We start from the raw sequence: 72,089 nt of genomic DNA on the forward strand, positions 1-72,089 counted from the left end.
ATGCTCCCTGATGCGCTGCCTTCTGCGCTCCCTTCTGCACCTCCTTCCTCGTCTTCCTCGTCGTCTTGTGCAGGGGCGCCCTGTAAACAAGGGACAACATATATCAATGTATGAAAAATCAAATCTTTACTTAAAATTTTGGCATTATTTAATTACTTTCAAATACCTGGGGGCATGTCCAGTCGCTCGGGTATACTGCTCCTCAGTAATCAACCCGTCATCATAGAAGTGCCTCCATGTATCTCCTCTGCGATGGTGGCGGTGGTAGGCTGTCTCCACTGGAGTAGGGTATCTGCCCACGATCTCAAGCTGCATGACCGCGATACACTTTGTGGAAGGATTAGTACAAAGAAACAACCAACCTCCTAATAAACTACATAAGCAATATAATTTGAGATTGATACTTACAAATTGGGCCTCCCATGATTCAACACCCCCTGCTCCAAAATGCACGCTCCCATACTCCTCCATCTGGATCCTCCGTGCCTCCACGTGCTGCAGACTGGGCTCCTCCCTCGCTGACTTCATTGCCTTCTTCCACTCACGCTTCTGAGCGGTGTGGGGCGGGCCCCTTGGAGGTTGACCTGCCTCAAGTCTGGCAAGCTCCGCTAGTGCCTGCCTCTTAAGGGAAGATCTTTTATTGCTAAGTATCGTAACAATCTTTGACTTCCCCCATTTATCTGTGAACTGGCGATTGGGGGGGTTAGGATACCTAGAGCGAACAATAGCGAGGGTCTCATCAGCCAACCTCTTTGGGTGGTCTTTATAGTGGATAAAGCAATCTTTGTAATTGTTAGCAATTACAGAGCGCATGAAGGCCATTATATCCTTCCCCCACGCATCCATCAAGATGCCTCCTGTCTAGGTGATGTCATAATAAATCGTACCATCACCCAGAGGCACGTCTAAATCATCGGAATCATCATCCTCCTCACCGCCACATGGCCCAAAGCACTGTGCCATGCATCCGCCACCGCTCTCCCTGCTACTACGCCTACCACCCTGTCGTGTCGAGCTCGTACGCTGGCCACTCGTAGCTGGGGACTGCGCAGGACTACGCTGACCACTCGTAGCTGGAGAACCGAGTCTCGACGACTGGGGAGTACATCGACAGCTCGCTGAGGCAGAAGGACCTCCTGAAGGCATGGGGGAAGGGGCATAAGACAGGATGGCAGAAGGGACATAAGACGGCATGGGGGAAGGGGCATAAGACGGTACGGGGGAAGGGGCATAAGACGGGACATAAGACGGCTGTGCGGACTCCGCTGGGTGATCTCAGGCGGTGTGGGGTGGCTCGGAGTCTGTACTGCCGACTCCTGGGGAGTGTTAAGGGTACCCGTCATATACCCGTATAACTCCGCAGGACTAGGAGGGTGCCCTAAAATATTATATAAATCCTTCCATATCGATTCACGCGGATCAGGTGAGCTAGAAGCACTTCCTCCCCACATGTTAAACTGGAAAAAAATAAACAAATCTATTACTTTGGGAGCTGAGAAGAAAGGGGGAAAAAAAAAAAGAGGCTCTATCAGAGCACGTCTATAGACCCGTCTAATCTTCGCGTCTATAAACGCGTCTAACAGAGCGTTTAACAGTTCAAGTAAAAGCGCGTCTATCACCGCGTTTAACAGACCATCAAAACAGCCGTCTAACAATGCGTTAAAAAGCGTGTTTAACAGCCCGTCCAAACATCCGTCTAACAGCGTGTCTAAAAGCGCGTCTAACAATTTGTTTAAACTTCCATTTAACAGATCGTCTGTTTGAGCGTCTATATCCACGTCTGTGCATGTCTGTAGCAAGCCAGACGTGCAAATAGACGTGCCTGTAGATGCGCATTTAGACGCGCCCTTAGACGCCTGTATACATGCGCTCCGACAGTCGAGAATACTCAAAAGTGGGAAAGGACGTTTCGCCTGACAAAAGAACGTGTCGCTCATACCTAGATGCTGCGTTTCGTGGATGCGAAAAAGTACAAAACTGGAAAGAGCAAGCAAGAACAACTTCAAAAGGACTTACTTGGAAAAAGGTATGGAAGGATCTTTCTTTTCCAAACTTGTTTCTTCTCCTTGTTCGTACTCCTCCTCTTCTTTAGGCTTGGAAGCAAGCTGTGTAGGTACGGTCCCTTTGTCTTGAGTGAAAGCTTGGAACTGTGTGTGTATGGGAGGCTCTCTCTTAAGCTTCGAATCTATAGAACTGCTAATAAAGAAGGAAGAAAGCCGCTCGCGAAGTTTAAGTAGTTAAAAGAAAAGCAAAGCGAGCGGCGTGTCAAAAAGCAGGTTTAAAAGTCGCGGGTATAGTCGCATCTGAATACACAGAAAAAGCGCGTCTAATGTCGCGTCTATTAGCGCATCTACAGGCATGTTTAAATACACAGAGTAGATGGGCATTTAGACGCGCAAGTAGACGCGACATTAAACGCGATGATAAACAGGCATTTAGATGTGACGTAGAGTTTTTAAGTTAAGCATTTGAAGAACAACAAATTTGGTGGGTTGTTTGTTTGTAGGATGTCTCTATCTTCAACAAGCAGCTCCAATGAGGATGAATCCCTCCATATCCACCATCGTGAAATGTGGTTGGAGCAAAAAATCAAATGTTTGTGTGATCGATGTCGAGGAAACATGTATCGTGCACGCAGGATTACGCTCAATCATATCTCAAAGTATGGAGAATGGGATGTGACCATAAACAGGGTAAGTATTTGTAAGTTAAGGTTGATTGAGATACCTATGGGTGTTCATATGTTTGAGTTATAATGATCCCGTTTTAATTTGATACAGGATGCAGTGCCACACCCGCACATGTTACCCTATGCCCATCGTGAGGAGGCGAAGCGTCGGCGATATGAGGTGGGATCTTCAGGAGGGACCGTTACGGATGCATGGAGTGATGGTGATAGTAGCCCTCCACCATTACCCCATGAAGCCGTGGAGGAGGAGGTGTTTGATGATATGGTGCGGGATTTATTGATATGGTGTTTGTTTATATGTCTATTGTTTCAGGTCTCACTACATCGGGTTACCATGCATGTCCTGTTTGTGGTCCTTCGCTAGTTGCCTCACGGGTAGACGCATTGAATAAGGTCATCTATGAGAATCACCATCGATTTCTCCCACCTGATCATCCTAGATATGTTGCCCCTTGGAATGAAGTCCTCCCACAATCACTCACCGCGGGAGATTGGATGAGAATTTGGGATGGATCCACGACTCCTCCACCACTTGGCATGAGCCGGTAAGGATTTGTAACTATTGGCTGGAAGTAAAGATTGGCTATATTGGTTGAAAGTGAAGATTGCACGCTAACACTTTATTTTGTTTAGATACTCCATCTTTCATCGTTTACCATATTGGTCCCACCTCAAGATCAATCACCTGCTCGATCCCATGCATATCTTCAAGAATGTGGCATCTACCATTTGGGAGCATTTGAATGGGACACGAGATTCGGCAGGCATAAGGGAGGATCTACGTACCACAGGGAGGATGCGTGAAGCTTGGCCTCAAGAGAGACCAAATGGGCGTGTTTTTTGCCTCGTGCACCGTGGATGTTATCAAAGCTAGAGATGGCGACGGTGAAGCGTGCTATTACTACAATTCGTACTCCCACTGGATGCATGAGGTGTTTGAAGGGAGCCTTTACAAAGAGCAAGAAAAGAGATGTAGAGCAATTATATGGCTTGAAATATCATGATTGGCACAAGATGCTCCAAGTAAGTATTTTATATGCATAATATCTTTTTCCTTTCAAATTTGTGAATGAATAGCTATAAGCAACTAATCAACCACCTCCTCGCGGGTTCAGTTCATACTACCTACTAGCATTTCACGTAGTGCATCCAAGGACGTGAAAGATTGTATTTACAAGATGGGCGAGCTTGTGAGGTATGTGAGCTCAAAGGAAATAGATCCCACCACGCTTGAGAATGCTCGAGTTATGTCAGTGGAGGCGGTTTGTTTAGTAGAGGAGACATTTCCACGTTCTATTCTCACAAGCCAACTACATCTCATAGTGCATTTGGTGGATGAGATTGCTATATGCGGTACTATACATGCACGATGGTTGTTCTTCCTTGAGCGCTTCATGAAGACCTTGAAGGGCTTCGTGAGACAAAATGCAAGACCCGAAGGTAGCATGGCCGAGGGTTGGTTGGTACAAGAGTCACTTGTATATATTTCTGAGTTTCTTGTTGATGTGGATAGCTCTCTCCCACGACTATGGAGAGATGATGAAGACCTAAGGATGACCTCTATTGTGCCTCAAGGAAGAGGACGCAACAAAGTAATAGACATGGAGTTGCATAATAGTATCAACCTCTTTTGCGTGCTTAATATTGATGTGATGAAAAGATGGGTGACAAGATACGAGGATGCAAAGGCAAGAAGACAAGAAGAAAGGGCCCTCTTTCATACACACCACGGATCTCGTGTGCCATACCCTCAGTGTCTAAGAGCACTTCCAAAGGATATTCATGTGGATTGGCTACTTGATGAAATGGAGAAAGTAGAGAAAGACGAGGGGATGCATATCACAATGGAAGAATGGGAGTATGCTAGGGGATGCATGAGCAAGGTCGGTATATAGAATGTTATGCATAAGTTAGGAGGTTTTTATAATTTAGATTGCTTATTTAATTGATTTTTTCTTGGTGTAGTGCACTATGTTCAATGCTATATGGTGTGAGGGCAAGCATTTTTGAACACAACAGATTGATGATAAGAGAAACACAAAAGATTGCGGCATCATTGCTAGCTTTGAGGGAGCCAATGGAGTCATGGATGATTATTGTGGCATAATCCAAGATATCATTATGCTTGACTTTCGATGCTTCTTTGTGTATGTTTTGGATGTAAAGTGGTTTAAGGACGTGGTGGAAAGAGGCCCTAATGCAACAATCAAACGCCATGCAAGTGGCTTTGTAACTATTGGCTCCACAAAGTTTTGGCAAAGTAGGAAGGACACACTAGTACTACCGCAACAATGTGAACAGAATACTCGCTTTTAAATATTTGATGCAAGAAAAGTAACATGATTGTATTTGTGTTTGAATTAGGTTGTCTATCAACCAATGGTGGATAATAATAGGTGGTGGCATGTCATACCTATTATGCCACGTTCCAAAGTGATGTATAGTACATTTACTAATATGGAGCGTATGGAGGATGATCATGCCCATGGACATGATGATGACCGTGATACAAGAGAGGAGGATGATCATGAGATAGGAGATATAGATATTGAGGCCGGCATTACCCGTGAGGACGAGCCTACCATTGGAGATCTTGATTTCGATGAGCACATGAGTGGCACAAGTAGTAGTGGGTTGAATGTATTTGTAGATCTAAACACTTGTTTGGATTTTGAAGTAGATAGTTTGGCAAAGGTTGATCTCATTGAGGATGAGATTGAACCGTAGCCCCACAATTGATATTGGCAAAACTATTCTACATATCGTCTCATTCTCCTCATTTCCCTTAATTCTTGTATATGTGGGCTTGCAAAAACTTATGTGCTTTGGTAATCATGGGCAGTGTTTGGAAAGCAATGATGTACACCAAAATCTCACTTTCTGTATTCTCTGGAGCGCGTCTAACCCCGCGTCTAAATGTGCGTCTGAGTCTCAGTGTAAACGCGCAAATAAACGCGCAAATACACGCGCAAATACACGCGCTAATAGACGGGATGTTAGACGGGCCCGTATTTTCTCAGGTCTAATGCGCAAATAAACGTGGTTATTGACGCGCAAATAGACGAGCATTTAGCCGCGCTAATAGACACGCCCGTAATTTCTCTACTAGAGCAACGCCTATAGACGCGCCCGCTATTTTGCGCGTCTACCAAGTGCGTCTATAGTTGCTTTGTGTTGTTGTGTTTTCATGCTTGAATAGCTTGAGTTCTGAGTTCTTCACCAAGTAGAACTGACTGAATTTCTTCTAGTGTCAGAATTTTCCATTGGATGGCAATACTCTGGACTAGATTCTTGTATCCCTCTGCTAGTCCATTCAAAATGACTTGAACCATTTCTATGGGGTTCATAGTCTCTCCTACTGCTGCAAGTTGATTATTGTAGTCTTTTATGCGGAGTACATAAGCATGACCTGTTTCGCTACAGTTGCAAAAACTCTGGTTGATTTGGCTTCTCAAGGTGACAATCTTGGATGTGTTCTTGGACTCGTAGAGAGCTGCAAACATATCCCATGCTTCTTTTGATGTCTTGACTGTGGTGAGCTGTCCTAGCATGACATCTTGCACATTCTACTTAATCAGATGATAGGCATACTTTTCTTTCTTATCCCATTATTCTACTTGAGCTCGGGCAATCGCAGGATCTGCTACTGGTGCAAAAACTATTTGTGTAGATGTAGATCCCATTGTAGATCCCGTTGCTGGTGCTATGACAACAAATGTAGTAGAGCTACTTGTGGCTGGATCAGCCAATGGTCTAGGTGTAGACCCATCAACATACTCCCATTTGTCCTGAAGTACAAGAATGGTTTCCATTCAGTCTTTCCATGTACCGTAAGTGGAGTTGTCTAACTTAGCAAATGCCTCTAGATTGAGGTTGTTGGTCGTAGACATAGTGCATGAAATGTACTCATAAGTGTCATAAAAATCTCTGTATGAATCAACTGCAAATACACTGACTGTGGCAAGTGAAATATCTGAACCGTCGGTGAAGATAGAGTTGCAATATATAAAATCTGATCTATATTACAAGGCTTGTGGCAATGATGCCAGGAATAGCCAAGAGGCTTTACAAGGCTGAAATGATGTGCACAATGCCATGAGATAGCCGAACAGGCTTTACAATGGTGGCATGTGTGTGTGAAATCAAGTGTTATCTGCCCACTGAAACAATCTGCAAAGCCTCTGTACTCTCTAAAGTCTACTCACTGAACTGATGAACGTAAAGTTTCAGGTAATGTAATGATGTGAAATCGTATATAAGCATATGGACTCACTCTGAGTAGGTACTAATCGGGAATTTCAAGCATGGCTTATATTGGCAACTTGGGGAAATTCAAAGTGTCCCCTCTATGGAAATCTAGTCTACTCTGATCTAGATCTATACCAACCATTGATCGATGAAAGAACATCAAATAATTCCTTTTCTTTTGTTCTTTTTAAGTGCTAGGTCAGATGTGTCGATGTAGAGGCAAATGTGCATGAAGTTGTTTTGTTGGCGAGGCTTAAATGTGAGTGTAACTTGCACTGAAATGTGCACATAATGTGACGAGCACATAGAGCACGAAAAAACGAGCGACTTTCCCTTTTGGAGCGCCCTCAAATTCTTCCTAGATCAAGAGATATGACTTGATCTAGGTGGAGGGGCAAAAGGAGTGCAAATGGTGCTCAATGATGATGTGCCACTGTGGGTCACATGCAATGATGATGTGGCACTATGCCTAGCAAGAGGTGTGGCAGTGGAGCCATGTGCTGAGGTGGCAAGAGTGGTCAGATGCAGTGACTGTGGAGCACTGTGTTTGCTTACAGAGGTCAGTGCTGACAGGACAGTAGAGGTGGCACTGTTGAGGTGGCATAGATGATGATGTCAGTTGATGATGTGGCAATGCTGACATGGTAGTGATGATGTGGCACTGAGGATGTGGCAGATGATGTGGTAGATGATGTGGCCTATTGATGTGGTAGTAATGACATGGTAGATGTGTCATTGATGACATGGCAGTGATGACATGGCACAGGTGATATGATAGATGACATGGCTATGCTGATGTGGCTATGGTGATGTTGCAGATGAGCTGGTAGGGTGATGTGGCAGGTGACATGTCCCTACTAACATGGCTTGCTGACGTGATTACAATGATGTGGCAGTGTGGTTAGTATGTTCCATGTGGCTTGAGCTGGCATTGCCACATGTCAATAGGAGAGACATCTTATCTACCATGTGATAGATAAGGTGATGTGGCACACAGGCCATGTGTCACCTTGTGGTGTGATGATCGAAATCTAATAAGATTCAGTAATAATCGTCGCTATATAGCGACGATGTAAACGTTGCTATATAGCGACACTGTTAATCGTCGCTATATAGCGACATTGGTAAACGTCGCTATATAGCGACGATTAACAAAAGTAAAAAAAAAGGGTTAGTCGGTCTAAACAGGGCTTCCTTTTGGCCCTGTTTAGCCCCACTAATCCTTTTTTTTTTTGTAATTACAAAATAAACTTTTTTATAACAAAATTTCCCTTGCTTGCAGGGTGACACAAAATTGTTCTTGTGAAATGATGAGTAACAAATGCATATACATGTCGGACATATACAACAGTGTTTGTAACAAAATTACCCTGTCGAAAGGGCGATACAAAATTGCTCAAACGAGCGGATATACAAAAATGCTACTACCACTACTCATCCGAATCCGAATCATCTTCGTCTTGTTGGCCTGTTCCTTGGTCCTCGACACCTGCGTCTTCTCCCTCATCCTCGCCACCTGCGTCCGATCCTTGGCCCTGTTGATCGCTCGCCTCCAATGATGGGACGCTTGAGCTTTGACCCTAAGAGTGAACCATATAGATCAAAAATTAGATTGGAACTTAAATTAAAAAGTTAGATTACAAGTAGGAGTAGACTTATACCGTGCGAGCAGCCACCTCAACCCAATCGACTGTCGCTCCCATTGCCTCTTGCTCAATGAACCACGACTTTGATCCTATCCGAAATGCGTGCCGTGTCTCTGCATCCGTAGGAAGACGATCCATCGCAGCTTGTTGTGGATCCAATTTACGAGAGTTGAAGTTAGCTAAAGTGCATGTAATATGTAAGTAAAACAAATAGAAAAATACATTCAATGGGAAGAAGTAGACTTACCACAGTTGCCTCGAATGCATACCGTCCGCCTGCACCAAAGTGCGAAGTACCTACGACGTCCAACCATCTCTTCGCAACCCTCCTCTGACCCTCGAACATTTCACGAGGGTCCCTATGTTGCTTCTTGAATTACTTCCAATCAGCTTTGTCTGCCCAGCTGGGTTTAGCCAACCCCTTTGTAATGGAAGTACGCAAGGTTAATCTACAATGCTTTAGGAAAAAACCCATGTGCTCGAGCATATAATTGTCATTAAACTCCACATTTGGCAGATTAGGGTATCTTTGTTTTAACTCATCGATCACCGCCTGCTTCTTTTGGGCATCTTGATACCGCCAATCGGTATTTATGCCGCTCTTGAAGTGATGACTCATCAACCTCCTCATGGCGGCCATCACTGCTTTGCCCTTTTTATCTTCTATTATCTCTCCGATAGATGTGATTTGATAGGAGAGATCCCCTGATGAGTAAGGGGGACTGACGGTAGCAGAGTCTGAAGGAGTGGAAGCTGCGCAACCGCTTCCGGTGCGAGGAGTAGCAATGGGAGTAGGAGAGGGAAAGGGACCTAACTGATACTGTGTCTCCGGACCAAGTGGAGACCTAAAGGAGTGTGAGTGTGTTGACTCGTCTACATCTCCCGAGTCAGCACAACATGAGCCGCCCGTCCTACTCTTCCTTCCCTTGCAGGAGGCATGCGCACGTGATGATCCCGCGGTCGAACGGGTGCGAGGGGATGGCTGGGCAGTACATCCACTCGTCGATGTAGGGGAAGGAATTTCGGAGGTCCTCTGAGAGAGCAGAGAGAAGAATCTTGCTGCCTCCTCATCGCTCATCTGTGCTACAAACTCGTCGGGACTCCCGAGAAAGCCATGCGCAGCTAGCAAAGGAGTTCCCTGAGGGGTAGTCGCAGTGCTACATGGAAGAGGGGTCAGACCAGGGGTAGTCGTAGTGCTAGGTTCGAGAGGAGTCGGACCAGGGGTAGTCCTCGGGGTAGTCGCCTGAGAGGAATCAAAGTCCTCTGGAGCATATAGATCGTGAGCTCTCCTCCTGCGAGGCTGTCCGTACTCGTCGGATGAGCGACGTGATCCCATGTCTAACATAGACACAAACACGAAAACAAAAAACAAAAAAACAAACATAAGCATTCTCATAGGCATAGGCATAGGCAAGAAGAAAGAAGAGGGAAAGGAAAGAGGGAAAGAAGATGAAAAGGAAAAAAAAGAATGAGAATGAGGAAATAGAGAATGAGAGAAGGGGGAATGAGAGAAGGGGAAAGAGATGAGGGAAAATAGAGAAGGAGAGAAGGGGGAAATGAGAGAAGGTGGAAATAGAGTGGGAAATAGAGAATGAGCTTATGCTTCTCTCATTCTCTATTTCCGCATAAGCTCACGCATAAGCATGAGCTTATGCGGAAACTTAACCATAAGCTCATGCTCATGCATGAGCATAAGCATGAGCTTATGCTTATGCTTATGCTTAAGCATAGGCATCGGAAATAGAGAAGGAGCTTATGCGAAAATAGAGAATGAGTTTCCGCATAAGCTTCTCTCATTCTCTATTTTCGCATAAGCTCATGCATAAGCATGAGCTTATGCGGAAACTTGAGCATAAGCTCATGCTCATGCGGAAAAAGAGAAGGAGCTCATGCGGAAAAAGAGAAGGAGCTTATGCGGAAATAGAGAATGAGTTTCCGCATAAGCTTCTCTCATTCTCTATTTCCGATAAGCATGAGCTTATCGGAAATAGAGAATGAGAGAAGCTTATGCGGAAACTCATTCTCTATTTCCGCATAAGCTCCTTCTCTTTTTCCGCATGAGCTCCTTCTCTTCTTATGCGGAAACTTAAGCATAAGCTCATGCAGAAAAAGAGAAGGAGCTTATGCGGAAATAGAGAATGAGTTTCCGCATAATCTTCTCTCATTCTCTATGCGGAAACTTAAACTCATAGATTATGCAGAAACTTAAGCATAAGCTCATAAGGAAAAAAATAAGGAGCTTATGCGGAAAAAGAGAAGGATCTTATGCGGAAATAGAGAATGAGCTTACGCGGGCATTCTCTATTTCCGCATAAGCTCACACATAAGCATAGGTTATGCGGAAACTTAAGCATAAGCTCATGCTCATGCATCAGCATAAGCATAAGCATGAGCTCATGCTTATGCTTAAGCATAAGCATAAGCATGAGCTCATGCTTATGCTCATGCGGAAAAAGAGAAGGAGCTTATGCGGAAAAAGAGAAGGAGCTTATGCGGAAAGAGAGAATGAGAGAAGCATAAGCTTCTCTCATTCTCTATTTCCACATAAGCTCATGCATAAGCATAAGCTTATGCAGAAATTTAAGCATAAGCTCATGCTCATGCATGAGCATAAGCATGAGCTTATGCTTATGCTTATGCTTAATCATAAGCATAAGCTTATGCTCATGCGGAAGAAGAGAAGGAGCTTATGCGGAAATAGAGAATGAGAGAAGCATAAGCTTCTCTCATTCTCTATTTCCGCATAAGCTCATGCATAAGAGCAACGCTTATGCAGAAACTTAAGCATAAGCTCATGCTCATGCATGAGCTTATGCTCATGCTTATGCTCATGCAGAAAAAAAGAAGGAGCTTATGCGGAAATTTAAGCATAAGCTCATGCTCATGCATGAGCATAAGCATGAGCTTATGCTCATGCTTATGCTAGCATAAGCATAAGCTCATGCTTATGCTCATGCAGAAAAAGAGAAGGAGCTTATGCATAAGCTCATGCTCATGCATGAGCATAAGCATGAGCTTATGCGAATGAGAGAAGGGGGAAATAGAGAAGGGGGAATGAGAGAAGCATAAGCATAAGAGAATAAGAGGGAAAGGAAATAGAGAATAAGAGGGAAAGGAAAGAGAGAAGGGAAAAGAGATGAGGGGGAAAGAGAGAATAAGAGAAGAGGGAAAAAAGAGAAGGGGGAAAAAGGAGAATAAGAGAAGGGGGAAGAAGGAAAGAGTGAGAGGGGAAGAGAGGGTTCCTACGCCCATCACTGCAGCTAGCACTTAAGGTGCTAGCTACAGGCCAATGCAAATAACAAAAATAATAAATGGAAAAAAGAGGAAGCACTTACCTGAAAAAGTATGTCCCGCTCGGTGTAGTGGACTGGCCCTACAAAAGAGAGAAAACAACCCATTTTTTCAAATAAGATGTTAGTGAAAGGAGGAGATTACAAAAGCAACTTCTTGAAGGGAGGAGATTAAGGAGACAAGGAGAAAGAGAAGGAAGAGAAATACAGAAAAAAGAGGTGAGTTTTCTTTCTTTCTTGAAATCTCGTTTTTTGTTTCAATCCTTGCAAAACAAGCATGAAAACTAGTTTACAGGTTTAGCAATACAAGAAGAAACACTCACAAAACTAAAGCTAACAAATAAACAACCTACATTGTTGAAACAAACTCACCTCTTGAAGAACTTTCTTTCAAGAAACCAAAGAGGGGAAAGGATAGAGAGGGAGTACAAGAGGTAGGAGAAGGGTGAGGAGTGGAAAATAGAGTCGGAGGTTGCTTGGAATAGATGGGAGGTCATCGAAAATAGGTGGGAGGAGATTTTGGGTTGCTTACTTGAGAGATTAGGAAATGGATTGATCAAAACACCGCGCGTTTCATCGTTTCGGGTTTTAACCCATAGCATCGCTATATAGCGACGCTTATTCGTCGCTATATAGCGACGTTTAATAGAGCGTCGCTATATAGCGATGCTTACTATCACTTTTTTTATATGGCCTCAAGAGAAGCTCAAACATGCTATTTTATAATTGTCAATATCTCCTCTTCATGCTCATGTTGTGATTTTATAAGTGTAGATGGAAGGGACGAGTGGAAGCTCATCCGATGATGCGCCAATGCCCGGGAGCACGAAGTGGCTTATGGAGAGGTTATACTGTCATTGCACTCATTGCAAGCGAGAAGTACGACATCAACATCGTATTATCATGCGCCACTTGCGGATGTATGGGGAGGAGCCAGAACTTGTACCCCCCATTGGTGTTGCACATGTTGGTGTTCCACATGTTTATGAAGGTCATGCTCGATACCTTCCGCTCGACGATCTCGCACGTGGAGGACAGCTTGATCCACCACCATCATATTTGAAGGCAAGTGATTGGATTCAAGCTTGGAGGGCGAATGGAGAGGAACCTCCTCCTAGTATGAAGAGGCTATCGATCTTTCACGAGCTTCCTTATTGGGGTCAGTTACAAATCAATCATCTCTTGGATCCCATGCATATCTTCAAGAATGTGGGGGCTACCATTTGGGTACATGCGTTGCTTGAAAGGAGCATTTTCAAAGGACAATAAGCTTAGTGGCCTCAAGTCCCATGATTGGCATAAGGTCTTACAGGTATTCTAAGTAGAATTAATGTACCGACAATAGTGATGCGTTAGCGTAATTATTATTATGTTATATTGTTGACATGACTTCATTGTTGCTTTGATAGTTCATCCTTCCAATTACAATAAAAGGGTGCTTACAAGAAGATGTTAGAAATGCTATATTCAAGATCTGTGGTATTGTGAGGTATGCTTACTATCAAATCGCATTATGTATTTTCTTAATGGACATGTGAAATAGGTGGATATCTCAAATATCTTACATATGCATGGACATGTGAAATAGGTGGATATCTCAAAAAGAGATCTCTATATCGAGCATCGAGAAGGCTAGGGTGGAATCCATTGAAGCCGTATGCTTACTTGAGAAGCACTTTCCCTCAAGCATTATGACAACTCAAGTCCACTTGCTTGTGCACATAGTTGATGAGGTGGCTATAGCAGGTACCGTTCATAATCGATGGATGTTTTTTCTCGAGCAGTTTATGAAAACTTTAAAGGGGTTTGTAAGACAAAGAGCAAGACCAGAAGCAAGCATGGTAGAGGGATGGCTTGTGCAAGAGTCATTAGTATATATCACAGAGTTTCTTGCATCCACGGATCCTGATATGCCGCAAGCTTGGCACAACAAGGATGATGATCGCATCATTGGCGAGGTCCCCCAAGGAAAAGGGATTGAAAGAAAGATGAGCGAAGAGCAAATGGAGAAATTCAATAAGTTTTGTATCCTCAATAGCCCTGAGATGCAGAAGTGGATTGAGAGATATGAAGTGGCCAAAGCAGAAAGAATAAATGCAAGGACGAGATTCAGAGTAATGTACAGGTGATCACAACCATATCCACGAGATCTGGCCCTTCTCGCTACTCACATGTCACTTGATTAGCTACAACTAGCTCTACGTAAAGCCGAACGTGATGGAGAGACAATAAACGAGTGCGAGCGGGAGTTATCATCTGGATGTATGGTGCATGTAAGTTTCTTATCTCTTGACGTAATTAAGTAATTATTTGTGGCAATATATGCTATAAAATAGGTGCATCTTCATTGTTTTAATGATGCTCTTTTACAGTTGAAAAAGTACAGTGCATTATGGTCATATGGACGACATTTTCGCGTGGAACGCATCGATTCAAAGAGAGTCACGTATGATTGGGGAGTCATGGCTAACTTCACACAAGATAGCCGAGCAAGTGCTTCGGATACCAATCTTCTCTCCTCACAGTTGGATTATTATGGAACCATATGCGACATCTATGAAATTGATTTCAGACGATTTACTATTTTCATTCTTGATGTAAAATGGTTTAGAACTACTTACAACGGTCCCCATGCGACAGTGAGAAAAGATAGTAGCAGTCTCTTTACAATAGACTCCACCAAACATTGGACCGATGAAAGTGATACTTTTGTTCTTCCCGAGCACTGTGAGCAGGTGCATACTAATGATTTAATTAGTCGAAGCTTTCATTTTTAAAGTCCATTGATATATATATAATTGACGACATTTGGAACCCATCTTCAATATAGGTGATTTTTCATCCGGATCGTTTTGATCCAAGATGGTAGTATGTGATCCAAGTTGCACCACGAAGTAAGCAAATTTTTGAAGATCGAGATGTGGATATGGAGATGCCACTACCAATGCTAGATCCAATTGATGAATCTAGCGAAGAAGATGTAGATCACCATATGAGGCAAGAGGAAGATGCGCATAATGACATCGCACGGGAGGAGGATGGAGATCACGATATTGATGAAGAAGACAACAATCATCAAGATTAATCACCACACTTAAGCTTTATTGAAGAAGATGATCAAATACTTTTAGGTGAACGTACGATGCTAGAGTACGATGATGATATGATGATGATATAGGAGATCAACTCGGTATAGAGTTGGAGATAGACTTGCTTGGCGCCTTAGACTTGGCTCAAGATGAAACAGTTGATGTAAATGCTCTTATTTGATTTTTCTCATCTCAAACTTGGACATGAATATATGAGCTTCAAAGGCTTAATGTACATGCTCTCATTTTTTAATTCTCTATGAGCTCAAACATGTATGAAAATTTAAAAAAATTTATCATTGGAAAAAATTAACTTTTAAGGCCTTAAAAAAAAAAAAAAACTCTCTGTAAAAACGTCGCTATAATATTTTGTCTCAGTGTTGCTATATAGCGACTTGTAAAAGTCGTTATATAGCGACTTTTAGCAAAAGTCGCTATATAGCGACGATTTACGAAACCCGCTTGTCATACCGACGATTAACGCTAAGCGGGCGCTAAACGTCGGTACGTAAACGTCGCAATAGGATCCGTGTGTAGTAGTGGAGAGGCGGGGGGAGTGGCGAGAGGCGAGGGGAGGGGCAGGGGGAGGAGGTGAGAGGGGGGGAGGGACAGGGGGAGGCGAGAGGTGGGGGGAGGAGGCGTGGGGCGGGGGGAGGATGAGAGGGGCGAGGAGGAGAGGGGAGGGGAGGTGAGAGGGGCGGGGAGGAGAGGGGAGGGGCAGGGAGGGGAGACGGGAGGGGAGGGGAGAGGCGAGGAGGCGGGTGGAGAGGGGAGGGGCAGGCAGATGGGAGAGGAGGGGAGGGGAGGGCGGGGGAATTAACCTCCCAACCTATTGCGCACGCAACAAGTTGGGGGGTTAATCCCCTCCTCTCCTTAAGTGGGGGTCCTTTAGGGCTTTAAAAAACTAAAAAAATAAATTTGAATAATTTAATTTTAAAAAAATATTAAATAAATAAAATTAAAAAAATTAAATTAAATTTCAAATATATAAATAAATAATTAAAATAAAATAAAATAATTAAAAAAATAAATTAATGAATTAGTAAATTTAATTTAATTTAATTTAAAAATTACAATTAATTAAATAAATAAAATTTAAAATTTTTTAAATTTTTATAAAAAAAATAAATTAAAATTTAAATATATAGATATATAAATAAATAAATATAAATAAGTAAAATAAAAATGAACTTAAATTAAATTAAATTCTTTTATCTATGTTTATAAAATATTTTGAATTAAATTATTTATGTAAAAAAATATTATATTAAAAAATAGTATCTAGAAATGTAAAAATATATTTAAACTTTTAAAATCTTAATTAATTTTTAATATTTAAATATTTAATTAGCAATTTTTTTAATATTTTGAGTTTGAAAATCATTGTTATTCTCATTTTTTATTTTTGATTGCTTTGTAGAAAACTATGGCTTCGAGTTTTGGTTCCAAGGTACCTTTCAAATATCTTGAACATGCTTGGTCTTTTATGGAGCACGAATCAAAGTATTTTTTAGTGATCACTACCGAGAATGTGTCAAGCATGACATATTCTCCAGAGGCAGTAAGAAATGGTAGCATGGTCTCAACCATCAACATTAAAGAAAATAATTTGATAGAAGTTGTGTGCAAAGGGAAGAATGACGATGTGGTCTACAAGTTACGAGTTACGCACAAGCACTCCTTGAAGCCCTTACCAGATTCAATTGAGGGATCCCAAGAATTACTTAGTACCTTGGAAGCATTGAAGAAAATGTGGAATGCATTTCCAAGTGGTGGTGTTGTACCTTCAGCAGCAGTAAGTATGCCATCTATAACATGTAACCCTCAAGTTGTACCACCAATATTTGTGGCGATAACTACGGTATCTCCGGCAAGAGTAACTACAATATCTCCAGTTGTAACTACAGTATCTCCAACTGTACCTACACCATTGACTGTTGTAACTACAGGAACAAGGATCGTTCAAGTGCAGATCGTTCAACTGCAAGTTATTTAAAACCAGGCGAAAAATTAGATAGTGATGATCAGGAGGATCCGCAAGAAGAAGATACAAGTCTCGCAAACTTTTCTATAAGTGTGGCAGACTTACATCCTCTAGAGGATGAGGGGTACATTTGGAGTTTACATGGCCACAATGCTTATTGATCGAGCTTCGTTGTTCACAAATCAAAGAAAGCTAGATAAGACATTTGCACACAAATTGTATGAAGATACAAGGAAAACAAGAACTCCAGTTGCCACTAATATCACTCTTCGTCCTATGGCGTTTAAGAGACTTCAAGAAGATGATCCTACATTGCCTGATGTCACATTTCAAAAGCGGTGGACTTTCTTGATGCTTTTGAGAACTTTAGAAGGAGTGACTTTGTTCGTGGAGAGTCTTTGTACCAAAGCCGATATGGGACTGACATCGAGAAGAGATACATGTTGGCAAAGAATAGATTCTTGGAAAGATGTAGGTGTGAGCCCATTGATGGGAAACACTTTTGTGAAGCTTACAGGATCGCCGTTGATGAGGGAAGAAAAGGAAACTTGCCACAGATTGAGTGGATGGAAAAGTTTCAACGGGTCATTTGTCATGTATGCATATTTAACGATGACTCGAAGTACATTCTAGAATCAGAAAGGCTGAATTCTGCTCCATTTAGGTTGAAAAAAAGCTCTTCTCTTTCTGAGATCCTGATAAAGGCAAGGGAGTTATGGGTGGGTTGTGGAAAGCCACAAACAGTGAAGGGCAGGAGACCTACATCTGAGTACTTGGCAAAGAGGACTCGGTTCTATAGATGCTTGAAAGGTGTTGTAAGCAATACACGCAAGGCATACCAAGTAATAAGGTTGAGGCAAAGGATCTGAACACCGCCGTTGCAAGATATAGGGATTTTACTTGCATTGTCTTCCGCGAGGACTCAGTGTTTCAGAGCATGGTGGATGTTTGCCAAGCATCTCAAATAGGAAAGATATCTTTTGAGGTACCAGAGCACACTGCAACTCAGAGGAAAGAAATAATGAAACGATGTCTATTGTTTGGTGGAGAGCATTAAGGTTTGTTCCAGATGCAATAATGAAGAAGTATGCAAGAAGATCCTAAGCGGTGACTGCTTCTTTGGAAAGAAGAGCAAGCATAGCATCTTGGATGAAGTGGTCACCCAAATGATTCAAAATGAGGCTGCTCTCTTGCTCGGGGGGGTCACTATGTATAAACCCTCTATATCACGTGCGTTCAAGGCCTATATTTAAAATCCCTTATCTATAAATTTTTTCATTAATAAAATATACCCCTTTCCTATACAAATCTGTAAATTTTTTCTAAAACTAATTTAAATAGTCCCTTATGTATATTTATTTCTGTAAATTTTAGGAATAAAAAATATCCTTCTGTTGAACTCACGTGATAGGGTTACATATGATGAGTGACCCCCCCGAGCTCTCTTGGCACTATTGTTTTTATTGAAATATGATGATGAGCTAGCTCGCAAGTCAATTAATGTAAATAAGAAGAAAGCACTTAGCCTAGGTCAACTCCTTGATAAGACATGGGCTAGAAAGTGGTTGGCTTCAATGGATGCAGATGCCATACCAACAAAGGATCTAAGAGCTAAAATGCCAAAGATTGTTGAGACATAATATATATGGACATCAAAAAAAAGGCCTTGCAGTCCACTGCCCAAGGTAGAGCAATTGGTGGTTTAGATGATGGTTCTCCATTCAGCTTCTCCTATGATATCTTGCTATCAGAGAATGATACAAATTTTGCACACATCAATGGCATTGATACAGAGCATTTCATAACAATGAGCGGTGATGCTTGGGAGAAGCCATGTGTATTTTTCATAGATGAATTGCAAGACCTTACAGTGTCACGGATAGTTAAACTTGTGCGATTTATCATAGAAGGTCCTATGGCAGATAAGAAAAGATCAACGTTGCTCCTCTTTATGACAGAATCACAAAGGGATGCCTTGTATGCGAGTTTGACATCTGCATTTGGGTATTTACTTTCAAAAGTATACCATGGTATAGTCCTACACAATCATATGACTATCTTGGAAGGCATTGCCATTTAAGTCTTGCAGCCTTTCTTGATGTGCTTCTTATCCAGGGGTGGTGGCAATCTAATCAAAATTCCTTTAAGGACTCTCGAGCTTCATTACTTTGAGGACAATAAGGTTAAACTTGATGCAGCAATGGTGGATTACAGAAAGCCGATGGATCCTGATGTGATACTAGAGATGACAAAGAATTTACTAAATATGATGGGTGGGAAGTAGCATTGTATTGAATGGGTTTTGCTACTGAGAAATTGATACGCCAAGGTAGAAATGTAAATGTCATTGATACCACCCATCAATTTGAGTTCTTTGACACGAAAATGTCAAAGAAGAGGGTAGTGAGGAAAATGTCAAAGACGAGGGTAGTGAGAGGGTAGTTAGTCTGAGGGTGATGATTCTAGCTCAGGTGATGATGAGGATGCAAGCTCTGCATCTGATGACTTGTGCCAAGAAGAAATCCGCACAAATAATAAGGGTGATCAATTGTCAACTAGAGTCAAGGAGGTTCCACTCATCATACGAGAAGGCTCGTGGCAGCAAGGAGTAGTATAATAGCATGTCATAGGAAAAGATAAGGCTAAAGAGGTGGAAGAACTTCCCTTGAAATTAAAAGTGAGGAAGGCACCTTTGATCTTGGGTGAAGGACATGCAAGTGGATCAAGCAAGGAAGCCTTACCCAAAGAAGGTATGGATGAGGCAAAGCATGACAAAGAGAAGTTACCAAGAGGCATAGATGGTTCTTCAACCATGACCTTATAGACTCCAGAGCAGCCTACTAGTCAAGAACCTAGTAGCCAAGACCCTACTCACCAAGAACTTGGACATGAGACTTTAGAGCAGCCTACTGGTCAGGTGCTTGGAAGTGAAGAGGAAACTACTGAGGACCTTGCTACTGAGACTCCAGTCTTAGAGCAGCCTATTAGTTAGGACCCTAGTAGTCAAGGGACTAGCATTGAGGACATTGGTACTGAGGAACAATGATGATGGCTGATGGCTTTGTAATCACAAGTTTCGAACTTCGCAAGTTTTGAACTTCTATGTAAAGTGAATATCTAATAAAAAGTTAACTACTTTTTTGATTTCTTTACTCTCATTATTGTGTATAAATATTGTTTATGAGGTCCATTTTATACTTAATGGTGTATCTTAAACTTTATGTCAATGTACTTTTATAGTTAAGCATGTTTTTTAATACCAAGTGAGGTGTATATGTACACCACTTACACATAAAAGGATCTATGTACACTACCTTTCTAAGGGGTTTATGTACACCACCTTTCTAAAAGAAATGGTCATAAAGGTGTGTGCATACCACTTATACATAAAGGTTTTTATTTACACCACCTTTCTAAGAGAATTGGTCATCTATTGATGTTCTTAGGTGATAGTAGCTCAATTCATAAGAAGTTATGAAGATGTTTATGTAGACCACCTCTGTAAGAGATTTGGTTATGCATTGATGTTCTTAGTACTTAATCACCAAATCTTTTAATTGGAGTTGTCAAATCTAGTTCAAAAAACAACATTACTAGTATACTCAAAATTTTTGGACTATTTTTTGGTCCATTTCTCAAATTGGACTTTACACAAGTCCAAAATTTGAGAATAGTGTGTTACTCGTAGTCATGCTCTCATCCAAACCTCAACATGATGGCGTATTATCTTCATTTGAAATGCAGTGCACAATCTCTTAGTAATCCTCTTCATGGAAAAATTATTGTATTAACCCTACACACACACACACACACACACACATATCATGTGTGTGTGTGTGTTATCATGTGTGTGTGTGTGTGTGTGTACATTACATACATACATATTTATGTATGTATGTCCTTGAATAATTGCTGCCCCTTCAACATCTTAAATTTATATCATTGACACCTTCAACTCTCACTTTTTCCTCAAGACCCTCCTTTCCTATTAATGTGCACACTTAGGGGGCTCACTATTCAAAGGACCATCTATCTAGCATGTCTATTCCTTGCATCAAGTGTAAGTCGCCACATTCTAGATAGGGATTTTATTAAGAAACTTCACAAACTCAAATAATTAGTGAACAAATCCCATTATTAAGATCTCATTAAGATGCATATATATAATCTCTCAATTAATTACCCTTAAGGGGTTCACCCAATAATCTTTAGTATACTATGTGTGTTCAAATGGAAGGTTTTAAGTTCAAAAATTTGACTCAAATTTAAGTATAGGTTTTTTTATTGAAAAAAAAATTTGTATATAGAGAAAGGGGTTGTTCTATTTGTACAAAATCCATACTTAGGGGGTGCAATACTAAGAAATCCTAGGTATCACATGCGTTCAAGGGGTATTTAAAAAACCCATCAGCTAAAATTTCCCCCACCAATAAAATCACCCCTCTTTACTTATGAACTAACGGAATTTTCCCTAAGGTTGAATTAAAAACCCCTCTTGTTATTGTAAACCTATTAAATTTTTCTCAAAAGTGGGATTAAAATATGCCTCCTTTTCAATGCACATGGTACACTAAAATATTTGGAGGTGAACCCCCCGAGAATCCATAGAGAAGCAGTCTTTAAAATACCCCTTGAATGCACGTTGTATCGAGGATTTCTTAATAGTACACCCCCATATAAATGCCCTTTCTCAAGAATGCAAGTGATCTCCTACTTAATCCTTTGCAAAGATTCCCTATTTTTCGTAGGTATTCATATCTCATAGAATTTTATCTGATAATCATTGTCAAAGTTGTTGGCCAAGCCAATATAGTATAATCTTTGTACACCCAAACTTACTTTTATTCATTGATGAATATTCATATGATATTCTCATTATGATCGCTCCTAATCACTCCTTTGCCTAAATCAATTAATTAATTAGTGTATCGGTCCTCCCCCCCTCAATCATTCTCAATTAAGCATTAATTTTCATATGTCTATGCTGCTCTCCTACCTCCTGCTCGACGCTGAGCCATCTCCTCTCTATTGCTCCTCTTTGCCTCTCCTCCCCTCCATCACTAGGCCTTCTCCTCCCCTTTGCCTCTTGTCCTTCTTATATCACTGCCTGGAAGTAATCAAAAGGGGCAGAAAGCTACGAGTTCTAGAAGCAACCAGAAGCACAACCCAAAGATTCCCCAATATGCCACCTCCACCCACCCGCTTCTCCAATATGCCACCGCCACTCATACACCACCTTCTTATATCACATCAATCGGTTGTCGTATCAACCTTAGCTTAAACGTTAGTTTTTGCGATTCCCCCTCCCTCAACTAATTATTTAATAGGCATTTTCTCTTGCTGGGGGTCCTCTTAATTGATGGATATTTCCTCCCATTACTTTAGTTACAAAAGCCTTTGCTTTTAATGTTTTAAGAAAATTATAGTCGTGCACATGCACTTGTAGGAACCTTGTGTGATATTCATCTTTAAAGTTGCTTGCCAAGCGAGTGTGGTAGAATGTTTGTGCCCCAAGGCCCTTTGTTTCCCCAAAACTTTAAATCATTGACAGATATTTGAACCGTCCACTTAAGTTTTAAATATGCTTATTGAAAATCATGGTCATGACGAGTTCTAATCTTTTTAAAATTATGAAGACTTGTAATCTAATTAAAATTATGATTTTGAAAATCATGATCATGAAGGGTTGTAATCTCTCTCTCTCTGTCTCTCTCTCTCTCTCTCTCTCTCTCTCTCACACAATCAATCAACAATCAATCAATCAATCATCAAATGGTACCTCATTATTGGTTCTATTCCCAAAGTCTACATGACTACTACACGCCATGTTAAATATGTCACATCTATAATTCAAGTTGCACATAACACATACCTTACATTTTTATACAATTGAACATCCCCCTTTTGTGATCCACTAAATAAAATATAATGTATAAAGAGATTTAATTCTACCCATTAAACTTTCAGAGTCTACTTATGAGTCAAAGGACATTGAAATTATCATTAATGTTGCAGTTGAAACTTTGCTCTTCAAATCCACTTTTTGGTATATTATTAACACCTTTCTACGGTCTCAAAGGATGATACGACCCTATCGAATGACTTAAGAAATGAGGTTCATACTTTCTTCTTCTCTTCTTTGAAGATGACACATGACATATAGACATATTACCATATCATTTTGGGAGCGCTCCATAATGATGAATTTCCTCTAGGAAAATTAATGTATGACTACAAGGATTTGTGGAAATTTAACTTGATTCATTTAAAAAATTGGTCTAGGTTTGATTTTTGAAAAAGGATGATTTACAGTGGATTACCAATTACAACTAATTACCATGCACGAAATATAAATATTGCATATAATTATTTGAATTTATCACATGATATTTCAAAATTTATCATGTTATATAATACCACTGCATGGTGGGAGCACAGTATCATGCACACACCCATGGGTGCATGCACACGTGCGCGCGCATGCAAACACACACACACACATGGTACCATTGTGGTGCTCTCTATCTTTGAGATTCGTGTGCTCTCTATATGAATCATTGTTTGAGTCTTATAAAAAACAAAAGGGATTCCAAAAGGTCTAACAAAGCTTCAAACGCCAAAAAGTATCATATGCAAATTATGGGGCTCACTTTATAATGGCTTGTATCATATAGATAGAGTTATCATAATGTTGAATTTTGTTGGTTTTTACTCTATTATTTTTAGAATGAATTTTTAAAAGTAGATGGATTAGGTTTTTAAAATAATTTGACGACTCTAAACTAAGATTATTCATTAGTTGATGTAATTGAAATAGTTATTAATACTAATAAATAGTTATTAATAGGGTCACTGCAAGCTTGAGTGCAGCCACATTGATTGTATATTGGTAACTTGCCTATCCATAACTTATGCATTATCGAATGGAATTTGACAAAATTTGTCTCCAACCAATAGTACACATTGAAAAGTTGAATATGAGACTAAAGTAATAAGGAATTAACATTTTGAATGAGGTTGTTAAATCATTTCAATGCTATGAAGCATGCATCCTAAATACTATAGGATACAAAAATTTATTCAAAAGCATCAAAGGTTTGTTCTACACATACATGCAACCATGTAATCATTCAAAATTGCACTACTTAGACACATAAAAAAGCTCAAAATCTAGGCCCCATTAGGCACCCATCCTCTTTGAAGAAATAAGGATTCACATAATAGGAGTTGACAAAATATGAAGAGGGGAGAGGAGAAGAGTGGAGATGAGGAGAGAGGGCACAGCTAGAGAGCACACCACAAATGACTACCTGTACACTAGATTTAGTTGAAAAAATAGAATATATACAAACCCATTTAGGGTTAGGGTTAGGGGATCTAACCCTTTTCTTTATAGCACTCTATAAGATTAGTGCTATGCACATATGATCACATGATGGTGCTATGCACACGTGATCACATGATGTTGAGCGTGAACTCTCAACACCTTCCCTCAAGATGCTAGCAATTCTTGCTCTTCTTCATCAACTTGTTTTGTAGATGACTGTGAAGTCGATGCTTCCATCTCCTGTGTAGGTGAGGTTTTCCATTCTAATTCCTCATCAAAGATTACATCTCTGGAGATAATGACCTTGCGGTTGATGGGATCATACAATTTGTATGCTTTGCTTTCTTCACTATAGCCAACCATGATGCATTTGCGTGACTTCGCATCCAATTTCATGCGATGATCATCATGTATGTGGGCATATGCTATGCAACCAAATATGCGGAGATGCCCAATGTGTGGCTTGTGTCCAGTGAATGCTTCATAAGGAGTCATACCTTGTATCGGTTCGGTAGGAAGTCAATTAAGCAAATAGTTTGTAGTGGCTATTGCTTCTGCCCAATACTGATTTGGAAGATGCTTTTCACTAAGAATTTCTCTAGCACTGTCCGCTAAAGTCCCATTCTTCCTTTCAGCTCTTGCATTCTGCTGAGGAGTATTTACACATGTGAATTGTCTTCGATTGCCGTGATTTCTGCAAAAGTTCATGAATGCTGAAGACATGTATTCACCTCCTCTATTTGATCTCATGACTTTGATCTTTCTGCCTGTCTGGTTTTCTACCATGGCTTTGAATCTTGAAATCTGGAAAACACTTCAGATTTCTCTTTCAGAAAGTAGACCCAACAATATCTGTTGTAGTCGTTGATGTAAGTCAAGTAATAAAGTGAACCATTGATGCTGCGGGTCTTGGGCATAACCCCATACATCTGTATGTATCAAATCAAGAATACCTCATGCATGAGAGGTACTTTTGCCAAAGTTGGTTTGCTTTTGTTTGCTGAAGCAGGATGCTTCGCAAACTTTTCCAAGAAACTGTAGCTTCGAAATCCCAATTGCCATATTCTGATTCTTGAGATCTAACAAGTACTTGAAATTGACATGACCATATCTCTTGTGCCATTTTTCAGATAGTGGCATTTGTTGTGATTGAGCTGATATGGAATGCTTATCTGGCACTGTAGCTAGTATTCTGTATAAGCGTCTTTCCTTGACACCTTTTGCTACTAGCTAACATCTTTTGGATTTGTCTCTGATAGTGCATTCATCACCGTCGAAGATGAGTCTATAATTGTGTTCTGTCATTTGACCTACTGACAAGAGTTTCTTGCTGAGCTTCGGAACATAGAGTACATCTTTCACTAATCCTTTCATACCAGTCACAACAACACAAAGCAACTATAGACGCGCTTGGTAGACGTGCAAAATAGCGGGCGCATCTATAGGCGTTGCTTTAGTAGAGAAATTACGAGCGCGTCTATAGGCACGACTAAACGCTCGTCTATTTGCGCATAAATCACCACGTCTATTTGCGCGTTTGACCTGAGAAAATACGGGCCCGTCTAACATCCCGTTTATTAGTGCATCTATTTGCGCGTGTATTTGCACGTTTATTTGCGCGTTTACACTGAGACTCAGACGCGCATTTAGACGCGTAAATAGACGCGCTCCAGAGAATACAGAAAGTGAGATTTTAGTGTACATCATTGCTTTCCAACCATTGCCCATGATTACCAAAGCACATAATTTTTTGCAAGCCCACATATACAAGAATTAAGTGAAATGAGGAGAATGAGACAATATGTAAAATAGTTTTGCCAATATCAATTATGGGGCTACGGTTCAATCTCATCCTCAATGAGATCAACCCTTGCTCTCTTTGGATTTGTACTTTCTCGTATCCAAAAAACGCATGATTTGGGTATCAGTGTTACGTTGGTGTGTTGGGCGCATGTCCTTTTCTACTTTTTAGAAAAGTCTGTCTGTCGGAGTGCATCTATAGGCGCGTCTCAGAGGGCATCTAAAACTGCGTCTACAGGCGCATCTAAACGCACGTCTAGCCTATTTGCAGACATAAACAGTCGCGTCTATAGATGCGTTGTTATGCGCAAAAATAGACGTGCTAATCAGACGCATCTATAGACGCGCTTCGACAATAATCCTCTCTTCCCTTCCCCTTTCTTCTCAACTCATCAGTAATAGTTTTTTTTTTCTTTTTTCTAGTCCATCATGTGGCCAGGAAGCGCTTCGAGCTCACCTGATCCCCGGGACAACTCACTATGATACCATTTGAAGACTTGAGAGGGAGAAAATGGGTCATTGTTTGCTTGGATGTAGCCATTTTTGTTGAGGTTTAGGGAATTTTCTGTATATAGGTATCTTGCATGACCCATAACTTATGCATTGCTCAACGGAATTCAGAAAATTTTATCTTCAACTTGTAGTACAATTCCAAAATTGAGCATGAGACCAAAAAATTATGAAATAAGGATTTGGAACAAGACTGTTAAAGCATTACAAGTGCTATGTTACATGTGAAGCATGCATCCTGAAGACTATAATTTATTCAAAAACATCATCATTTTGTTCTATACATACATGAAACCAAGTAATCATTCAAAAGTACACTACGTAAGCTTCTCCTCAACCCAAGAACAAACCTAAATGAGAACATTAGGCATGGGTTAACAGGCCTCCAATGTTGTGCTAAAGTGATGCACACCCATTTGAGGGCACTCTCCATAATTTTTTTTTTGATTTTTTGAAAACCAAAACAGATTGAAAATTTAGAATCCAAACTAGTGGGACTATTGCATGGTGCTCTTAAAACATTGATAGTTGTTGATATTGGTATCTAGATTCATCCTAAAATGGAAGAAGTTGAAAATGTGCAATTTGTGCATGTGCAAAGATCTTTTAATAAATCCAACATGATTTACAATTTTGACTTGTTTCTTTTTCCATGCACTTGCTTGCTATATGGCTCATAAGCATGCCAAAATTCATTGCATTTCAGAATACATGGCATCAAACAGATAGCGTGCCCTTTGGCCTATTTGTGTTTTGAAGCTTTTTGGGCCACATTGCACTTGTTTGGGATATCCAATTCTGTTGACGTGTATCACTGGAGGGGAGAGACTTGATGGCTGAAAATTTCGCTACTCTCGCGAAGTTTGAATTTTCACACCTCCTGCCCAGTGAATCTTGGAATATTAAGTACTTGCAACTTGACTCTGCCTTGCAAATGCCTTGCAACCCACATGCACCTCGACGTCCTTCGAACTTTCCTTTTTCTTGGACTTTGCTTTTCAAAGCCTTGTACACGTGAGGCTCTTCTTAGAAATAATCATAGTGAAACACTTTGCTTTTCAAAGCCTTGTACACGTGAGGCTCTTCTTAGAAATAATCAAACCTTATGTTGGCCTCCCCTTGTCTCTTGATGTTGATTTTCAAGTCAAATCAACTTAATGCAAACTATGACGGTGATATGAAGTCAAGAATCAATGGCCAAAATTGGCTAACAAAGTGAGAAATCAAACTCCGAAATTGCCTAAACACACTTTGTTTACCTAACCACTCTTACGAGGCCTTCCCCGCTTACTTTTAAACCTGCACCACAGAACAACAAAAACATAAGCACCTAAATGACTTCCTCACTCTACCATTCCATCAATCGAGTCTTACTCTCGAAACTCTTGTGTGTCACATGCCAGTGCTCCATCAAAATCTCCTTCCTACTTTCCATGGCCTTTGTTCTCCTCACTGACTGCAAAGCCTCGTATCCTTGCCATCCTTTTCCCTTTCATTCAGCCCAGCATCAGCCTCACGCAATCAACTATGCACATAAGCACATATATCGACCTCCTCGAGTCCATCGTGGGATGTCTCAACCATGATAGTCAACTATCATCGAATGGAGAGGCGGCGACACAAATTAAATAGGCCACAATGAAAGGATCTCGACAACCCATTGCCAGACCAAAGCGTACATGCAAATATATTGAGAGGGAGCCACACGCATGCGACACATGGCAATGTGCACGGTCACATCTGCATGTCCACATGTCACATGCATGTTAAAAGGGGACGCTTGCCACCCACATACGACTCTCACACCTCTTACCCTTCCTCCCCCTCACACGGCTAATTAACTAATGCCATTTTTTTCAAACATGCCCCCCTATTTTGATGGGTCTAAGGGTCTATGGGTCTACTAATTCTAAAATTCTCTAACTTTGTGCTCAAGCATCGGATTTGCATTAAACTTTTTGCATTGGGTTTGTAATTTTCTGTTTCAATTGTCTTCACATTCTGAATTTGGATTGGATTAACAAAAGCTACAAATTTTGCATGATTCATTGACAAAATTCATTGGTGATTTAATTAAAACATTAACCTAAGCTAAACCCCTAATGTAAATATTAATTAATCTTCCGCTCTGCCTCGCCTCATACACCCTCTCTGCCCCTCCACCTCCCCGTCCTCCACCCTGCCCCTTCCCTTCCGCCTCGCTTGCCACTGCTTCCACCCAGCCACCCTCACCGGCCATTACCCTCTTTGCCCTCTATCCAAACACTCCCTCTCCTTCGCCCCGTGGCCCTCTCACTCCCTCTGCTCAGACACCAGCAGCAGCGAGAAGCTCGGCCTTCACAATCGTAGTCGACGGGAAAATAAAACTCGTTCTTTGCAATCGTACATATTTGCTCCGTGAACTCCTCGGCTGGAGACTTTATTTGAGTAGACTAGACTACATTATTTTCAAGGGACTTGCAAAACACTGAGAGTTTTTAAAAAACATATCATTGCCTGTAAGCATAGCAAAACCAGTACAGAACGTTGTTGAAGAGATCATGAGGAGGGGTTGTAGAATGAAGCGTTGAGAGTAATGCAGGAGCGTCGACATAAAAACATGTAACACGATATAGTGCCAATGTAGCATATTGTTTAAATATCTAAAACGTGCACAAAGCGCCAAATTCTTATCATGAATGACTAACGTTGCTGAATCCTACCAGCCGCCTCCCAGCCGTATCAGATTTGAAGAAAAGAGAAGAAAGTTCAAAACAAAAATATGGAGACTTCATTTGACTTGAGAGATTATAAATCTGATTGACAAACATGGAGTTTTCACTATCATTGTTCTTACAAAACACACCTCCTAGAGGTGGGGATCTTTACAAAAAGAATTTGGGTTTCACGGATTTTGATGCACCTGATGTGCCCTTAGATTTCTTTACGGGAGACTCTCGTCTCGTCATATGGTCATGTACCTTCTTCTTTGTGTCAATTTTTTTAGTAGGTGAGCTAGGGGAGAGTCGTCTTGACATTCAGCATTTGCAATCTTAGAAGCAGTATACCTAGCAGCTGCAAGACCCGTGAACGATGAGGTTGTCAAGCATCTTTGACATTTGTTTGCCACTTGAATTCATGGGGCTCTCAGTTGCAAGGCTTTCAATTGGATTCTTCAAGTTCCCTTCAATAGATGCATCCTGCACCTCAATGGTTGCTAAATCATCTATGGACATAACACTTGGAATTTACAGGCTTCACACAAAAAAGAATTAAAATTTGTTTCTTTTCTAATATGAGCTCATGTATTCACAACAAATAAGGAAGCTTCCATTTAAACACCTCACCAACCACATGTATCAGACAACTATATATTTCATGTAAATCAACCAACTGTATTAGCACTATATAACTCAAGAAATTTACAAATATAACACATAAAGGAAGAAAGATACATCAAATATGTAAATGGCTACTAAATCATTTACAAAGATGGCAAGTGGCATTCACAGACATCATACATGGCATCATGATTGTGCAGGGCCTTGTGGATAAAAACTGTGTTGAATATCCCTATCAATGAATAGATGGACATATGCATTATTAAAATGTTTGTTTCTTTTCTAATATGAGCTCATGTGTTCACAGCAAATAAGTCAGCTTCCATTTAAACACCCCAACAACCACCTGTATAGCATATAATTATATTCCATGTAAATCAACCAACTGTACCTACACTAGATATAACTCTAGAAATTTACAAAGATAACACAAAGGAAAAAAGATACATCAAATATATAAATGGCTGCTAGATCATTTATAGACATGACACATGGCATTCATAGACATCACACATGGCATCATGATTTTCCATACAAATATTTGTATTAGTGTAAAGGGCTTTTCATCCAATTGTATCAACATTGTAATCACAAGTTGTTTACATATATTCCAGTAGCATCCATGTCTGTTTTAGCCTTCAAGGCCAAGTAATTGGTGAATATTGTGATGCATATGGATTACGTTCCAAAATTTGTTGCAGCATGTCATTTGGAAGCTCTCCTATATGTTGCATGGCTGTCCCCATTCCTGTGGGATTTGGATCTGTACTTATGAGTGCCTTGATAGCTTCAACACAGTCCATATCATCATATTCCGCTGAGAATACCTCAAGAGATAGCTCGCACGGATCCTTACCACAAGTAGCTGCATAGAGCTCAAATATGTGCCCTTCATAAGGGAACCTCATTGCAAATGCAAGGACACTTTCTCCAAATCGTGCTAGCTTCAGCAAGTATGGGAGCAAGACATCAGATAAATCTTTGTCATTGGGATCACCTTCGTAGGTCGAAGTAGGGATGCAACTACCAGGTGGATTTTAAAATTCCTTTAAGAATTGTATCATCGACCAATATAGATTGATTGGGATCATAGTGAATGCCATGCTCAGCCAATGCAATAAAAGGCTTAAGTAGGCACAACTCATTTTGTCGCGATGGGTGCCGATGCTCTTCAGAAGTGCAACATTCTTCCTAGGAAAAATTAAATTGAAACCGAAGTCCATTGTACCTTGTCTTTCCAATTTACATTCTATCAATGAAACTAGGGGATCTACATTCCTCTTTGTCATACTGCTCTAGGTAGCTATGTCAAAGTAGTTTGCCACCACTTTTAACAATGTAGGCCTTGAAGAGATTATGAGGAGATCATATGGTTGCCTACTTTATGAATGTCTCCAGCCTTGGCCATTTTTGGAGCTTACTTCCACCATCGCTTTATCAAAATACCATTCATATCAAATATTATAAATCTTGTCACAACCTCTTCGCTACCTAGAAGCAAAAATGAAAAGTGTACAAATCCATCATACATGGATGAATGGAGAAAGATAAGAGGGGTGAAATGTAGAAATAATATTTCCAAAATTTCTTGGCAGTTAAAGATTTTGAAATTAGCTGTCATACAATGTTCAAACTTCACTTCAAAGAGCTCCTAATCCTAGCATTAGGAGCTAGAAGTTTGTTAGCCTCAACACTAAGCGGCTTAGAAGGAGCTACCTAGGCCTAGTGTCATTGTGCATGTCATATTCACCACTTCCACCAGTCAGCTCACAGCAAATATTTGTTATTATTTCCATAGCCTGCATGAGCTTGTCATTGCTTATCACATCCATTGCCTCCTCACTCAGCTTCTGCTTGTCAGTGCTTTTTGAAACCAAGGACATCCATCGCTTCCTCACTCAGCTTCCACTTGTCAATTCTTTCTGTATCTTCACCATGGACATCCGTCGCTTCCTCACTCAGCTTTTGCTTGTTATTGCTTTCTATGCCTTCAATGAGGACATCCATTGCCTCCTCACTCACATTTTGTAGGTTGTCATCACTTTCATCATTGTCATTGTCTACTATGAAATCAGACAGAGAAAAAAAATCATATAAAAATAGCTATGCAAAAAACCCATAATAATACTCTTTAAAAATAAAAATAAAAACCCTTATAACTCACCTAGTATTTAAAAGAACTATTATAATGTAAATAGAGTACTTTGTTATAGAACTACAAACATAGTACTATTGTAGTACTAAAAGTAGTACTACTATTACTACTAATGTAGTACTTTGTTACAGAACTGCCAACATAGAACAATACTACGTACTAAGATAGTACTCCCTTACAGGACTAATATAGAGCACTCTCTTATAGAGTACTATCATACAGTACTAAGACAGAGTACTCTCTTATAGAGTTACTATCTTACAGAATTACAAGACTAAGATAGAGCACTCTGTTACAGAGTACTATCATACAGTACTACATACAGTACTAATATAGCACAATAGTGCTAAGTTACAGTAATAAGATAGAGTACTCTCTTAAAGTACTAATATAGCAAAATAGTACTAGCTTACAGTACTAAGCTAGAGTACTCTATTACAGTAAGTAGTACTACTATTACTACTAATATAGTACTTTGTTACAGGATTGCTAGGTTCTACTATAGTACTCTCTACTAATATTGCAAGAAAGTACTAAGATAGTGCTCTCTTACAGTACTAATATATTAGTACTATAAGATAGCACTCTCTTACAATACTGATATAGGGATTTTATTGTAGTACAAAGATAGTACTATATTACAATACTACAAAATATTATCATAGTACTAAGAGAGCACATAATACTCTGTTACATAACTACAAACATAGTACTGTTACACTACTAAGTAGTACCACTATTAGTACTAAGATAGTACTCCCTTACAGTACTACAAACATAGTTGTGATATATAGATTGTAATGATATTTAGATTAGCATAATATTTACTGTCTTGTGCTATATGTCAGTGGTTTTGTAGGTGGCCCGGGCTCTGAAACAGAATACTCACACAAGTATAAGAATATTGAAAGTGAAAATTTTAAAACTCCGTGCACTAGAATGGACTCTCCAGACGATTGTGTGGCCCAATATGGATCAGCACATGCTTCTTGTGCTAAAGACACAGATGAGGTCGTAGAGAAAAGTCTGTTGGAAGACAACCCCATGGAAGATGGTGCCAAAGGGGATGACGAAGAGGACAGTGAGGATGAGCTCCTACAGAAAGCAAAAAATTTTTGCAAAAGGGGAGGTAACTATTATAGAGGATGAAGGCATGGCTATAATAGTAGTAGGTTTGTAGTACTATTATATAGTACTAAAAGTGTATTGTTGCACACAACATGTGATATGCATGCAAGCAGGGAGTGAAGATAACATCCAAGGAGTTGGTTGTAAATTCGAGGCCACACAAAATACACCCGAATATGTGTTGAAACACATAGGAACATTAGCATATACGCTAAATACTTGAAAGGACCTTATCTAAAACTGAGATAAAAACATTTCTAGGGTATGTTAATGGAATCTTATTGTTTAATACACACTGGAATCACTTCACATCATGTTGGATGCTCTACTAGTGTAGGGATCAGATTGTGCAGTCCATGATTTGTAAGCCTCCCTACCATATGTTGTGTATGGTATACAAACCCACATTCTGCGTCCAACAGTTCAGCACAATGCGTACTTGCATTCTCCATCTCTTTCATTGTAAATTGGAGTTCCACTTCCTACTTTTCCAAGTCCATGGTCAACTCTTCTCGTACCATGGTAGTGGCAGCGTCTAATTTCCCATGAAACCAAGAGATGGTATGTTTAATAGAGTCACAGTTTTGAGGCTTTGTTTTCAACCACAATAGCCTTCTCTAATACTAAAAGTAAGACATTCCTTTATTCATGCACCTTCGTGTTCCAAATAGAAATTACATTTCCCCCCTCCAAACTTAACATTCTATAGAACGAACCACCCAACTCTTCTTTGACATGAGGTTCCTTTAACTTCATATTTTCGAATGGCGTTGCTGGTAGTGCATGTTCCTGCTTCATGCAAGTGCTGTCTTGAAGCCAGACTTGACCGTTGCTGTAAATGGCCTTCAACTTTCCCTTTTCCTTCACGCCAGATTGTTTTGTTGGAGATTAGAACCGAATCTTATTCTTCTCTAGTCTTCATGGCGATCTAACGTTATTCTTAGGGGTCTTTTTTCTTGGCGATCTTAAGATTTTCTTCAGAGACATGCTTGCTCAACTGTCCACAAACAAAGTTACATGAATATGAGATAAGAAAGATTGTATGCAATCAGACGGAATGGGGAAAAAGTTAAAAACAAACAATGCACAAAGAGAGAGAGAGAGAGAGAGAGAGAGAGAGAGAGAGAGAGAGAGAGAGTGAGAGAGAGAGAGAGAGAGAGAGAGAGACAGAACAAGTCTCCTCTTGCCCACGTGCACGCTATACCTTCAACTACAGAATGATAAGCAGCCTCCTATGATAGCTTGAACCAGAAAACAAAAAGCTTGATCACAACATGGCTGAAATATGAGTCGATGGTGAGTGGCATGCTGCATGAGAATGTGGACTAAATGATAATCTGAGCACACTTGATTAGTGAGAATCTGTGCCGAGAGAGAGAGAGAGAGAGAGAGAGAGAGAGAGAGAGAGAGAGAGAGAGAGAGAATAATTCTCCTCTTGCCCACATGCACGCTATAGCCTTAACTACAAAACGATAAGTAGTCTCCTACGATAAGCTTGAACTAGAAAACAAAAAGCTTGTTGATCACAGCATGGCCGAAATGTCAGTCGACGGTAAGTGGCATGTTCCATGGGAATGTGGACTAAATGATAATCTGGACACACTTGATTAGTGAGAATATGTGCCGTCCAGTAATCGAGATAAACTCTTTTTAACAATGTACTAAACTCTTGTTACTATATTTTTGCCAATAGTATGTATTCCATAGCGTGCACTCAGCGTGCATCTACCCAACTACTAATGTTTTAAATAGGATCTCATTATAAATTTGGGTAGTCTCGATGGTGACTCACGTGTCATGGGGATGTTGAAGGAATGTTAATGGAGCCTCCACTCCAAGCTACTGCTTGTGAAAGCAATGCAAACATGAGTCGTCCACTTGTGTCACACAAGCGGCTTTCGGATTGTTGCAGTGTGTTTCCGTGTCAAGATAAAGAGGGAAAGGGGAGAGGGAAGAAGAGAAGGGATAAGAGAAGGGGAGAGGGATAATCAATTGTTGGTGTTTAAGTGTGATTTTCCTACACTACCTACGTGGCTAAGTATATGGGAAACGGCTTTTTTCTGTTGCGATGTGCTTCTCAGGCCTTTCGAGATGATTTGCTGGGCCATTTGTTTCTCTTTGCAGGCTCAACTATGTTTGTTTTGCCTTGGTTTTTGGATTTTAACATTGATGAGTTTCTTTTTCATGACTGTCTCGTATGGGTGGACTTCTCGCGGCTTCCAACATGGATGGTAGAGGTTGTGGGTTTCTTGGCTAGTGCTTTGGGGAAACTGCTTCTTATTCCCTCTTCTTCTAGATCCACCTTTGCTCCGAAGAGAGTCTGGATCGTATGGGCTTGTGCGCAAGAATTCTCAATGTCTATCAATGTCAAGCTAGCTAAAGGGGTGGTGTATATGCAGGAAGTTCACTTTGGTCCTTTCCCCAATTCTTGCTTCATTTGTCAAAAGACGGGACACTACATGTAACTATCCAAAAAATGTTAAAAACTCAAAGTTGGCTAAAGGATTGGCTAATTCGCAGGTACATACACCTCTAGGGAATGAGCATGCAAAGATTTTGATTGATCAAGATGCTCAAGGTGATGATCAGAAGTAGCATGAGCAGGATCAGACTATTCTGGCTGATGATTCTAGGCTAGACAAGACTCCAAGCATGGTGCTCCAAGCAAGGTGGCAAACCAATCTCTAAGCATGGTGCTCTAAGAAAGGTGGCAAACTAGTCTAGTGCTCAAGAAGCTAGTAGCAACATTGTTGCGGTGGCTACTGAAGGGAAGGTTCAGAAGGATGGAGACCTCAGGTGGAGGATCGAAGTGGTACATCAAGTTTTGGGGCTGAAGAAGAGATGTCTGAAGCAAATAATCAAAAGTGTGTGCACGAGGAGAAGGTGGTGACATCGGATCCTTTGGTTGAAGACAATATCTCCATCAAAGCTATCTCAAGTTAACGTATGTCCAAAGAACTTAAAGATGCAGCAAGAAATGTGGGATCAGGTAAAGAGAACCGCTTCCATTTTCTACAGAATGCATACAAAGCCCTCATCATCCAGTAAAAATGGTAAGTTAGGAGGTTGCGGCGGTGGGTGTAGGTCCATAAGGTTGTTGTCTTGGAATCTGTGAGGAGTTGTAATGAGGTGAAACAGTCCAGTTGTATCTCAATGTTGCATAAAATCTTTCCTAATGTAGTCCTGTCATAAGAGGTCAAGTGTGGTGTGGATGATGCATTATGGCATGCATTTTCCAATCTTGGTTTTGCTATTTTCCTCAATTGTCCTAAGAGGGGAAAGGGGGGGTGGTAGTTTTGGTTAAAGGAGGCCTTAAAGCTTTCGAAGTATGTAATTGAGTGTCCTTTGTGGGGATTTGAGCTTTGGTCGATCAATTTGATTTTTGTGTGGCCAGTGTGTATGCGTCATACTCTTCGTTAGAAAGAAGGGAATCCTGGAACAAGATGTGATCTTCCTTGATAGGGAAAAGATGGATCTTGGGAGCAGCCTGGAATATGACGACAAACCTGAAAGAAACTACAAGGCTTCACACTGAGCTCAAACTAAAAGAGGGCATGATTGTCGAAATATGCTCGGGTAACTTGGACATTGCCAATGGAGCAAACGGTACATTTAGAGGCTCAAGCTTGCACAACAAACCTCTCGTGATATAAATCGAATGTAGCGAGGCGCAAACAGGCGGCGCAAACAGGCAAGAATACTCGGACACAAAACATGAATCTATGCAACAACTACGGGGAAAATAATTGGATACCAATAACACAAATAACGAGAGAATACCAAATTGGGAAGAACCACTTAAACAGTGCTTGCGGGACACAATTCCCAATACAACCAGTATCTACTAGAATGATCCATCGCTCATGGCCTCACCATGGAGACTCTAGCCTTTGAGCCTTCCCATGTACAAGCTCATGGACTTACTTATACATCCCTCTCACGTATCAGAAACCCTCAAAACTTATACCTCCTAAATAGAGCAACAAAATGATAAGAGATGACCCTGCAGTCCTATATGAGATTCAAAGGCTACCGTCGAAACGGGCATGGACTTTCGAACAAACAGTTCTCACAATCAAAACAAGCAATTGAGGCACATTGCAAAGCTTGAACACAAGATCATTTCACTACCATAAAGAAGACATTATAAACTCACTCCCAAGCAATCATGCACATGTCCATACTTTGCCTCCAAGAAACACAAAACCACTCATTAAGAGACATTAACTTACCAAGCTTTGACAACAACAACACAACACCAGGCCAGGGTCTACCTACATACTTCGAAAAACAATACCATCCTATCAAACAACAAAAACATTATCATACAAGCATGAAAATGCCTTGTCACAACTTTAAAGGAAAATATAGCCCGATATATGTGCTCAAATGGGGTTTTCCAATCAATTTGAGTGGCTGAATGACTATATTTGGACATTGGATGTGAAAGTTATGCCACTTTTAAAAGTGTTGTGCAAGGTAGTTTTGATAGCAAAACTACCTTCGAAGACCTACTTCAAAGAGGTTTTGCTGGCAAAACTACATTGATGGATTGCTTCAATGAGGTTTCTTTGGAGAAACCCTTTCATGAAGATAGGTTGAGAGAGGGTTTTCAATGTCACCCCCTATTAAGTAAAAGTTGTAAGAAGGATCATAAGGGAATTTCCATAGAGAAGTCTACCTACATGTGGGTTTCTTCAAAAGCCATCCCATTATGTTACTCACCATTCCCAAAGTTTTATGTAAAGATTTGTGTATAAAATAGGCATTGCTATAATACTTTGCCTATTTCTAAGTGAAACTATGTTGATTTCTCTCAGAAAATGGTCATCCCCTATAGCAAGCAAGTGCATGGAAAAATAAACAATTCGAAATTATAAGTAGTGTTTGATTTATTAAAAGATCTTTGCACATGCACAAATTGCACATTTTCAACATCTTCTATTTTAGGGTGAATCTAGATACCAATATCAAGGAGGGGTGTCAATATGCCAAGAAATCTAAACATTCTTCCTCAAGGTAAAGATTATGTGACAGGATGCAAGATTACACATGTAAGAAAATTGTACATGGTTGGAGGAGGCCAAGGTGATGAAGATGAGTACTTAAACAACTTTCTATAGTTGTGGAAACTCTTTGGCTGTACTATTTTTCTTCACAACAATAGTTGGCAACCCTGCCTTCAAAAATAGGTTACGTAAATAGTGTGCATATTTTATACTAACATGTTGCAAATGAGAATTCTTAGCTACATTTTTCCTTTCAACACTTTTAGTGCTGCCAACTAGTAGTGTGGACATTGGTAATTGGCATTAGTAACTTCACCATTTACTACTTTGGAGATTCCATGTCAATGGGGCTTGACACTCTATGGTTTTTAATCCGATTAAATGGCTTGCATTGCAAGGCTTAGCATCTCAAAATTCACTTTCTCCTTCCATGGCAAGTCAGACATTGGCCAATGAACAAACTCTCTCTCTCTCACACACACACACACACACACACACACACACACACACACATTTTCAATTTTAGAAGACCAACAACCATAGATATATAACATAAATAAAAACAAAGCATAGAGGCTAGGAATCCACATGGTTTCATATTATCCAAAATTAGAGAATGCTTCCATATATCTATGTGTCGTGCACCATGTGGAGATATATATCCCTTTAAAAAGTTATTTCGAGAAGTTACAACGTTTCAAACACACCCTTTCTTATCCCAAAACCTTAACTAATGCTAAGTATATTCCGAATACTAATTTGGGGCAATAATATAGTTGGTTAACACTTGGCATATCCAAGTGGTTAGTGATTTTGGGACCAATACGATGTTGCTCAGCGTTGAAAACATTGTGTTGGTGTGCTGCTCGTTCCTAAACAAAAAGATTGAAGGTACGTATGGCACAATTATATACTAAGATCTTGGGTTGGATTGGGCCTAATATGCCCTAGTTGAGAGGCTATGGAGGAGTATGGGGATTGATCTCGATCTTTCAATCTCTTGCCAAGCCTTTAGCGGAGAGGTAAAAGCTCGCGGCCGGGTACTCCCCACTTTAAAACTTTATTTGCAAAAAATGACACTTGAACTCCCGCCTCTACAAATCCGGTGTGGGTCTAAGTTTGAATTGCTTTGCACGACCCAAGTGTTGCTTGGCCCACAAGATTTAGCATAAAAGTGCATGTGTAGTTGTGAAGTAGTTTGTGACAAGTGGCATACACTAGTATTGCCAAGAGCCGAATCATCATTGTTCGGCTTCTATCTTTGGGGTAGCTTCTCATCGGGTGCTCGGAGTAACTGGAGCAAAGACTGGAGCTGGGCATAATTCTCCAGCTTCCCCTTGAGGCAAGCATTTTCTTCCCTTAGGCTTTTAGCCTCCTGTATTGCTTGGCGGAGCATGGCATTTTCTGCACGTAGTGTCTTTGCCTCCTCTTGTGCTACATGGAGGACCTTCAGATTTGCCTTGTCTTCTACGTGTTCTCCAGCACAATTTGGAGTTGGAGGTTGGTTGCACTAAATCATCTTTGGACCTGGCATTAGGAGAATGCAATATGTTAACTTCACACTTTTAGATTGCCATGGTCCATCTACAGGTCACCATCTATAGCTCGGAGTGACTTTGGTGCAGCAGGGAATAACTTTCCACCATCTCATCCTACACAATTTTCATGTTGTCAAGCTGCTGAGAGACCACCGCACTGGTCCTTGGCATAGTAATGAGACGCAATCTATCATTCTGAACACTGTCGTAGCGCAGTCTCTGGCCTGACCACCTATCATCGCACAACCTTTTGCCACCTATCACTAGGCAACACTCCCATTCAGATCATAGGTTGGCGTGGAGAGACCACTGTGCTGGTTTTTGGCATAATAATGAGATGCAATCTATCATTCTAAACATCGCCTTAGTGTAGTCTTTGGCCTGACGACTTGTCATCGTCCAGAATTCAAGGTTGTCTTGGAGCAACCACCACGTTGGTTCTTGGAGTCATAGCTCCGCTACCTATTTTTATGTATTACAGGAGGAGGTACATGACGACCACTGTGCTAGAAAATGGAAGGAGATCTATGACAACCATTGCGCTGGTTCTTGGAGTTATATACTTGTGTACCAAGAAAAATGTATTTCCTTGTGCAACCAAGCAAAATGCAATTGATGATATGGCCCTTGTGGGGTCCCATCTAGGGGCAAGGGCCATATCGACATGCCATATCCATCCAGCGGCATCCTGGATATTGTATAATGCATGTCGATATGGCCCTTGGCCCTAGAGGGGACCATATCGTCAATTGCATTTTTTGGAAGTTTAATTGTATTTTTCTAGATGTATCTCCATGCAACCACAACGGTGGGTCATTGGAGATATTTTAGTGCTCTAGTCCTACTTTACTGGTATTTTAGTCCTTGTTGCACTAAATATAAATGAGGGCAAAAGTATTCCGAGCCACTGCGGTGACTAGAGGCCCAATGGTGCCATCCAGATAATTAACTACAATTCATCGAGTGAAAATTGAGCAAAAGAGATTACAATATACATCTACATCCAATAACAGGTTATGTAAAAATTAATAACTTATACTGACCAAAAATTGAATAGAGATCTTAAATTTATAAAAACTCAGCAAATGCTAAAAGCCTTAAAGGCCAAAAGATTACATCTAGCTACCATTATAATCATTCAAATATAAAAGCTAACAACAGTACTAAGAGCCTCAAATTGAACAAAAAGAGATTACATAAATGTAATAAAAACTTAGTAATTGCTGAGTGCCTTAGAGACCAAAACATTACATCTAGTGAGCCAAAAGATCGATGAGAGCCTTACAGGCCAAAAGATTACATCCAGCCATTGCTGAGTGATTATGAGCCTTGTCTAAGCAAGAAGAAATTTGTACAACTCAGTATTGCCGCCAGCCCAGCTTGTTGCATTAAATTTTTTAAGGGAGCCAATGGAGGAGACGATGGAGAGACCGAAGACCATGCAAAGTTGCTAGGACTCAGATTATGCCCCCCCCAACAAGTCGAGAGTACTCTGCTATGAAAATCCTGAGGCCTTCGTCGACCTCTAGGGGGAACCCATACAACATAGCCATGAAGAGGCCAGAGGTGAGCATGTCATCTAAGGTGGTGACATGCAGATATGGGGGAAATCAACTATGGGAGCGAAGGGTGTCTACTAGTGCTAGCATTGCTCCTCCAGGTGAGTGCAATGCAGTCACCTTATATGAGAAGGCAGATAACATTGGGATCACAGTGCATCGAGGGGGTGATAGTAGGCATGGTGAAGATGAGTGGGTGAGGGGAGCAGATGACTAGTGGCGAGAGTTGGAGGAGGAAGCGTGGAGCAAAGTAGAGCAGGGATGGAAAAGAGCTGAAGGAGGGTGTGTGGAGCGAAGTAGCAGAGCATGTGAAGCAAAGTAGTAGAGCAGGGGACAATGAGAGCAACGTAGTAAAATGCCAAATGCCACGATCTTATATATTATAAACTTTGAGCCACCGTGATGGCTGGAGCCTGGGGTTCCATCCATATTGATTGCAGGCCACCATGGTGGAATCTTAGGCGCCACCCCCGACGGGTTGGTAATCATGAAGTAGACATATGGTGGTGGATGAGCAGGCCACTATGGTGGTAATTAACTGCCAGCCTCTGGTGGAATCTTAGACACAATAGACATGGCTTCCAGCCTGGTGGAATCTTAGACACGACAGACATGGCTGATGAGAACCACCAGCATTAGGTAGTAATTACCACAAAAGTAAATCACGAAGCCTAATCACCTCTAATCACTCATTACCATGCACTCTTTTACTCTACTGAGCATGCAAGCCTAGTGACTAGTAATTTACTACAGTCATAGTAATCATGCACGCAGGTGTAACTGTGGGCCACTATGGTGGCTGGTAATTAACTACCAGCCCGGTGGCCACAGACGTGGTTGATGAGAGCCACCACCATCGGGCAGTAATTACCACAAAAGTAAATCATGAAGCCTAATCACCTCTAATCACTCATTACCATGCACTCTAGTGCTCTACTGAGCATGCAAGCCCAATGACCGGTAATTTACTACACTCATAGTAATCATGCATGTAGGTGAGTAGTATTGTGGGACACTATGATGGCTAGTAATAAACTACTAGCCCGGTGGCCACAGACGTGGCTAATGAGATCCACCACTATCGGCGGGTAGTAATTACCATAAAAGTAAATCATGAAGCCTAATCACCTCTAATCACTCATTACCATGCACTCTAGTACTCTAATGAGCATGGAAGCCCACTAACTAGTAATTTACTACACTCATAGTAATCATGCATGCAAGTGAGTAGTAGTGTGGCCACTGTGGTAGCTGGTAAATTAATTGCTAGCCCAGTGGCCACAAACGTGGCTGATGAGAGCCACCACCACCAAACAGTAATTACCACAAAAGTAAATCATGAAGCCTAATAACCTCGAATCACTCCTTACCATACACTCTAGTACTCTACTAAGCATGCAAGCTCGGTGATTGGTAATTTACTGCACTCGTAGTAATCATGCATGCAAGCTCAGTGGTGGTAACTGGAAGGTGAGTAATTGTGGGCCATTGCAGTGGTTGGTAATTAACTGCCAACCCAGAGGAATCTTAGCTGCCACCACAGATGTGGCTAGTAATCTTAGATGCCACCAGCTCTAATCACTCATTACCATGCAAGGTAGTACTGCCACCTTAAATTAATCAAAATTCGGGCCAACCACCACGGTGGCTCTCATCTTGATAGTGTAGTGGGCTACAAACTTAAGCCTCCGCTATTCCATTCCCTTAATAGTTTCACCTATCCCTCTCGACCATTTCTATCTCCCTTGCACTCTTCCTGCAACTTCTATCCCTCTCAACCATTTCTATCTCCCTTGTACACTTTCTGTAACTTCTATCTCCTCTCGTAATGGACCCTGCACAGTGCGGGGGCTACTTATATAATTTTCCCTCCCCCTTTGTAGCACAGTGCGAGAGCCTCTCCGCCCCTGATCTTGAAATCATGACATATGGGAGCTCCTCACTTGCTCTTCAAAATCCCAATTTGAATGCTCTCAGCAACTTCATCAGGTTGGTATAGGTGAAGGTGAAGGAGGGGCAAATAGTCTATCAAGGTCAGAAGATTACCAGCGACTGAAAGCGTGATTGAAAATGTGCTAGGCATTCCTGAAGGCAATTTGCAAGCACACTTCTTCGGGAAGTAGTGTAAGAGACATGATATTCTAGATGTATACCCCAACACTCAGATTTGTAAAGATGGTGGAGTCAAGCTTTCTAGCTTGTCAATAGACCTCCAAGATGTGTTGAAGAAGACAATGCATTTTCTTGATACGAGAGGAACCGTGAAGCTCTAGCAGGTTCAAGCAGCAGTAGAGCAACTGAAAGGACGTGATGTATCTTTCTCAAGGGAGGTCTCCAACAGCATGATAACCAACCTGAAGAATTGCATGGATGGCAAATCCTAATTGTCATCTTAGTCGGCTAGAGTTGCAATACACCTGATGACAACTACCCCCAAAGGGATTTTTGAGCAGTACAATAAGAAGATGTCTCAGAAGGTCACTTTTCTACAAGAGAAATCCACTGATGCAGCAAAGGCAAGCAGCAAAGGCAATGCAACTGACAAAATTCTAAGGGAGGGTGCAGAAGCCAAGGTAGAGGAGGCACAAGTGAGGGCCTTATAGGCACAAGAGCAAGCTGAGGCCGCTGTAAAAATGGAAAGGCATAGAAGAGAAGAAGTAGAGAAGTGCATCAAGGAGCTCCAAGATAGGCTTGAAGAAGTTAGAAGTGATGGGGACATTGTAGACAAGGAGCTAGCAATGATGCAAAAGGAGCTTGAAGATAAGAGAGATGAAAAGGAGGGTCTCTAAAATGGCTCTACAACATGCAAAAAGAGAGAATGCAAAAACCAGAGTGGTGATGTAGGAACTACGAGAGAGCTTCAAGGCTAGGATGGGGCACAGAGCAAACGAGATGGAGAAGACAATGAGGCAGCTCTCCAAACAAGGAAAAATGTAGAGAGCAGTCGTCGATGGAGCAAGTTGCAGCAACCATGGTGGGGGTTGCTTTTTCAAAACACTGTTGGAAGTTCAAAGAGCAGCCGAGGTGGAGAAGACAATGAGGTAGCTCTCCAAACCCAGTAAGAATGTAGAGAGCAGCCGCTGTCGATGGAGCAAGTTGCAGCAACCATGGTGGGGGTTGTTTTTTCAAAACACTTTTGGAATTTCAAAGAGTAAGCTACAAGACCATGCAACAAGATTATGATAGGGTTGTGCATGAGCTTGCCATGGCTTTCAATAGTTTTGAAAAGCAGCCTGTCCTCACGTGAGAGTTTTCTAAACTAGAGTCAAAGTCTTGGAAATAGCCCATGTTGATGTTTTTGAGCAATTTAAGCAGCTTCAATAGATGTTGAGGGATTCAAATGAAGCTTTTGCACATAGCTCGGGGGGGTCACTATGTATAAACCCTCTATATCACGTGCGTTCAAGGCCTATATTTAAAGTCCCTTATCTGTAAAAAATTGCATTAATAAAATGTACCCCTTTTCTATACAAATCTATAAATTTTTTCCAAAACTATTTTAAATAGTCCCTTATGTATATTTATTTCTGTAAATTTTAGAAATAAAAAAAATCCTTCTGTTGAACTCACATGATAGGGTTACATATGATGAGTGACCCCCCCGAGGCACATAGTGAGCAAAGAGTGGAGGAGATAAAGGAGAACATCCACAGCATTAGGATGAGGGTAGAAGGAATCAAGAAGAAACTTCATCATGTACAGAGCAAGACTGTGGCATTGATGGATGCAATAGTTAAATCAGATGCCTATCCTACTATGTAGCAGGGTCCAAAATGCATGGTCTGCCATACCCCCATCATAGAGGTTGCATGATCCAATGGCCTACATGCTACCAACCTGTGCATGTTTTTGCTTTGCGACGTTTGTGCATGCAAGATCACTATGTAGAGAATGCTATTTGCCATTGCCCAGGTCATGGACAGATCAAATGTGCCTGCCTGCTATAGCTATCTATGATGAGAAAGTAGATGCTGTAGCTCAATTTGCCATTTGGGCAAAAAATGCATTTGCCATTGCCCAGGTCATGGACAGATCAAATGTGCCTGCCTGCTATAGCTATCTATGATGAGAAAGTAGATGCTGTAGCTCAATTTGCCATTTGGGCAAAAAATGCAAAAGACAAGGAGCTCAAATTGAAGAAGGCCAATAACTGCGAGGAAAAGGAGCATGAAGGGAGGAACTAACCCCCTTCAAGAAAGGAGCAAGAAGGGTGGAGCCTGCAACTAGGAAGCTCAAATCAAGGAAAGAGAAAGTGACATCAAGAGAGGGGCCGAGCCCCTAAAGGAAGTTTCCTGGCTATTATTTCTCCAGCTCCTTTAAGGTACTTGCCAAGCTCATGATGTAGGTTTCTTTTGGCAGGACATGGTGGAGGCGTGAAGTTGTATAGAGCGCAAATACTAGGATGAAGAGGATCCCGAGCAAAAGGAGGAGTTACGATAGGCATACAAGTTAGTAGAGGCAAGCAAGCAGTTGGTGGTCTGAATGTGTAATGAGGTCTACGATAGTTCATTAGACTGGCCTAAAGAGTTGGGAGATGCTTCTATAGAGAGGTTGATAAGATAGTTGGGAGTTTGGAATTTCCTTGAGCCACAAAATGTCATGGGAGGTAGCAAGCTAAGGGTGTCCACTTCCGGACCACTTTCGGGTGAGTCTGACACCCGCTCGAGTGAAAATACAAAGGTTTTGCTTCGGTCTCCTATACCTCGATCGAGGTATAAGCTCCAATGAAAATCACACACGAGCACAACCGATCCTAGCCCATACCTCGATCGAGGTAAGTAACTCTTTTGCCGAACCGAGCCTGTACCTCGATCGAGGTTTGCTGGCAGGCCAGCTACACATGCCACATCTACCTCGTCGATGTATTGTGGCCATCCAGCTCAACCTCGATCGAGGTCACGTGGCATGTCCAGCATACCTCGATCGAGGTATGTGCCATCCGAAAGGGCAGCCAACAAGGCGGATGACATACCTCGATCGAGGTATTGTGGACACATGACTTGGCATCCCGTTTCCGCCAACACACCACGATCGAGGTATCGTGGCATGTCAAAACCTCCATCGACGTGGACGTACCGAGATGTATGGGCATGTCACAATACCTCGATCGAGGTATCGTGGCATGGCCATACCTCTTCCGAGGTATATGTGCCGGGATGTATGGGCATGGAAAGAATACCTCGATCGAGGTATCGTGGCATGCCAATACCTCGATCGAGGTATATGTACCGTGATGTATGCGCATGGAAAGAATACCTCGATCGAGGTAGGTAAACCCTAATTTTTATTATAAAAGGAGAGCGGCCCCCCTCATTCCGCATACCTCGATCGAGCTCTGCCTCATTCTACGATTTCGGATTTGCCGGACTTCGACGGAAGAGCGCGAGCGACGGAGAGCGACGAACGGAGTTCGACGGAGATGGACGGAGCAGGAGCGGGAGAGTCCAGGTTGGCATTTTCTTTTGTGTAGCATTTTCTTTTATGTAGCATTTTCTTTTATGCAGAATTTGATTTAATTTTAGTTTAAAAGAAAAATTATAAAATGCATTTTAATGTTTTTGTGAAATTTTAATGTTTTTTTGAAATTTAAGAATTACGGGATTTTTTATTTAAAATGTGAAAATTAAAATTTTTTTTAAATAGAGCTTTTTTCAGTAAATAAAAAAACGTTGATATTACTAGTTATAAAATATTTATAAATTTGAAATGTAGTTGAAATTTTTTTTTTAATTTTTAAATAACGACATTTATAATTTAAAATGTGAGAATTTTAATTATAAAAAACGTAATTTAAAATTTTAGTTTTAAAGAAAAATTACAAAATGCATTATAAATTTAGTTTTTCTTAAATTTATAAATTACGAGATTTTTTATTTAAAATGTGAAAATTATTTAATTTTTTTTTAAATAGAGCTTTTTTTAGTAAATAAAAAAACGTTGATTGCAGTTAATTATAAAATATTTATAAATTTGAAATGTAGTTGTAAAATTTTTTTTCAATTATTAAATTACGACATTTATAATTTAAAATGTGAAAATTTTAATTTTAAAAAACGTAATTTAAAATTTTAGTTCATAAGAAAAATTATAAAATGCATTATAAATTTAGTTTTTCTTAAATTTATAAATTACGAGATTTTTTATTTAAAATGTGAAAATTAATTATTTTTTTTAAATAGAGCCTTTTTTAGTAAATAAAAAAAGTTCATATTAATAATTATAAAATATTTATAAATTTCAAATGCATTTGTAAATTTTATTTTTTAATTTTTAAATTACGACATTTATAATTTAAAATGTGAAATTCTAAATTTAAAAATCGTTTAATGAGGCTTTTTTTATCAAAAATGTGAAAATGTTAAATATTTCTGTTTTTTTTATGAGGTAGAATTTAAAAGAGAAATAATAAAAAATTTTAGGTTAAAAGAGAAATAATAAAAATTTTCTAAATTTGAAATGCAATATAATGTTTTTTTGAAATTTATGAATTATGACATTTTTTATTTAAAATGTGAAAATGAAATTGTATTTTCAAAATAGAGCTTTTTTATATGAAATTGTATTTTAAAAAAACGTTCATATTAATAATTATAAAATATTACAATTTTGAAATGCATTTGTAAATTTTTTTAAAATTTTTGAATTAGGAGTTCTATATTTCTGTTTTTTTAATGTAGCATTTTCTTTTTGGTAGAATTTAATTAAATTTTAGTTTACAAGGAAAATTATAAAAAATTTCAAAATTTATAATGCATTTTAATGTTTTTTTGAAATTTGTAAATTATGACATTTTTTATTTAAAATGTGAAATGAGATTTTTTTTTGTTAAATAGAGCTCTTTCTATTAAATAAAAAACGTTCATAGGAATAATTTTTAAGTATTTATAAATTTGAAATGCATTTGTAAATTATTAATTTTTTTTGAATTACGACATTTAAAATTTAAAATGTGAAAATTTTAAATTTAAAAAACGTAATGAGGCACAAGACTCGCTCGACTTATCAAATTAATAAGACATTTTGTATAAGACTCGCTCGACTTATCGAATTAATACACAAGCAAGTTCTTTAGAAGGAAACTAGGTTTAAGCTTGGGTAATCATCCCTAATATATTGGGAAATTACTAATGATAAATCATCCTTTAACTATTTGGCAATTAGTAAGGATCGATTCTACTAGGAAATAAGTTGAAGGCATATGTCCCCTATTAGTCAATAGATTGATTAGACTAAGCATGCATGATAAGGCTATAGCTTGGAAATGCCTAGATAGTGGCTTAGTCCAAATCTTCAATATCCCTTAAGAAGACACGAAAAACGTGGCTTAGACCTAAAGAAGACATGGAGTTGCAAATGTCTAATTCTTCTAAGTTATGCATAGACTCTAGCATAACTGAAAAAAGAATATTACAAGATAGAGAATATTTGGATGGGTCTTCAAGAACTCGAATATTACGGTCTGTGCCTATAAACTGTTTGAGATTCTTATGCTATCACTATGGCATGCTTTAGATCTAGCACTTTGATCATGTTTGTTGTCTAGTTCCATAATTCATCTACTTCTCTTATATGTATAAGAAGAAAGAAATACGCCATAGAGAAACTGAAAGTTTAACTAGAATACCTAACATTCATTGCACATGGGACTCTAGTGGATCTATACGCATTCCACATTCATGCTAATATATGCAAGTGTTTTGATCAACTATAGACCTAAGTTGAAATAGAGCCTGTTAATGACTGAATCTCTCCTAATCATCTCTTAATGATCATAGATAAGAGACTTAAGAGAGAGAGAACTCCATAACCTTCAGGAGTCGACATTTGAAGCATCCGATTCCATGTTGTTTGCTACATGGCAGCTCGCCATGTGGCACACATACATCCCTTTTTGCACCGTAGGGAAACCTATGACTAATGTTAACAACATTTATCTTGTCTTTTACAAACGACTAAGATGTTTTCCCAAAAAGACTTTGTATCAATAATCACGTGAACCACCTCATAACCAAAATAGTGCGGATGCTACCTATCTCCTTTCCCTCGTTGAAACTATGTCACACATGGAATGTCAACCACATGCTCAAGGAATTATATGCTAGTTTCATTGCAAGCAAGGGTGGTCTCTTTCTTGCTAGTCCAACCATAGGCAACGGTGACGCTTATTACTTGAGCTCAACCAAAATTAACATTAGTTATCGTATGCAACCCTTCCCATTGCATAGGGACATCCCATGTGGAAAAGTTTCATATTGGATAAAAAGTGAAAAAAGGGAAACATATAAGGAGAAAATACTTGAGACATCTAAGTTTTAAAATGCAACGACTAGAGTGAAAAAATTCTAATCAAAATTAAGAATTATTAATAATATTGATTAATATTGAGCCACACATTTGGCCCATCTACCGGTCGGTAGGTGCATAGGATCTACCTCATCAAGGAGTATGTACAAATAGTTTTCATTGCGTAAATAGATTATAAGTCATATTGAATAGAATATTATTTTCATTACCCAAATAGAATATTAATTTCCATGTGTTTTTTTTGTGCATGCGCCAGCCAGCGCACAGGTTCTAGCACCACTATTCGTATGCAGATAGAGATGCTGAGAGCTGAGATGAGGGCACTGCAGGATGCTAGGGCACCCCCTCACTTGGTTGCGAGCCTGGATTCAGTTATTGAGGCTCTGAGTCGATTGGAGACAGTTGAGGATGTTGTGGATAGCTTTCAGGCACAGGCCGAGGCGGAGATCACTGGTGGTGGCTTGGATTGGAGAGCGATTCGACAGTTGTTTGAGCGGGAGTCACATCACAGGGAGGCCTTGGACGACATGTTTTGGGATGGTCACACCGAGGGCCAGCGACCACGATCAGGGCTCCCCTTGCATATTTTACGGTGTAGGCACCCCATCATAGCAGCACACATTTATCCGAGATATCTTGCTGCGAATGGTGGTCGGTTGCCTCACAACCGCCAGATAGCGAGGTCGTTTGCCATGCAGCTTTATGCTGAGTTTGTCCTTGGTCATCGGGTGGACTACCTCAGTACCCGTCCAGGATCAGGAGCGGGACGTGGTAGGATGGGGCGCCAGGAGCGACAGATTGTAGGTGTTCGGCGTCGACGCGAGGGACCAGAGTTGCACACCATCCCTGCACCGGCACTGCGAGCGGTGGGAGGTCAGATTAGGGGAGATGTTCATTCAGTGGCATCATCCTTGCAGCACATGGTCTCGGCCCTATCGAGATCTATTGCGATTCCACCTCCCCCACCTCGGTCATCGATGGAGCGTCCCACATCTACACCACCTCCCACATCTACGGCGCCTCAGCACGAGTTGGAGGCTCGAGACAGACGGATTGCAGAGTTGGAGGCTGTGTTGGCCGAGTCTAGGGATGAGGTTAGTTATTTTGATTATGTTAGTTTATTTTTTTGTAGCGTGTTTTGAACTGAAGTTTTTTGGTTAATTCTCACCATGTACGCGACATGTTTGCATTGCAGGCACATCTATTGCGTCAGGAGATGGAGTCTCGCGTACGACTCTTGCGTCAGGAGATGGAGTCTCGCGTACGACTCTTGCAGACAGATTTGGAGGAGCAGAGGATTCGGACACGCATAGCATACCATCGCGCAGAGCACTATATCTTACAGTTGAGGCATATCAGTCGTGATCCGTCGCGCCATAGGATCGACCCCAGTGTGGCCCTATACCCTGCTCCTCCTGTAGATGTGCCGACTAGGACACCGATAGACGCAGCAGTCGTAGCGAGGCTTCCTACCTCCACTTGTGTCCTCTGCCACGAGGACTTTGACACCGTAGGGTGGTTTGGTCTAGGGTGCGGCCACATCGCACATCTCCACTGCATGACCCGCCACATGGTGGCACGTTCAGTGTGCCCGGTATGCTTTGCCGACATTGATGTGGCGACATACAGAGGACTGGGCATGGATGATCTATATCCTGGTCATCGTCAGGCTGTTGATCCATTCGCCCGTGTAGTCCTGACAGAGCACTACAGGGAGGAGGCACAGAGAGCATTGCTGATGCAGGAGGGTGCGGATGCATCAGTGGTTGCATCATGCATTCCACGCCGCTTTTCGTACGGTGACTTCATGCCAGGTGACGAGGCACGAGCGGAGGAGGCACGCCGGATTGAGCGAGAGGCAAAGCTGCAGACATCATTGCAGCAGTGGGTGGAGCAGCAGCTAGGGCAGGGCCGAGACCAGCGTATTTCACATGTAGAGACGATTACTCGCGCTGGATTTGAGGCACGAGTATTCGCAGATGCACGGCTATGGGAGCTGAGACGCGCGTACATAGAGGAGGCGAGGGATGCAGAGATGGCAGCAGTGGCGCGTGCAGCATGCCCTCCTCCTCATCAGGATGAGGCTGGCCCATCTCATGCAGGTGATGAGGCTGGCCCATCTGAGCCGGCATTGCCTGAGGGCACACAGCGGACGGTTGGGCAGCGAGTCATACAGGAGCCACGTCAGCGTTCCACTAGAGGATCATATGTAGAGTTATCAGATTCAGATTCAGATTGATTGTTTAGGCTTCACACGTTTCTTGTATAGGGATGCACTTTTGTAGCATGATGATGATGATGTACAGATTCATTTTGGTACTTTCATGATATTGTTCCCACTTTTATGATGTATGAGCATTTTCGTACTTTCATGATGTTCTTCACACTTTGTTTATCTCAGTTTATCTCAGTTTATAGTTTGTCAATAAAGTGTGTTTCAAAATCCAAATTTTATTCTATTCATGTTTGTCAATAAAGTGTGTTTCAAAATCCAAATTTTCATCAATTTTTTAAAAATACAACTATTGTCATATTCATGCTTCCAAATCTAGCCTTCCGATCTTAATATCAAAATATGTTGAAATTCAACCATTTGATAAACTAATTTGTATAAAAAGAAAATTACTTTTTTTGGACAATGCCATAGCCCAATGTAAAATTGTTTCATCAAATGAAACTAGATATTAAAGTAACATCAATTTTACCAACTTTCAATTTGATATGGGCACTTGCATAGAAAACGATTGGTATTTCAAAGAAAAAGCTCTAGCAACTCTCTTAGTTGAATGAAGCAGTTTCTTCTCCTTTGCAATTTGTCATGTTTTTTAAATTAAAGGAGAGAATACTTTTTGCAAATGGTAATACTAGACATTTTTAGGTTCTGCAATAAAATATAAGTAATATTTTATGCATTCTTTTTTCACAATTCTAGTTTTTTAATATTATTGACATGAAGCGTATATTTTGTCCCTACAATTTTTAAAAAATATAAATTTTAAGGGGATTTTTTTCAAAAATGGAGTTAGACTTGTCCTCTGCATGATTTTGCTGTTATTTATTATGACTCAGTGTTTAATTTGTCTGTTATTGTTAACAATACTTGTGCTAATTGGTGATCAAAGAAAACAAGACCTAATTATTTGTCATGTTCGAACCACAATCACATGTGCCTTCCAAATCACAATCGCATATGCCTTCCAAGTTTCTAAGGACTATTTCAATTTCCTTAATATGACATTTGCCAATGCACCAATCTAATTATTATGCATGTATAAAAGATAATGAACATAAAGAAGAGAAATCAACACAATTGGCAATTAATGCATGTATACGGGAATACAGGGAAGGTGTAGCATGCTAGCCCACCATTTTATTTCACTATTTTCTTTTGCATTTAGTGGTTTATGTACAAGAGAAAGGATTGGCGGTTGGTATAAGGAAAAGTGTTGGTATTTGGTTTATGTAAAAAGAAAGGGTTGTTGCACAGGCTATGCACCAAAAAAATATACACATATTAACAATCCCACTTCTCCCTTTTAAACTCCACTCATGTATGGGAGTACAAGGAAGGTGTGACATGTTAGGCCACAATTTAATTTTACTATTTTCTTTTGACTTTGGTGGTACGCTAACGTGTAGTCGTGCAAGTAGGGATTGCTTCTACGTCGCGCAAACCAAATCAGTTCGAGACCAAATCTTGTGTCGATGTACGTCTAGGGTAGCCTAAGAGGCGTGTGAAGTTTCGTCCCCAACAGGGTTTAGGATTTAGGGTCCAGGGTTTAGGGTTTAGGGTTTAGCCGTGCTAGTAGGGATTGCTTATACGTGGCGCAAACTAAATCAGTTGGAGACCAAATCTTGCGTGGATGTACGTCTAGGGTAGCCTAAGAGGCGTGTGAAGTTTCGTCCCCAACAGGGTTTAGGATTTAGGGTCCAGGGTTTAGGGTTTAGGGTTTAGGGCTTAGCCGTGCTAGTAGGGATTGCTTCTACATGGCGTAAACAAAATCAGTTGGAGACCAAATCTTGCGTGGATGTACATCTATGGTAGCCTAAGAGGCGTGTGAAGTTTCGTCCCCAACAGGGTTTAGGATTTAGGGTCCAGGGTTTAGGGTTTAGGGTTTAGGGTTTAGCCGTGCTAGTAGGGATTGCTTCTACGTGGCGCAAACTAAATCAGTTGGAGACCAAATCTTGCGTGGATGTACGTCTAGGGTAGCCTAAGAGGCGTGTAAAGTTTCGTCCCCAACAGGGTTTAGGATTTAGGGTCCAGGGTTTAGGGTTTAGGGTTTAGCCGTGCTAGTAGGGATTGCTTCTACGTGGCGCAAACTAAATCAGTTGGAGACCAAATCTTGCGTGGATGTACGTCTAGGGTAGCCTAAGAGGCGTGTGAAGTTTCGTCCCCAACAGGGTTTAGGATTTAGGGTCCAGGGTTTAGGGTTTAGGGTTTAGGGTTTAGCCGTGCTAGTAGGGATTGCTTCTACATGGCGCAAACAAAATCAGTTGGAGACCAAATCTTGCGTGGATGTACGTCTAGGGTAGCCTAAGAGGCGTGTGAAGTTTCATGCCCAACAGGGTTTAGGATTTAGGGTCCAGGGTTTAGGGTTTAGGGTTTAGCTGTGCTAGTAGGGATTGCTTATACGTGGCGCAAACTAAATCAGTTGGAGACCAAATCTTGCGTGGATGTACGTCTAAGGTAGCCTAAGAGGCGTGTGAAGTTTCGTCCCCAACAGGGTTTAGGATTTAGGGTCCAGGGTTTAGGGTTTAGGGTTTAGGGCTTAGCCGTGCTAGTAGGGATTGCTTCTACATGGCGCAAACAAAATCAGTTGGAGACCAAATCTTGCGTGGATGTACATCTAGGGTAGCCTAAGAGGCGTGTGAAGTTTCGTCCCCAACAGGGTTTAGGATTTAGGGTCCAGGGTTTAGGGTTTAGGGTTTAGGGTTTAGCCGTGCTAGTAGGGATTGCTTCTACGTGGCGCAAACTAAATCAGTTGGAGACCAAATCTTGCGTGGATGTACGTCTAGGGTAGCCTAAGAGGCGTGTGAAGTTTCGTCCCCAACAGGGTTTAGGATTTAGGGTCCAGGGTTTAGGGTTTAGGGTTTAGGGTTTAGCCGTGCTAGTAGGGATTGCTTCTACGTGGCGCAAACTAAATCAGTTGGAGACCAAATCTTGCGTGGATGTACGTCTAGGGTAGCCTAAGAGGCGTGTGAAGTTTCGTCCCCAACAGGGTTTAGGATTTAGGGTCCAGGGTTTAGGGTTTAGGGTTTAGGGTTTAGCCGTGCTAGTAGGGATTGCTTCTACATGGCGCAAACAAAATCAGTTGGAGACCAAATCTTGCGTGGATGTACGTCTAGGGTAGCCTAAGAGGCGTGTGAAGTTTCATGCCCAACAGGGTTTAGGATTTAGGGTCCAGGGTTTAGGGTTTAGGGTTTAGTCGTGCTAGTAGAAATTGTAAAAATGTATGCATTTGTCCTTCCACGTGGCGCATACCAAATCAGTTGGAGACCAAATCTTGCGTGGATGTACATCTAGGGTAGCTTAAGAGGCGTGGGAAGTTTCGTCCCTAACAGATAAGTCCACGTGTGTATTTCATTAGTACGTGCGCCATTTCTCATACGTAGTCACGAGTGCTAGTAGGGATTGTAAAAATGTACGCAACTGTCCTTCCATGTGGCGCATACCAAATCAGTTGGGCACCAAATCTTGCGTGGATGTACGCCTACGGTAGCCTAAGAGTCGTGCGAAGTTTCATTTCCAACAGATAAGTCCACACGCGTATTTCCTCATTACATGCGCCATAGCTCATACGTAGTCGTGCTAGTAGGGATTGCAAAAATGTACGCATTGTACCTTCCACGTGGCGCATACCAAATCAGTTGGGCACCAAATCTTGCGTGGATGTACGTCTACGGTAACCTAAGAGCCGTGCAAAGTTTAATCTCCAACAGATAAGTCCACATGCATATTTGGTTAGTACGTGCGCCATTTCTCACACGTAGTCGTGCTAGTAGGGATTGTAAAAATGTATGATTATACCTTCCACGTGGCGCATACCAAATAAGTTGGAGAACAAATCTTGCGTGGATGTATGTCTAGGGTGGCCTAAGAGTTGCGCAAAGTTTCATTCCCAACAGATAAGTCCACACGCGCATTTCGTTAGTACATGCGCCATAGCTCATACGTAGTCACGAGTGCTAGTAGGGATTGTAAAAATGTACGCATTGTACCTTCCACGTGGCGCACACCAAATCAATTCAGACCAAATCTCGCGTGGACTATTGGCTAGGGTGGCCTAAGAGTCGTGCAAAGTTTCATCCCCAACAAGCAAGTCCACACGCGTATTTCGTTAGTACGTGCGCTATTTTCTTAGTCACGTTTTTAAAATGTCCTAATGCACAAAACAAATTACAACATTACTACCAATAAACAATTTTTTGTATTACAAACACAACAAATCCCATTGAGAAGACATCGGACATCATGTTAAAAATAGAATCTAATACAATGATGTGTATGAACGTGTATACAGCCATCATAGTGAAATACAAAATATGAGTCCATGAAAATTACAATGGTACGGTCACACAGTGAGCCAATACATATCGAATACAAAAAAGTGTAATCAACTAGTGATACCCAATAAAAATCAATCTGATCAACTGATGATCCCAAAAAATAAGATATGTAATGTGCTACTCCTCAGGATCAGCTCTCATGCCAATAGTTGCAAGTATGCTCTCGTGATCCGCCACTGCAAGGCGCCATCGTGGAGTGGACGTCGCCTTGCGAGTGCGAACACGACTCAAAGTAATCTTGATCCCAACAACAAGATGAGAATACATGTATGCCTCCCGATCCGCCATGTACTCCTGGAACTCAATATAGCGACCACGCCTCTGTATCTGCTGAAAATAGTGGCCACCGACAATCATGCTATGAGCATTGAAGTGCATCCCATGCCCATCCACTGTATCCTCATTCAGCACACTCTTCAGCATAGAGCATCGCAACAAGTAATAATCCACACCCTCCTCATTGCCCTCCGAAGCAATAACCGCGAAGATATCGCCAATACGCAAAATATCTGTAAGCTGGTCATAATCTCTAGAGGAACTGAATCCCGCATCCTGATCATCATGTATCTCCTGCCAAGGCTGGAAGGGAGAAAGCACTCGCCGTACCCATGGATCGGCCCATGGTATCATGGAGCACCCTCCCCAATCATCATCAATGCATGCAGAGCAAAAACATGCAAACCGTCGAGAAAAGATCGCAGGGTGAGACTCACCTACACTCCTGATGGAATGGAAATCAAGAGTGCCAGGCACAGAACGACAATCGAAAGGCCTCGACCGATCAAGACTCCCAATGTCCACGCACCAAAAATACCGGCTCACCACCCTATCGTCACGCGACTGAAACGAGGACGTAGCACTAGTGGATAAGTGCTGGCTGCACCACCGCACCACATCATGTGCATCCTTGAAGCGATCGGCACTGTGACGCAACTGGTATCGACGCAAAGCACGCTTCACGCAAGCACCTGCACCATCGTGCTCTCCCTTACCGTGCCCTGTCTCGAAGTAGCTCCATGTGATCGGAATGTCTGTCTCACGGTGCCATCTGCAGAACCAATAAAACTGTCTAGCGGATTTGAACTGACCGCCGCAACCGTCTGACCAAATCCAGCGCCGCTGCCATGTGACACCATGATCCCTCAAGAAACTATCATGCAAAGTGAAGCAATGCTGCACAAAATGGGCATCATGCGATCGATCATCACTAATGTAGAAGTGATACTCTCGCACAATGATGCGTGAGTCCATGGTGCTATCAATGCCATCCACATGAGCCTGTGCATGACGATAGCTAATGTGCACAAATATAGCAACCTGCAATATGGCATTGAAAAAAAAATATGACTATTGAAATAATTCAATATAATGAGGCGGGGAAAAAATCAATACTCAATCACACGTCACCTGTTCGGAGAAATAATACTCCGATTGGATCTCATGCTGTGGTGCAAAGGTGTAATTCTCCGCAAAGTCCACCACTGAGACAACCACCCCTATAGGAAATGTCCTCAAACATGCACGAAACTGACGATCCTCCCATTTCGCAGTGTGCGAGTGGCGTATGTAGCGGTACAGCTTCCCTCGAAAACAGTCAATGAATACAACACGTGGTGTCTCCTTCCCCACAAGCTGCAACCTCCTCGACTGTGCACCACCATCTAATGTCAAGGTACAGTACTCATACTGCTGCCAACAAACCATCTGCACATCACAAGTATCTAGTGCAACTCGTGGCACTCTGGCAAAGTCACCACACAAAGTACACGTGCCTTCCACACAATCAAGGGAGTGGAATAAGGCATCACCATCTCGTGTACACAATATGGAATGAATGAAGTCGCGAGGGCTAGTAGGAACCACTCCCCTATGACCATCAAGGGAACGGAATACGTCATACATCAATCCAAAATCCACATGGTAGCGACAACAGCATGTGTCACGCTCCTGAGAGCATCGCACAAACCATGGCCTGCATCGCTCAAATGACCTCTGCCCAATCTTGAACTCCAGGTGCGCCTCTACAAACTGAGTGTACAACTCAGTCTGGGTACACTCCAAAAAACATGCACCATGCTCAATGTACACACCGCGTGACACCCTCTTCTGCAATGCCTTCTTGAACACCGGGGATGCTCTGCAATGCTCCTCCCAAAACTGTTGTATGAAGGACCTAGTGGAATCATCCAACAATCGATCGCAGCGAGGTGCACGACCACTCGAAGCCCAAAGAGCATCAGTCTCACTATCCTCTAGACTCTGCCTCCTAATGATGCCTGCTCGCAATGTGCGCGGTGCAATCTGAAGAAGACGTGAAGCGGTACGCACATGGCCTATCATATGAGGTCTACTAATGGCAGCCACAATAGCACGATGTGCTGCCAAGGCATCACTGGAGTTCCTATGCTTAATAGAAGCATAGGAACGTCGAACACTGCTAAGGACCTCGCTAGATACAACCCTATCTCTACGTGCACCAAGACCAGCAAGCCTCCTACACTCCACCAAGTCAGGGTGATCAATCAGGGACGTAAGAAGAGAAGACTGCGAAGCTGGCGTGAGGTCACAAAAAAAAGACTGCACAATCTTGCTAGCACGACGACGGATAGAGGACTTCGGCAAGTCACGTCGTGAAGCAACACTGCTGCTGCAAGGTGGGGCAACGGGATCAATGGGAGATGGTAGGGTGGATGGGGGAAGGGAGGCGCCAAGCGGAGTGGGGGGAGGGGGAGGGGGGAGGGTGGAGGGGGAAGAGGTAGAGGTGGAGGCCAAAATGTAGGTGGCTAGGGGAAGGGCGGAGGCTAGAAGTAGGGGAGCGGATGAGCATGGGGGGACAATGGAGGTGGGGGTGGGGGTGGAGGTGGGATGTAGAGGTAGAGCTGGAGGTGGATCAGTGGTGGCAGCGCGAGCTCGAGCTCTAGAGGCTCTCTTGCGCTCACGAGCCTTCCGCTTGCGCTCCTCGTCAATGAGATTTGGGGGGGGGTTCCTACATCTTTCACGCCTACTAGCTCTACGGCTTTGAGAACCCATTCTCAATGAAAGTAGGATGGAAGGTGTGACAAAGTGATGAGGAGGCAAGAATGGCTAAGAATGGGTGAAATGAACCAAAACGTGGTGTCTTATAGAGAGCCTCAACTCATCCACTAGATTGCTCTTAGATTGCTCTTCATTATTATTGGTGGAGAGGTGCTAAGATTGATACTAATTGGCTTAGTTTTGGTGGAGAGGTCAGCTATGCCCAGAGCCGCGATCAGAGCTTATACCTCGATCGAGGTATTTAGTGCATTGCGCATGCATGCATGTATAGACCTCGATCGAGGTATCTGTATGTCTCCTCGGTCACATACCTCGAACGAGGTAATGTATGCCTCATCCATCATATGTACCTCGATCGAGGTATTGTATGCATCGCACATCGTCATGTGTATGCATCTGGCTGATGTGGCACCATGCATGGTCATGATGTGGTGATAGAGTCTCTTCTTGCATGGTCATGATGTGGTACTGGGCATGACGAGTTGGCATTCATGAGGTGGCAGATGACATGGCAAATTGAGGTGGAGGGATTGGTGACGTGGCCAGGAGAGGAGGTATGCCAAGGTGGCATTGTGTGATCACATGGTTGATGATGTGGAATGATGAGGTGGCACATGTGGCAGCACGTGTGGTAGCACGTGTGGCAATGTAAGGTGACATGGCAAGGAGTGATGTCACATCTGCTTGATGAGATGGCACCACGTGGTCTAACAACGTGGCATGGTTTTGATGACTCAGCCTTCCACATGGGCAGCATGCAGACTCCAAAGGCTTGCCACTAGGATCGGTGATGCTCCTAGCCTACCTCACCAAGCCTAATACCAAGCCTACCTTGTCTTGGTATTAGGCTTGGGTGGCCCTTTTTCACCCACAAAAGGGAGATTTCACTCTTGGAGGCCATATCGTACGTTTCCCTTGGTCAAATTTAACCAAAATTTTTTCCTCTTATTCATCATGCAGAGGACTAAAAATATTGACATTTTTGAAATGTTTGGTTATGTTTGAGAATTACTAGATTTATTTTTAATATTCTTTGTTGATCCTCTAAGGAGTAAAAGTAAAAATTAAACTTCAATCTTTCTAAATCTAACCGTTGGATTTGGGATTTGATGATTCAACCACACACCCTTATGTGCCTACTAACCTTCCACCGAATTGGATTTGCTTAATTATTCAAAATACTAAAAAAATGTGGTGTGCTACTAAAATGCATGTATTTTATGACTTTATTTATTATAAATAATTATTTATAATTAGATAAATCATTCAAAAAATTACCAATAAATCAAGTTAAGCTCTACATAATGTGAAGAGACCACTTACAAAGTTTCAATAACATTTAATCTAAAATGAGTGAGAAATTTAGAATTTTATATGACACTCTTTGTTCGTGACAAACGTGTGACCACCCTGGAACCATGCCGTGTGACACAAAGAAATTTTTTGTGTGTGCATCGAATTTTCGATCAGACTATACGATTGTGTGCACAATAGCAACTGTGATGTTGTGTCAGAAGACTTCAAAGACTAGATCCATAGGGAAGTAGGTGAGATTTGCATTTTTGTGTGCTAAAAAGCTTGTTTTTCCACCTCCTTAGGATTGGGGAGTGAACAAAAAGTGGACACCCTTAGCTTGCTACCACCCTCATCATATTTTTGAAAAAGTAAAAATCTTGTAGGCATTTCTTGGACTTGTGGACTTTATAGGACTATCATCATCCATGATCTATGGTGCTCGTAATACTCGATTTTGTGTCAACCTACTTCCATGTTAGTACTTAAATGTTTTAAGTAGCCCAGTGGTTGAAATCTAACACCTAGAGATAACCAATTTAAAGGGGATTGTTTTAGTATTGCTCTATGCAATAAATTTAAGAATAGCACGGTAGTAGTGCAGGATAAGTGGTCACCAGTGCAGTGGTTGGTTGCACTAGGATATTAATAGCCTCTAGTGTGGCGGTTTGCTTCTATTATTTACAAGATGAATGGATTTGTGGATATGTGGATTTGTTATAGGATTTAATAAATCCAACGTGGTTGTCGTTTGGGATATACTAAAAACAAGCATGGGATTTATCATTTGGGATTTACAAAAACAAGTTAATAAAACTAGCGTGGTGGTTGTTTGGGATATACTAAAAACAAGTAACTATGAGATTTAATAAAACCAGCGCGGTGGTTGTTTGGGATATACTAAAAACAAGCATGGGATTTACATATTTGTTTTAATAAAGCTAGCACGATGGTTGTTTGGGATTTACTAAAAACAAGCATGGGATTTATCATTTGGGATTTACAAAAACAAGTGCGGTGGTTAGGTTGGGATTTACTAAAAGAAGCATAGTATCAAATACATTTTTCATTTTCTAGGATAAGTGGAATATTGTTTCCTTGCAATAAGACATTTTCTTAGTACTATCTCAGTTGTCCTTGTCCACTGCTCTAAGACACCCCAAGATGTGCTCATGCGTGTATAAATCCATTTTGAAGACACTCTTGCCCTTCTTTCAAGTGGCATAGGTTACATTTGGAACTTAATAGCCCTTACTAGATGAGAGTACACAAATGTTTATGGACTCTTATGTAGCAGTTCATAATTGTGGCCTCTCTTAGATGCTTTCTTGTACCAAAAAGCTCCGACTACTACATCCCACTTCTCATAGGTTGTTTCCCAATTATCCTTAAATGCTAGCTCAATCTTGTGCTTAGGTCTTGTGCACTACAACAGAAAGTATCGGTTGACTGCCTCATTCTCCCTAGAGGCAGCGACAATTGCAAAGTTATCCCCCTCTTCCAAACATTCACTGAGGTAATCAAAACTCTCCCCAAACTATGGTGAGTTGTTGTTTGTATCTCCATTGTTTGTCACTCCATCTGAACATAGAGGGAAAACTTGAACTCACTCCCATGTCTTCACAATTGCAATATCTTCTCACATTGTCATGATCCCCTATGATGCACACATTGTAGAAATAAGAAAGTTTTCTTGTTTTAATCAAGTGGTTGTTTGAAAAGCCCCATATGCTGTGCAACCCACAAAGTCCTTTAATTTTCTCATAATTGTGCTGGTTTCTTCTTTGCATCCACTTTCACTTCATGGAACACTCTGCATACTATACTATTCTTAAGGCTTTGGTTAATGTATGTAGAATGTGCACCTGTGGGGAGGTTGGCTATAAGCCATGTTACAGCATCATGGGCATCATTGAGCTTTTCTTGAGGGCATGTTAATTGGTGTTTAAACAGAGCTTTCTTAATAACGGCACCACATCAATCAGTTTCACCCTTGCCATGGCTAGACCCAAAGAAATTCCACATCATGTTTAGACCAGTTAGGGATTTGAACCTTGAGACAATGTAGAATCCACGGCCTGATTTAAATTGAGAGGCAGCACCATTTGACCACACCCAATGTCGTTTTATATTTTTTGCATGGGGATTTTCTTTTTTCAGCCATTCCTAATGCACTAGAAACGCATGCTGCACAAACCTTCAAATTGCAAGCCTTGCATGTGGCATGAATTTATTCAATGTGGTTCCACTCACGGTCTCCCTTTGGAAAAACCATTGGCTCCCACAGAGACCTTAGGCTACAAAACCCACTCTCCCTTGCAACACATGATGAGGATCCAAATGGCCTACACATTGTGCATCCATCGGGGAGACATGGGCATTGATCCGAATGGAGCAATGCTCCAACACAGCCAGATCTCAAGTCATTCATAGCTTGCTGGGCTAGGTCAATGTCTATGTGTGTTTTGCAACTACAAACATTCCTGTCTTTGAGTTTCCTAACGTACCAGGGCTTACAATGTTCAAAGCTCCTCTGCCCAATTGAAATGTTTGTATTGTGATCCATAAATTTATGACACAACTCCATCTATTGACCCAACATGCGAGAACAACAGAACAGTGAGCCCTCTGTTAAATGGAACAATAGTATAGTGAGCCTCTTTTTTGCACTACTAAAACAAGACAAAACACAGTCTAATCAAAGTATATAATGAAGCAAAATAATTTTTAACCACCGTGCTGGTTTAGGATAGTCATAATTTCAACTATCGAGTTGGTTTAGGATACTCACAATTTCAATAACCGTGCTAGTTTAGGACAGTTAACCACCGAGCTGGTTTAGGACACATTTAGGATAGTCACAATTTCAACCATTGAGATGGTTTAGGATATTGTTACAATTTCAACCACCGGGTTGGTTTAGCCTGACGGTCTAACCTTCACATATTAGACAATAACAAGTATATTACTTTTCATTTCTAAATTTCACAATTAGAAAATAACAATATATTGCTTTTCGTTTTTGAATTTCACAATTTCAATTACAATTTTAGTCAGTAATTGCTGTTTGTCTTGAACCAACAGCACCGGGTTGGTTTAGAACAATCACATTAAGTCCAAGCCATCCCTGTCTAGAAATAGTGGTATATGACCTGAATAATAGGAAATTAAATTTAAACGAATTTAAGTATTAAGAAACACAATAATTTCAACCACTAGGCTGGTCAACAACTGATGTCTGTTCAACCATGTTGGTTCAGAACAATCACATAATTGGTGATGGAGCTGAAGCATGATGTTCCACTGGTGTAGTAAAATATCAATATATTGCTATTCTATTGCAAAATACATTGCTGTTAATTTTTGCTCAACCATGCCATTGGCTGGACAATAACTAATGCCTATTCAACCACGCTAGTTTAGGACAATCACATAATCAACGACGATTGAGCTGAACCAGCCTATGGTTGCATGATGTTCCAACCACCGGGATGGTTTCAGATAATCACATTTAGTCCAAGCTTGATTTAAGAAAGGAAACAAGTAAACAATCCCAAAGCTCAATCACAAACAAGCACCGGGGTTGGTTAAGGCACCACTGACCTACATTGTATCTAGCATGTGTATAATGCTCCTCAAACACCTTGTGTCCCATCCACTTTTTATATATGTCCTTTCTATTTGGAGAAACTCTCATATTTTCATGCCAAAATGTCATCACCGTAGTCAGTGACTTCTGCACTTAGGCTGTCTCTCCTTTTCTTACATTTTGTTGAAGCCCATAGACTTCTCAGATTGGGATGATTGTGCATTGCTTCTGCTCTATGTTCAACTGCACTGGAACCACGTTGGTCCTTTTGATTTACAACATCTTCAACATTGTGCACCCAAGCCATTTCTCCTTTGTTTTAGGGGACACCAACATAGCTAATGTTGCCCTCTTTGTGGGTAGTTGATCTAAGCTATGCACCCCTTTCACGTTCTATATGCCATTTCTCAAATTAGAGAGCATCGCCTCTTGGGCATGCATCTCCCGAGGTGTTGGTAGGGTTTTTATTCTATGAACTTGCTTGTCATGACTTGAGACTACTATTCACCTAAATGGCTTGATATTGCTGCCTCAAATGCTCCACCAATCGTGACACCACAGCTCATGTTCTTCGCTCCGATGGCAATGATCGAATGCATGCATCTACAACCACTTCTTGCTGCTTCTCTGCAAGAGTCTTCTTTCTTCTCATTGTTTCTCCCTTTGCCGAGGTTGCAAAAGTATCTTCTATTGCCGTTTTGATACCATGCCAGTGCTTTCTTGGACCCATAATTTTTTCCTTGTGCCTTGACTAGGCTTTCCAACTTTCCTGTCTCATAGCCTCTGTTTGCTTCTCTTGCAAGCCATGGTGAGCTGCATGTTGCCATTGACTCCATGGCCACGATGAGTACAAAATAGACCCAGAGAAGCTAGCTAGTGAGGCAAGCAAAGAATAGAAGAGAACTTACTCGAAAGAAGACAATGCCAAACCAAAGTCTATGCAAGGTCACGTTAAGTGCGATGGGTTGTAGGGCATTTGCAGGGCGGGGACAAGTTGGAGGTACTTAATCTTCCAAGATTGGATGGGCGGGAGGTGTGAAAATTTGAAATTTGCAGGAGCAGCAAAATTTTTAGTCGCCGGTTCCCCCCCCTTCGGTGATACATGACAGTAGAATTGGATATCCCAAACAAGTGCAATGTGGCCTAAAATGCTTCAAAACACAAATAGGCCAAAGGGCACGCTATTGGGTTTGATGTTGTGTATCATGAAATGCAATGACCTTTGGCATGCTTATGAGCCATATAGCAAGCAAGTGCATGGAAAAAGAAACAGTTTAAATTCAAAATTGTAAATAGTGTTGGATTTATTAAAAGAGCTTCACACATGCACAAATTGCACATTTTCAACTTCTTCCATTTTAGGGTGAATCTAGATACCAATACCAATTCAAATTGCACATTTTTAACTTCTTCACATGCAACATAGCACTTGTAATGATTTAATGATCTCATTTCAAATCCTTATTCTATAATTGTTTGGTCTCATGTTCAAGTTTGGAATGTGTACTACAACTTGAAGACAAAGTTTGTTGAATTGCATTGAGCAATGCATAAGTTATGGGTCATGCAAGGTACCTATATACAAAAAAGTCCTTGAATCTCACCAGAAATGGCTACACCCAAGTAAACAATGACCCAGAAGCCAAGGTAGAGGAGGTAGAAGAAAGGACCTTGTAGGAATAAGAGCAAGCTGAGGCCATTGAAAAAATGGTCGGCATGGAAAGGCATAGAAGAGAAGAAGTAGAGAAGCCCATTAAGGAGCTCCGCGATAGGCTTGAAGAAGTTAGAATTGATGGGGACATCATGGACAAGGAGCTAGCAATGATGCAAAATGATCTTGAAGATCAGAGAGCCAAAATGAATGCTCTTTACAAATGGATCTACAACATGCATAACACATTGAAAATTGAAAAAGACCAAATGATGGAGGAACTGAAAAGGGAGAATGCAGAAACTAGAGCAGTGATGCAAGAGATGCGAGAGAGCTTCAAAGGAAGGATGTTGCAGAGAGTTGCCACAGTGGAGAAGATGATGAGGCAGCTCTCCAGGCTAGGAAGGATGTAGAGAGCAGTCATGGTGGAGCAAGTTGGAGAAGCCAGAGTGGGGTTTGTTATGTAGAATCACTTTTGCAAGTTCAAAGATTAAGCTACAAGACCCTGCACCAAGATTACGATAGGGTTGTGCATGAGCTTGCAGTGCCTTTTGAAAGTTTTGAAAAGCAGTCCATCATCATGAGGGATTTCCAAATCAGAGTGGAAGTCTTGGAAATGGCCCATGTTGATGCTATTGAGCAATTTAAGCAACTTCAAGAGATGCTGAGGGAATTAGATGAAGCTGTTGCATGGAGTGAGCAATGAGTGGAGGAGATGAAGGAGAACATCCGCAGCCTTAGAATGAGGGAGGAAGGAATCAAGAAGCAACTTCTTCATGCATAGAGCTAGATTGTGGTATTAACGGCCACAATAGTTAAATTGGATGCCTATCGTGTTATGTAGTAGGGTCCGAAATGCATGGTCTACCATACCCCCATCATAGATGATTGCATGATCCAATGGCCTATGTGTTACCACCCTATGCATGTTTTTTGCTTTGGGGTGCTTGTGCATGCAAGCTCGATATGTAGAGTATGTCATTTGCCATTGCCCAGGTCATGGATAGATCAAATGTGCATGCTTGCCCTATAGCTATCTACGATGAGAAAGTAGATGTTGCAGCTCAATTTGCCATTTGGGCAAAAATTGCAAAAGACAAGGAGCTTGAATTGAAGAAGGCCAAGACTGCAAAGAAAAGGAGCCAAAAGGGAGGAACCAGCCCCCTTCAAGAAGGGAGCAAGAAGGGCCAAGCCCGTAACTAGGTAGCTCAAAGCAAGGAAAGAGGGAGAGACATGAAGGGAGGGGCCCAGTCACTGAATGGAGAAACTAGCCTCCTTAAGGAAAGGAGCAAGGAAAGGAGCAAGGAAAGGAGAAAGGAGGGCCGAGCCTATAATCAGGGAGCTCAAAAAGGTAACCTGCTCAAAGCAATGTGGAACCAGCCCCCTGAAGGAAAGAAGTCTTTGAGATGTAATCTATGTAATATGCATGTGAATTGTTAATGTTCTCCAAATTTTACTTGGGCAATGTATCTATTTTAGAATAACACTTTGTAGCAATGCGATTCGTTCTAGTATAGCACTAGTTGGTTGCAGCTTGGAGGCTAGTTGCACGCTAGTTGCACACTAGGATATTAATTGCCACCAACATGGTGGTTTGCTTCTATTATTATTATTACAAGATGAATGGCATACAATTCATTTGTTTAGGATTTGTGGATTTGTGGACTAGTTATGGGATTTCATATTTCTCAATGTAAGTGCAATTGTTAAGATATATATATATATATATATACATATGTATGTATGTATATGTATATATGTACAATATTAAAATATTTCCAAAGTGATTGAAGTGATGCTTTTTCTCAGCTATGTGACTAGATAGTGTCCTTTAATAGGCCAAGGACCATTATGTGAGATGAAAGATTTCTATTTAATTGAGGTGAAGATTTGAAATGAAGTGGTTGGATAATGCTAATGAGAGAGAGAGAGAGAGAGAGATGTCGCTATGATGACGGAGTGATTGAAGGGATGTTGTATAGAGCTCCAAAGTGATCTAAGTGATCCAATATTATAAATATTTCCAAAGTGATCAAAGAAATGTTGTAGAAAGATGTCACTGTCTTGGAACCCTTGTGTGAATATAGAGTTCTTTAGAGATGGCACACTTAATCTCTTGGAGCTTTGGCTACTCTGTTTTTTGTTTTCACTCGTCTTTATTTGGTTTCGACTTCGACCTCTCAGAACCACTTTTTCATTTGGAGTGAAACCAATTCAAAATGTATAAGAGTAAAACTTATATATATATTACTTGGGTCCTTTTTAGGGCCTGACCACCCCTATAATACATGATAAGTGGTTGCCAGTGTGGTGGTTGGTTGCACACTAGGATATTAACTGCCACTAGCATGGTGGTTTGCTTCTATTATTACAATTTGAATATGGATGTCATACAATTCATTCATTTAGGATTTAAGATTCGTTTACAATTCATTCTTTTAGAAGTTCACATAGATTCTTATGACATCGCCCCATGTATTCTGTAACTTCCATGTATGGATGTCATTGCTCGCACATTATCTTTGCATATCTTTGCTAGAGTTCCAACACGCTGAGCAAAGAAGACTACCCACCTCAGCCGAATGATGAGAGGTGGCCATGTCAGGTTGTATGAAAGAAGAATGAGAAAGTCAAGCTCAATGAATTCTATATAAGTGTCAAATGATGATAGGTGGACATGTCAGGTCGTATGAAAGAAGAATGAGATGAACTCTCTTGCACACTAGGATATTAACTGCCACCAGCATGGTGGTTTGCTTCTATTATTACAATATAAATATGAATGTCATACAATTCATCTCTTTAGGATTTAGGATTTGTTTACAATTCATTCATTTAGGACTTCACATAGATTCTTGTAACATCACCCCATGTATTTGTGATTCTTTTTGCAACTTGCCATGTATGGAAGTCATTGCTCACACATTATTTTTGCATATCTTTGATGGAGTTTCAACACGCCAATAGAGAAGACTATCCACCTCAGTTGAATGATGAGAGGTGGACATGTCAGTTCATATGAAAGAAGAATGAGAAGGCCGGGCTCAATGAGCTGAGAGCTCTCTCCCTATTTAAGTGCAGTGCAGACAAAACTAAGAGCCCATTCTGAAATCTAGCCCCAAAACTCTATAGACTGATCCACCTACTGTAAATCTATGGCATATGCAAAAGACTTTGGAATGCTCATGTTCTATCTGAGAACACTTTTGGATGACCTCCATGCAAAACCTCTAGATCCTGAGAAGAGGGAGGATAATAGCTACAAGGAGGGCATGCTTTGCAATTGGTTATATGACTTTGAGTCAGCAAAAACACCGAATATTAATTTCCCTAGCTATCGTTCTTCCTGCTCCTTTAACGTATTTGTCAAGCTCATGCTATAGGTTTCTTTTGGCAGGACATGATGGTGGCACAAAGTTGTATAGAGTGCCAAGAGTAGGATGAAGATGACCCCAAGTGAAAGGAGGAGGTACTACGGGCGTACAAGTCGACAGAGGCAAGCAAGAAGTTGGTGGTCCAAGTGTGTAATGAGGTTAGCGATAGTGCATTAGACTAGCCTAAAGAGTTGTCGAATGCTTTCGAGAGAGGTTGATAAGATAGTTGGGACTCTTGGAATTTTCCTGAGCTGCAAAATGTCATTATATTTTTGTTTTAGTAAACATCTTGCAGGCAATTCTTGGACTTGTGGACTTCTTGAACTGCCATCATCCATGATCTACAGTGCTCGTAATACCTGATTTTGTGTTGACCTATTTAATACTTAAATGTATTTGGAAAGACAGTTGGTTTATTTAGTGCCAATAATATGTGAGCTTAATATTTTGAGCATATATGAATTATCTCAGGTCTGCCTAAGTAAACTGCTAACTGATCTTATTTTAGTCGACCAAAGTACAATTGAATCTTGATTTCATACACAACTTCTTAATACACGAGGTGGATGAAGCAATGAAATAGGACTACTCTAATGTCTTAAGTAGCTTCGTGGCTGAAATCTGATAGTTAAAGATAACCAGCCTAAAGGGGACTGTTTTAGTATAGCACTTTGCAATGAATTTTAGGATAGTACACGGTAGTGCAGGATAATTGGTTGCCAGCGTGGTGGTTGGTTGCACACTAGGATATTAACTGCCACGAGTGTGGTGGTTTGCTTCTATTATTACACGACGAATGGCATATAATTCTTTCGCTAATGATTTGTGGATTAGTTATGGCATTTAATAAAACTAGCACCGTGGTTGTTTGGGATATACTTAAAACAAGCGTGGGATTTATGTTTCGGGATTTATAAAACAATTACAAAAACAAGTGTGGTGGTTAGTTTGGGATTTACTAAAAGATTCCTAGTATCAAATACATTTTCCATTTTCTAGGATAAGTGGAATATTGTTTCCTTGCAATGAGACCACATTTTCTTAGTACTATCTTAGTTGTCCTTGTCCACTACTCCAAGAAACCCCAAGATGTGCTCATGTGTGTCGAAATCCAATTTAATAATGACACTCTTGCCCTTCTTCATTGTATCTGCAGCTTAATAGCTCTTACTAGATGAGAGGACACAAAAGTTTGAGGTCTCTTATGTAACAATTCATAATTGTGGCCTCTCTTGGATGTTTTTTGGTACCACAAAGCTCCAACTACTACATGCCACTTCTCATAGGTTGTTCCCCAATCATCCTTAAATGCTTCCTCAACCTTGTACTTAGGTCTTGTGCACTGCAACACAAAGTATGGGTCGTCTTCCTTGTTCTCCCCAGAGGGAGCGACAATTGCAGAGTTATCCCCCTCTTCAAAATAGTCATTGAGGTCATCAAAACTCTCCCTAAACTGTGGCGAGTTGTTGTTTGTCTTTGCATTGTTTGCCACTCCATCTGAATGTAGAGGAAAAACTTGAACTCGCTCCCATATGTTCACAATTGCAATATGTTATCACAATTGTCATGATCCCCTATGATGCACACACTACAGAAATAAGAAAGTTTTCTTGTTTTAATCAAGTGGTTGTTTGAAAAGCCCCATATGCCATGCAAACCATGAAGTCCTTTAATTTTATCGTAATCATGCCGATTTCTCTTTTGCATCCACTTTCGCTTAATGGAACACTCTGCATACTATACTATTCTTAAGGCTTTGGTTACTCTATGTAGAATGTGTGCTTGTGGAGAGGTTGGCTATTAGCCATGTTACAGTATCATGGGCATCATTGAGCTTTTCTTGAGGGCATGTTAATTGGTGTTTAAACAAAGCTTGCTTAATAACAACACCACATGTATTAGGTTCACCCTTACCATGGCTAGACCCAAAGAAATTCCACATCATGTCTAGACCGGTTAGGGATTTGAACCTTGAGACAAAGTAGAATAAAGGGGCTGATTTAAATTGAGAGGCAGCACCATCTGACCACACCCAATGTCGTTTTATAATTTTTGCATGGGGATTCTCTTTTTTCAGCCATTCCCAATGCACTAGAAAAGCATGTTGCACAAATAAAGTGTCATGTTTCCTATCATATGAAATGTAGAAATGGTATGTCCATTGCACTGACCTGGACTCTTGTGAATCAGCAAGCAGATTGGAATCAGTCGTAGAAGAATCAAGCAAATGACTGTACATGATATGCACAAGAGTTTTTATCTGCTTGTTGTACTAGTGACACTTTGTATCTCATCTTGCTCTTGAAATGAATAATTTTCAGCAAAGACAGAGACAATAGTATCATGGGGAAAATTGGCAAGGCATGTTCTGAACTGCTTATCTTCCAGCTAGCCGTGCAATTGTGAAGCAGATATTTTGGGATGGATTGAACCATGCAACCTATAAGCTCCCTCGGTTGAGTGCTCTTATACAATAGTAACCATCTCTTTTATCGGATGCTTCAGCATTGACATTTTCAAATCTCCTCCATTTTAGAGCAACATGGTTGTCTTCCCTCATTTCATTTGGATAGACATGAAATGTCTTCTTCTTTAGCTTCACACTGCATTGCTTGCATTGCCACGAATTCATTCAATGTGGTGCCACTCACGGTCTCCCTTTGGACAAACCGATGGCTCCCACAAAGAACTTAGGCTACAAAACCTGCTGTCCCTTGCAACACATGATGAGGATCCAGGTGGCCATCGGGGAGACATGGCCATTGATCCCCATGGAGCAATGCTCCAACACTATCCTAAATCGGGTTGGTTTAGGATAGTCACTTGTAATTTCAATCACTAAGCTGATTTAGGACACGGTCACAATTTCAACCACCGGATTGGTTTAGGACATGTTTAGGACAGTTCAAATTTCAACTACTGGGTTGGTTTAGGATAGTCACAATTGCAACCATCAGGCTAGCTTAGGACATGGTCACAATTT

The sequence above is a fragment of the Dipteris shenzhenensis genome, chromosome 5, assembly GCF_047967505.1.
Source record: "Dipteris shenzhenensis isolate YYH24624 ecotype China chromosome 5, Dip_SZ_1.0, whole genome shotgun sequence".
Classification (NCBI taxonomy): domain Eukaryota; kingdom Viridiplantae; phylum Streptophyta; class Polypodiopsida; order Gleicheniales; family Dipteridaceae; genus Dipteris; species Dipteris shenzhenensis.